This window comes from Aethalodelphis obliquidens, unplaced genomic scaffold (assembly GCF_003676395.1).
Source record: "Aethalodelphis obliquidens isolate GAN/ISIS:26980383/991018 unplaced genomic scaffold, ASM367639v1 scaffold1, whole genome shotgun sequence".
NCBI classification, from domain to species: Eukaryota; Metazoa; Chordata; class Mammalia; order Artiodactyla; family Delphinidae; genus Aethalodelphis; species Aethalodelphis obliquidens.
Window position 1 is genome coordinate 60,197,342 of NW_020837945.1, and position 72,089 is coordinate 60,269,430.

General features: G+C 42.8%; 1 protein-coding gene across 2 annotated transcripts; it reads right to left on the reverse strand.

Annotated features, from left to right (window-relative positions):
* Window positions 1–2,153: 2,153 nt before the first annotated feature.
* Window positions 2,154–38,539, reverse strand: DRD3 (dopamine receptor D3). Of its 2 annotated transcripts, XM_027105211.1 has the most exons (7): window positions 38,269–38,538; window positions 26,883–26,995; window positions 15,388–15,530; window positions 8,125–8,321; window positions 3,639–3,774; window positions 3,492–3,539; window positions 2,154–2,350 (listed from the first exon to the last, which is right to left on the reverse strand). In XM_027105211.1, the coding sequence occupies exons 1-7, from the start codon at window positions 38,536–38,538 to the stop codon at window positions 2,154–2,156; spliced, it is 1,104 nt and encodes a 367-aa protein (XP_026961012.1). The 2 variants fall into 2 exon arrangements, with proteins under 2 accessions (XP_026961012.1, XP_026960924.1); XM_027105123.1 differs by having other exon boundaries at window positions 3,492–3,774; window positions 38,269–38,539.
* Between the last annotated feature and the right edge of the window lie 33,550 nt (window positions 38,540–72,089).

The window sequence follows — 72,089 nt, forward strand, 5'->3', positions numbered from 1 at the left end:
GAGTAATGCCTTGTGCTGGGTTCTCAGGAAAGTCTAAGGCGGAGGTAGGTGGGGCAGGGTGAGGCTCTCCCAGAGATCTTGCTCCATCTTTTTCTCCCCACCCCTTTGCCACTCTGGTGGGAGGCAGTGCACCATAGTGGTTAATTGCATGAGCTTGGGAATCAGGCAGGCACGCCCTTGAATCCCGGCTCTGCCACTTACTGACTGTGTGACCTGAGGCAAATTTCTTAACCTCCCTCTGTCTGTTTCCTCACCTACAAAATGATGTTTATCTTCCGAAAATCATCATAAGGGTTGATGACCTGATGTAAAGAAATGCAACAAAATATTTGCTATCAATTTTCCTCACAAATATATGAATACTGATGCTGTTTATATTTCTCTCTGTAAAACTCTGATTTTGACATGATATTCTGTGGTCTTTCACCCCACTCTCCCACCCATTTGCTGTTTATTTTGCTTGAAAAAACTTAGGAATCACGTACTTTGACTTCTTCTGATATTTAATTGTCTCGGTCCCTAGTTCTGCTTGTACCATAAACCTGTTGAGCTAGACGGCTCCAGGTACAAGAACTAGCGGGCAGACAGCATTGTTGTCAACGATAACATTTAAAAATATTGGCATTAAAAGCATTCAGGAGTAACATAACTGACTCACTGGGGAGGGGATATATATTTCCTCTTTATATACTTAAGGGTTAGAGGAATAAGAAGGGGCAAGGGACACCTCCGATTCCATGTAAAATTCCTGTGTATTTTGAGGTTTTAACAGCATTGCAGCAGGTATCTGTCACGCCTATGCCCTAACGGGTCTTAACAGTAAATTTATTGAAGCTCAGGATGATAACATTTCATAAATTATCTACAGATTGTATCTTGATTCTGTAATCAAGAAGAAATAGCTTCTGTAGGTGAAAAGGTAAATGTGAGGATATTCAAGTTTCTTATAAACGCAATTTTGAATGACATTTACACATTGTTTCTATTATACCTTTAATCTCAATTGTGAGAGGATGATGTTTAGCATCTGCATTAGGACTTTACAAAGACTGTCCATATGATGGCTTTGGACAGCTAGTCTGTCTCAGTTCTTGTGTCCTCTGGCAGTTTAGGTGGGTCCCTACCACCCTTAGACAAGTAACCTGCCAAATACAGGAGCAGGCAGTGGGCTCCTTGAGCGCAGGAGCTGTCTTATTCAATGTCTTTTATATCCAGAACCTGGGAGGTGAATGGCACCTTGTAGACACTTAATAGTTAATGGGTTTCAGGGTCTGAAAGTATTGGATCTCTGTTAAGCAGGAGATGGAGATGCCTGGGTAGGAAAACCTCACGGAGTTATGAAAACATATCTAAAGCACACTCTGAACCACAAGATCCAACAGTGATACTGTAGTGGGCATTGCCATTCCTTTGTCACTTAACATCCCCATCTTAAATTACTCTGGAACTGAGACTCTGAGAGTAAGGAAATGGCATCAAAGGGGCTTCTTAGCTAGAGCTAAAATACAGGGGGAGCAAGGTTTCAAAAGGAAGCCCAGGTCCCAGTGTGGGACCATGTTTCCCTCAGGGTGAGGAATTTCCCAAATCAAATGTAGCCAATCAGATTCTACAGAGAGGTGGAAGCATTGGCCTTGCTATTGTATTTCAGGATGCGACGAATGAAAGGAATGACCAAAGAGAGTGGGCCCACGAAAGTACAAGGTTGGCCTGACAGTTAATTAGAAGTTTGAAGGAAGTGAGACTGGCTGTCTGCAAGACGTTTACTGGCTGAGATTTCAAGGACCCTTGGCAAGTTGAGAATGATGAGATCTGTTCATTTTTCCTTCTCTATAATGAATCATGCCTCTGATGAAAATTGTGTTTGTGTGTGGAGTCGTGTTCTATCACCTTCTCGCCGAATTACTGTTTATCACTTGGGGGCCTCCGAACGACTTGAAGATTGTCAGAGTGAAGTCAGAGTTTAGCTGGGGAGGTAGAACTGTCTGTTCTGGAGGAAGCAGTTCGTTACACCTGCTACTCAGGGACATCTTGCCTTCGGGAATCTTCTTCCCGCCACATGCCAGCAGACATCGCACTGTGTTTTGAGCAGGCCCTGGCCAGTGGCCCGGTGGCCTGGCAGCTAAAGGTGGGCACAGGGAGTCTTCCCTCCTCCTTCAGCAAGACAGGATCTTGAGGAAGGCTTTTCGGAACTCGATGTTGAAGGTGGTATAGATCACAGGGTTCAGGGCGCTGTTCACGTAGCCCAGCCACGTGGTGGCACTGTAGAGCTCTGGGGACACGTGGCATGCTTGGCAGTGGGTATTGAGAATGTGGGTCAAGAAGAAGGGCAGCCAGCAGACAATGAAGGTCCCTAGGTTGCAAAGGAAGAGAAAAACTGGGTCAGGGGTTTGTTTACTCCCTTTGTTGTAATGTGGAAATGAGTCACAGTTGTCTACTTTACGGCAGCTACTACGCTGGAAGTTTCACATACCCTTTTAATTTTTACACCAACCCTATGAAGCAGGTGTGATTAGTCACTTTTTTTTTTTTTTAGGTGAGAAAACTAGATGCTAACATCTTTGATTCATCCCAAGCCTTTGCTCCTAAATCAGTTTTCTGGTTTGATCTTTAGATAGTCCTTCGCTAGTCTTTTCTACTTCTCAATTCAATTCAAATATTTATTTTATGTCTATCCATGCAAGACATGTTCCTAGGTACTGATAGGAAAAAAGACCTTAAAGATGCAATTCATATAGTTAAGGTTGTTGAGGGGATTAACATAGAGGTTCCCTGGACATGAGAAGTCCCTAAGACATGAGTAGTTTGGGGCTTGTCCGTGACAGTGAACAGTATATGTTCACCGTCACTAACTCTGTATGGTACCGCAACTTATCAATTTTTAATTTCTTTATTTAAATAAATTTATATTTTTCTACTATAAAAACCAGCCCTGATTTTATACAGTATGGAAAACTGGGTAAATATGCGAAAGTAGAAAGAAGTGAAATAATCACCCACCACACAAAGACAATCAATCACTTTTGACATCTGAGTGAATTAATTTTCAGTCTTTTTTTCTCTGTATTTAAAATAATCTAGATGTTATAATACCATATGACAGTAGTCTTTTGGCATCCTCACATTTTTCACTTAATATTTTAAAATAGGTAAGCAGGTAGGAAATATCCAGTATGTGCTAGATGCTTTTAATGAATCATTATCTTACTTATTATTTGATTTATCCATTATAATTCCAAGTGATAGACACGAAACACAACTCAGTTATGTGACTTGTTCGGTTTCATAAATTTCAGTCTAGGTGTTTTGAATTTCCACCAGAGTTAAGATTTATTCACAAACTCTTTTCATTTACATTATAAACATTTATAAATATTACAGTCGTTGGATGTCCAATTTCTGTTAAATATGGTTACCTTAGTATCCTCCACCAGCTCCATTGAACTCAACCTAACCCAACGTAATCCAACCCATCCCAACTTAACCTGACTCACCAAGCACCATGACCAGCATCTGGGTTGCCTTCTTCTCCCGCAGCGGCACTCCCCGAGGTTGCAGGGGGCCCAGCTTCAGGGATGTCGACAGCCTGCCATTACTGAGTTTTCGAACCTCTAAGCTGAGCTTAGGTGCCATGGTGGGGCTGAGGGAGTTCCGAGTCCTCCCCTCCCTTTTCAACTCTCCTTCCCCTTCTTGGAAGCCTGGCCTTCCCAAGACAGTATCTTGGCAGATGCTGTAGTAGCGCTTCAGCTCCATGTGTGTCTGACCAGGGGAGAGGGGCTGTAGGTGTAACAAGAGAGGGTCCTGACATTTCTGGGGATATTGTTTATCTTCTGAATGTTCCTGAAAGGGAAACAGAATGCAGTGAAGGAAGAAGGAGCCATCATTGTGTGAAACCTACAGAGGGTGCATCTGAGAGTGGTGGGCTCATGGGAAGTTAAGGTAAACAAAATCTGCTTCCGCCTTTACAACTCAAAAGCACCTACCACATAAAGAACATTTGAGAATCACAATAATCCCTTGAGGAGGGCAGAATAGAATTATAGCCTGGCCTTTTTAAGGTAGAATGACCTGGATACACAGAGGAAAATGTTAAATGGCTCCAGTGAGATGTAAGCAGAAAAATCTGGAAAGTGGGAAACGATAAGACAAATGACTCAGTTTCTTCAACAAATAAATTGTAGTGACAACACCACCACCACTTACCAGGTATGGGTCTTATTTGAATTTTGATTCAAATAAACCAACTATAAAAAATCTGCAAGACAATTGGGGAAATTTGAACATTGACTGGATATTTAATGATAGTAGGGAATTATTATTAAATTTTTTAGTGTGATGTGGTATTGTGGTTATGTGTTTTAGAAAAGAGCCCATATCCTTTAGAGAGTCTTAGAGAAATATGTTTGGCTGAAATGTTGTTATGTTTGAAATTTGCTTCATAACAATCCAGTGGGGGTGTGTGAATGTAGGTGGGAGTGTAGTTGAAAGAAGACGGGGCCGTGAGTTGATAACTGCCGGAGCTGGCTGATGACTACTGAAGGCTTAGTTATATTTGTCTTTCTACTTTTTTAGTTTTGAAATTTTCAATAATAAAAAGTTTTAAAAACCCAGGATTTTCATCTCAGCTTCCTACTTAGTTGATGCATCCTGGGCAAGTTAATTAAATGTCTCTGAGCCTCATTTGTAAAACAGAAAATAAATGAAAAGAAATAGGTTTGGGATGAACAGACTCTGAGAGTAGGAAACTGAAGATATGTGAAAGTTTCTGGTATTTTGGGAGGACGTGTGTGTGCCAACGTCTGAACTTCTTTCCATGTTTGAAAAGTCAGATGCTGTGTCAATCTTGAGTAGAAGGCAGGACTCCCCAGCACCCTTACCAAAGCCATAAAAGCCAGATATTCACTTTCCCCGACCTCCCCACTGGGCAGCTAGAACTCTGGTACCTGAACCAAGCCCAGCCAATTGGAGATTCGCACCTACAACCTTGAATTAGAGCTCATGAAGCAGGGAGACTTCAGAATTCATCTAGCGGTGGTGACAGTCAATGTTCAGTGTCCCAGGTATTTGAACCAGATTCTTCCTTAGGCATGAACAGCATCTTCTGAAGCTGTTCTTCAGCCTTCTCGTTGAGTCTGAGCTACTTGATATCCTTCCAGTAAATTCCTTTTTTATGTAAGTTAGTCAGCGTCAACAACCAAGAACTTTCACTAGTCTCTCCTTAGTTCAAGGAATCATAGTTTTCTAGACACACAGGGCTGGTACACTGTACAAACTTAGAAACATTGTTGGATAAATGAATGAATGTAAGTGGGCTTCAAGATTATTTAGTGTTTTAAAAACTGTGCTTCACAGAGGTGTTTGTAGGAATTCTATCATAACATAGTTTTTTTTAAATTTGGTTTTCATTTTGATGGAATTTTCTAATAATTAATGTAAGTATACCATGTTTTACCTGAATGACCATTTGTAACCAAGATTATATTTTATGATTGAGCTGGCATCTAGTGATCTTCTAAAAGATGCATTATTTCTGAAACTAAAGGACTAGGGACAAATTTTTGAGAGTGCTTATGAAATCTCGGATTTGGGACTTCCCTGGTGGCGCAGAACTTAAGAATTCACCTGCCAATGCAGGGGACATGGGTTTGATCCCTAGTCCGGGAAGAACCCATTTGCCGCGGAGCAACTAAGCCCGTGCGCCACAACTACTGAGCCTGCACTCTAGGACCCGCGTGCCGCAACTACTGAGCCTGCGTGCTGCAACGACTGAAGCCTGTGCGTTGAGGGCCCATGCTCCACAACAAGAGAAGCCACTGCAATGAGAAGCCCATGCACCACAGCGAAGAGTAGGCCCCGCTCGCTGCAGCTAGAGAAAGCCCACACAGCAACGAAGACCCAGCACAGCCAAAAAAAAATTTATGAAATCTCCTATTTGAGAACACTGATCTAGTACAGCTTGTCTCCATTTCACAGATTTGGAAATTCAGTCATGTAGAAGGAAAGTGATTCTTCCAAGATTCTATATTGATGAGTGTACTTTTCAGCTCTCTCTGCAAACTTTTATCACCAGCTCCATGACTGACATGAAGAAACATTGGATTGCGTTGGATCTGCCTGGCAGAGCCCTCAATTCCCAGATGGCAGGACAGAACCTAATTCTCCACACTCCAGGCAACGCTAGCTTCTTGACTCTTCCATCTCTCCTCCGTAGTCAACGCTTTTCCTTCTTTTGGCCTTGGAGCCTTCTTGGACTTTAAATCTCTTATCTATTAAAAAAAATCATTTACAGCAAGAGTCTGTAACAGCTACATCCGGCCCGTGTAAAAGTGGTTAATTAACTATACGGAGATTAGACAAAGCTTAGACATTCCTCGTTATGGGTTTTTGAAGCTTCATTCCTAATATTTACTTGGCTGTGGAGCTCAGGGAGAGGAATACTGGTCTTTTATCTAACAACTTCAGGCTCCATGCAGCACTTGGCTTTCTTGGGGCTGGTTTGAATTGGAAGGATAAGAATCAGGGTGACTATGAAATTGTCTCGTTTTTCCCCATATTTAATGGCAAATACGGCACCTGAAGGTTTCCCATTAGTGTCCCTTTTCGGCGTTTCTTGGATCTGCCCATGTCTGTTTCAGCAATGCCCTGTTTCCTCTAATGCAGGTTGTTCTGGATGGTATCTTCACAACACATCCAAGAGTCATTGGCTCTGGTCATTGGGATCTACCTCAACAGTCCTATGCTTTTGGAATATTATTTGATAATGCCTATTCTGAAGCTCAAACCAGGCAGAGTCTCAGATCTGTTATTTATTATAGATGCAAGTGTGAGCTTGGCGCTAAATTTGATTTTGGGGTGGAAGCGGAATTAAGTCAAGCCAATGTCTTGAGAAAGGGTCTCTTATTCTTTTCCTACAGTCAAAGGCATGGCTTACTCACCATTTTTCCCCATGGCATCTGATGGAAATCTGGCCCTTATTGAAAAACTGTCACATAGGGTGCAACCGTAGCCAGGAAGACTAGGGTGGGTTGAAGGAGAAACAGTTGTGGGTTAAGCTCTATATAGTTGGACCATATAGGTGACAATGCTTTGAATACAGTGTGTTCATATCCTCCATCTTGGGTCCTGACCTCCTATTTCACAGGGGCCAATATTTTTGCTCTACGCAGTCTTAGGACTTTGAGTTTGAGGTTCTGATTCTCATTCAAGTCATTATAGGTTGATCTAGACATCCAATGTGTACCTTCCTTCAACATCAAACTCAATTCTTACTCTATGAAGCCTTTCCGGAGCATACTGACCTTTATCTTTTTATAACCTCTTCAGCATTTAATATTTAGATGCTTAGTTGTCTTCATCTCACATTTGGCAAACGTCCCAGTCAGTGTTGGGCTGCTCGTTAATTTTGGGTGGAGGTGTGTTTTATCGGCTTGTCTAAGATTCTAAGCTACATGAAGGCAGAGGCTGTATAATATTCCTGCCGTCTCTTCCCTAGAAGATTGCAAGTGATTGGTATTCATCCATTCATGCTTCAAGTACACCTTGAAGCATGTGCCAGACACTGGAATGAGCAGAATTCACAGCCCAAGCAATCAGAAGATTTCAGTGACCTTCCTTTTCAGAGCCTTGAAAGACCTAGTAAAATGTGTCATCAGCATCTCCCATTCCCTCAGCTGGTTAGTGCCTCAACACAGAGGCAGATCTAGAAAGGACAAGAAGTTTCAGTGGACCCCCCCAGTGATTCCTGATGTAATGATCTGGCCAAAAAGTCATTCCTGGAAACCCGGCATCAGCGAATGGTAAAGCTACCACACTAAAACTTCATACCTGTGTGACATCTGAACAGCTGGCCATTTAGGGACAATGAAAGACTTTGAAGGGGAGCAGAAGAAGCCCAGAAGCTATCCTATCATCTTGCTAAGTCAAGTGTGCTCTAGGGAAGACTATCAGTGCACTTTTGAGATTGGATTTCCTACCTTTAAAGCCTAGCCAATATCTGCAGATTAAAAGGTGGGTATCAGATGTGGGTCCCCGATGTGGCAGAACAGGCAAAAGCATGCACTGCTGGACACAAGGCTGGAGGCCACGGGGCTGGGTGTTGTCTTCCTTCTGCCCCTCCAGGGTGCTTACCTGTTGGGGGAAGCCGGGCCTGACGCTAATGCACTGACTGTTCTGTCGAGTGAGGATCCGTTTCCGTCTCCTCTGTCTCAACACCACGTAGATCCTGGCATAGACGAGGACAGTCACTCCAAAGGGCAGGTAGAAGGACACCACTGAAGAGTAGAGGACAAAGTCAGGGTTGGAGATGGAGCAGATGCTGGGGTCTCCTGTGAGTGAGAGAAGGGGAGAGAGCAAAGTAGTTGGCCAAGGATGGGACCTCAGTGGGGAGCACAAAATATGACCTCACATCATGTGTGGTGTCTCCACCATCGAATCCACAGTGGAGCTTCGAGAAGCCCTGGCCTGTCCCACCTACCCCCTCATCATGTCCTGGTCTATGTGCTGCCTCCTCCGTGGAGGCTTCCTTGCTTGATTTTCTCAGTCAGGAGCGACTCTTACTTCCTTTGTGCCCCACAGCCCTTTACTGTGCAGTTAGCACACATGGCCTGATTGTTAACTCGTGAGGGTGCCGTGTCAGACACCTACGTCGTCCTCTCGCTGAGAGTAGGAGGTCTAATTCATCCCGATGTCACGCACAGTTCACTAAAAAGAAAATTTACCGATGATCACATGCCAGACACTGCTCTACAATGGGGCTGCAAAGATGAATAAGACACAGTGTCCTCCCTTGAAGGAGCTCCCAGTCTAGACAGACAGACGATCCCTTCCGTATGCTGCGCTAAGCGTCACAGAGGAACGCGGCCTGGGAGGCGGGGGTCGGGGGGTGTCACAGAGCAACAGAGCAGAGGCTCCCAGGAGGGATGCGGCCCCCAGAAAAGGGCCTGCCTGTGTGGAGGCATCAGAGGATTGTTGCATGCAATGAAAGAAAGGAGGAAGGCTTCTTTGCTGAGAATGCCAGGTCCCCGGTTTTGAATCTGAGTTGTCGGGCAGGTGGTGGCTGAATGCAGGCAAGTCTATTTCTCAGCGAATCCCAGTACTGCTCAGGGTTGAGATGGGAAAAGGGCCAGTAAACCTACTGTCATTGTGGGCAATGTGAATCGAGGCACATCCTTGCTTTATGTCCTGAAACGCTCCTGCCCTTCCTCCTTAGGGGGCCCTGCAACTTTGTCTTCTTCACTAGCAGATGTTGAGATCCCTCCAGTAGCCAGAGTAAGGCCTGCAACTTGCCCCATCTTGAAAAAGAAAGTGGAAGGAAACTAATATCTTCCAGGTGATTCCAAGGGCTTTAGACACATTATCTTACCTAATAAATGTGCAACATGATGTAGGCAGGTGCCATTACCGTCTCTATTCTCAGACGAGCAGACTAAGGCTCAGAGCTATTCAGTAAGTGACCTAACAACACACAGCCTGGATGTGTTCCTCCAGTCATTTTGACCCCAAAACCAATGTTCTTTCTATGATTTTGACTCTCCACCTCCCTCTACTATTGGGGCACGACAAATTTGTACTTTGTCCTGTCAGCAACAGGTGTTGGCACATCCAGCCAATCTTAATAAAGGGATGGGCATTCTCCAGCCCAAACTCTGGCCTCGGAAGATGCAGCCTCAGATGTGAACTGGTGGGGAGAGGGCCGTGGCCACATGGGCCCCTTATTCTGCTTCTTGGTCTACGGAGGTAGGTAGAGGCCAGGCAGCCTGAAGTGGGAGACCCAGGTCTCCATTTACTAACTGTGTGACCTTGGGCATGTTACTTAACTACGCCAAGCCTCAGTTTCATGGTCTGTAAAAGAAGGACAAAAATATTGTCTCATGTAGTGGTTGTGAGACGAAATGGTAACTATTATTATCATTTATTCTTTACTATTCTTTATTATATACTTCCTCCGAGCTCTTTGAACTTGAAAGGGAAGGTATCACTTGGAATGAAAATTTGGAGAGGGACTTATAGGGAACAATATTTGTGGGGGAGAGAAGGGAGCAACAGCTAAGAATTAAAACAAAATGAACAAGAAAGCATGTATTCAGTGCTCAGTCAGGCCTTTTAATGACGGCACTGCCACCAGAATCTTTATGAGCTACTCCCAATTCTCTGATTCTCTTGGTAGCAGGGTAAAATTCAGGTAAAATTAATGTCATCTCACCAAAGCCTATATCATCATCTTTTAGGAAATGGCTCATAAAACTCTGAACAGTGGTCACCAAAATGGCATCTTCTGGTCTTCTAGGGGCGTGGGGTTGGGAGTAAGGATAGGGTGGCGGCTGGCGGTCCTTCTGAATCTGTAAGGAGCCACGCTGGCAGTGATCACCCCTCCCCTGCCGTCAGCTCCCCTGCTGTCAGCGTCTGACTATGATTGAAATGCCTCCTCTAATGAGGAGGTACCTCAGCACATTTTGTAGTGAGAGGGGGTCAGAGGGGTGGCAGGGTCACTTTCCCCCCATTCGTCTTGTCACCATCCTTGGTGTGCTAGATAGTCCCCATGCGTCTCTGCAGATATACCATCTACCCTTCTCTATCCTCCTCTGGGCTTTGGGAGGCTGACCTCTATATTTTATATATTAACTACTACATTTAAAAAGCCAGGAGCCAGAGTGGGTATAGTATGCTTCCATCTGTGTAAACATGGACACACACACACACTCACATGTGTCCATGCACGGGTGTGTGTATGCACTTGCTTCAAGCGTGGCGTGCGGGGTCTTAGTTCCCTGACCAGGGATTGAACCCGTGAGCCCTGCAGTGGAAGCTCGGAGTCTTAACCACTGGATCTCCAGGGAAGTCCCGAGCATTATCTTTTAAGAATATGGGTGTTCACTTCTAGGGAGGGGACAGGGGGACTGGCAATCTAGGGTAGAAGGGAGACGTACAGGTAAGTCTGTATATATACCTCATTATACCTTATGTTTTATCATGTGCAGGTATTTATTTTTCCATTAAAAGCATTGAAATATTGAAACGTTGAAATATTGAAAGGATATGTATGAGAAACAGAGTGAAGAGAGAGCACATAGCTTTTTCGAAATGGCTGATCAATGATCTTCAGTATACAGTCCCTGAACCTGCATTGTCATCCCTTCCTTCCTTCCCTACCTAAGAAACTGCTGCCTGTCCTTAGAGTTTTGCAGCCTCTCCCAGAATTTCTCCACGTTATGCGCCCCGTGAGGCCTGTCAGCAGGCAGAGTGATGCTGGAGGCGGTTGGGCAGTGAGTGGGGCCCTGCCCCAGCCTCCGCCAGGCCTGGCCTGGGTGTGTGTCCTGTGGGCAATGCAGAGTGAAACACCACACACGGCAATTCTGAAAGCTTCTCTCTGCTGAGTCCTGAGGAGGTGGTGAGGGCAGTGAGGCCCCCAGGAGCTAGGCTTCCCCAGGAGAGGAGGTGCTTTGTCTTGATTATTTAACTGAAAGGGTAGTGTGCTGTCAGCATAACAGTTATTGAATGAACGAATACATGAATGATGAATAAATGAGCAAACTGTACAGATGAACATTTTCCATGAGCCCATCAGCAGTCACTAGCTGGAGCAGAATAGGGAAGGCCAGGAGGCTACCCCCCATCCTCCGAGACTGGGATGTTTACCCCAACTAATCTCAACAGCTAAGGAGGAAAGAATGATGATGAGGACTCATTCAACACAAATTTACAGAGCACCCGCTGTATTCAAGGCACTGTGCGCGGTGATACACTAAATATCTTTCGTGGGCTAGCCTGGGAACTTGAGTCCCCCAGTCATGTGAATGGCAAAGTCAAAAGCAAGTTGAGTTGACAGATGCATGAACTTCTAGCTCATTGAAGGATTTGTCCTCAATTTGTTTCCAAAGACAGGAGATCTTAATGAATTTGATCGAGGATGAGCCTAGTATTCTCTTTGTTCTTCTCAACCAAGTCCCCCTACCCCCAGATGCGGGGTTCTGAAAGCCAGGTGAGGCATTCTATTGCTAAAATCTAAATAGCCCTCCTCCATTTCTTTGTTTCAGAGGAAAATTAAGTCAGTTGGTAGGACTTTCTCAACTTTAAGTTCTTCTGCCCTTGAAAGTTTCTTAAACCCTGGTCACCAGCTATTGCTTATCCATTCTGGAATTTTTAATAACCCAATAGCTATCTGATTTAACAGAAATTTAAATACTAGTTATTTTTCTTATCTGTAAAATAAAAGGGTCAGGGGTCTTTCAGGTTTCCTCTAGTACTAACACTCCATCCTCTGCTGCCATCAGGGGCTGTTGATGATGTGATATTTGGCTCCTGACTGCTGGATCTCTGCTGGGACCTGGGGCAACGCGGATCAGCCAGGCCCCACAGTCCTGGAACTCTCTGTGACCCAAGATGCTGCTTTATGTGTGCATCCAGACATGCATGTCACTCTTTTTCGGGCAATAAGAGCAATTCCAAGATAGAAGAACCTGAAGTTCAACTTTCCTCTACGTTACGTTCTCTGACAATTCAGAGTCCCACGTGGCAGCCCATTTCCTTAAAAGAAGAGCCCTGCCAGAAAGTTCTGTTTTGTGTTGCACCTCATGAAAGTCCAGCCACAGCCAATATCAGGTGTTGCTGGCAGTGTCCTGCCCTTTTCTCCTTCTCGCAGGAGGAGTAGAAAAAAATGGCCGAGAGAAGTCATTTATATTGGGCTTTTGAATGAACTTGGGAAATTCCTTAGAGCTGTAAGAGGTGCTGGAGAAACCCACATCTATCAAGATAATGAAGCTTTGCTGTTAAGGTCAGACTGAGGCAGAGAAGGCCAGTGGGGCTTCTCTGCCTTGAGTCCTGCTTGCGAATTCCCTGAGAGCAGAGCAAGGACTACCACTGTTTAGATATCCCTTGGAGCAGGGGCATAGTTAAATTTTGAGGCACAGGAACATTTTCTAATACATAATAATAATAACAACAATAACACTAGCTAGTATCTACTGGCCTTTTACAATGGACCTGACACGAGCACAATACATGAATACGTGGAGAGCCTTCTGTAGCCTAATTAATAAATTTAAAAGTAAGAGACAGAGAGAGAGAGAGATGAGAAAGAAGTGAGCCTATACGTGGTAAGTCATGAGCCTTTTTTGCCTTCTCAATTCTATATTTGAAAATCCTTTTGGAAAGATTTTTCTGAGTTTTGTTTCTGAAACAATAATGATCTCACTGGTGGCAACAACACTGCATTAGGTCCTCATTCTTCTTCACTTTATATGTTGACTTTAACTGGGAACTCTGTCTAACGTCAGATTTTGACTAAGTGTTACCAGGTGTGTGTGTGTGTGTGTGTGTGTGTGTGTGTGTGTGTGTGTGTGTGCCCGCGCGTGCACATGAGAAAGACCGCCCCTGCCAGCCTCTAAGAATGAGGAAGAGGAATCACTCGGCCCAGCAAAAGTTGGTGGGGCTTTGCTGCTGGCCGGGTTAAGGATTGCCTTGGTCTAGCAGTGGTAGGAAGTGGCCCATACTACAAATTCCAACTTAGAAGGCATTTTCTCATAGAAACATGGATATAGAAGGTGGCTTAGTTATCGGACTAACCCCCAAAGCACATTTAGACTCATTGAAATGGTATTTGAGCGCCAGAGTCAGCTTCTACAGTCGTGTTAGAGAATGTCGCCTTGGTGCACGTGCATGCACACGCATGTTTGTGTTTATAACGTGACATTGGTGACCGATAATGGGAAGCATTAAAGAGTAACGCAAAGACAATAACAACATATTTTAGGAATACCCTGAGTTAACCAGGCACATCTTTGTTGGATAACTTGGCTACTTAACCTCTAATGCAGCAGAGAAACAAGCCTAACCTTGAGCAGGTGATATGTGTTTGGCACATCTATGTATGTTATCCCAATTGAATCCTCACTTACTTGTAAAAGAACTCTGTGAAGGAGGTAGAGTGGAGTTATAACATATGTAGGCTTAGATTCTAGAGTCAATGAAAATTATAGGGAGTCAAAATTCACCCTGAATCACATATAAAGATACGCATGGTTTGATTACAACCCTGAACAGTAATAAGTAAAGACATATGACACATGCAGTAATATGTCATCTATTATAAAGAGTTCAACCTAACATATAATTTTAGAGATGAAGTTGCTGGACTTACTTGTAGGAGGCCATATATAAAAATAAATATTGGAAACTTCCTAACTAAATACATAGACCTAGTCCACATACTTGATTTTGTTCAAGTTTATGCTGTGCTATATTGTTATCCCAAATTTATCAACAAGGAAGCTTAACTTAGAAAAGTTAAGTAACTTGTTCAAGCAGACGCAGCTGTTAAGCAGCCGAACTGGAGTTTGAATCTAGATTTTTCTGACTCCAGAGCCTCTGTCTTCCTAAATGTATTTTGACTTCTAAATAATTGACCAGCAAATGACTCTTTGAAGACTATATATAAGTTAAGATTTTCCTGTATTTATATGTAATGTGTTACATATAATATATCTGTATATACATAAGTACACAGCTACGTGACTTGTACATATATACCAGCAATTCATGAACCTGGAACATAGCAGGAATTGAATGAATCAACTCAAATGGAGAAAATAAGAAATCCAGATGAACACTAGAACATGAGTCAATCAGTTCTCTCTTAGTGAACACTCTGTTTATTTTCAATACCTGTGACTATACTATATGTGCTAATACTTTCCATTAACACATGAAATTCTTGAGGCTGAAAGATGGTCATGGAACAGACACTGAAGGCACTGTGAGGTGTCAGTTTGGATTGGTGTCATATCTAAAATCCCAGACAACTCAGATATACACATTGTTCATCCATTTGTCCGTCCACCCATCCATCCATCCATCCATCCATCCATCCAATAGAAGATGTACCATGTGCCAAGCACCATGGCCAAAATTTTTGTATACTAAGATATATAAAATACATCCTCCAGTAATTTAGGAATTCATCCTAGTTCCCAAACACCAGAAATGATTTTTATTGAATAAAAAGTTAGAACTGTATACCCTACTCCAGGGCTTTCATCATATGTTATTTTGCATTGTAAATCCATTACGAATTACCATCTTTTCGTTAGTAAACTTCACCTGAATTATTCATATAGCATAGTTTTTTAACTGGCACATTTCTTCAAATGAATACAATGGCTTTTCTTTCAAAATAGGAGTAAGCAGACTTTTCATTAATTGGGGCAGAACATTATTCCTGTGCCATTAATTGAAGAGGTTTTGTTTTCTATTTTATTTGTAATCAATAAAGGCCAACGCTTTGCAGTCTATAGCATCCTCATTTGATTACATTGACCAGGGGTCAGAGCACCACTCACAACCATTCAGATGTGCTGTGAATCACGCCGCTATTGGAAGTGGGGCCGTCATTGTTACCTGTGGTGTTGAAGCCAAAGAGGAGAGGACAAGACACAGCAAAGGCCAGCACCCAGACAGCCGTGATCATGAGGGTCACGCGCCGACAGGAGCTCTGTCCTGTGCCATGTTGGTAGTGAACTGGCATGACCACTGCAGTGTACCTGTGAAAGGGAGGGGAGAGAGGATAGACATGATGAGAAAGGTTCTAAAGACAAGTTGCAAGAGGTTACTAGAGAAATACTCAGGTTGATAACATGTGGCAGGAGAAAAATAATTTGGTTCGAGAAACTTAGAGAGAAAGGGGTATTTGAGCGAACATAGCAGAAAGGCTGAGACAAGATAGATGAAGTACTCATTGAGGGAGGTGAGCAGAGAAAGGGAGAAAGAATAAAAAGCATAGCATAACAACACTGGGTTGCCGGAGAGCTTCTTACCAATGCTGGTTGACGGCCCAGCATATCCCAGCCTTATATTCACACACCCTTAACCTTGAAGACTCTAGATGCTGGTTTGTGTGCCTTTACGTTCTCCCACAGTTTTTCAGATAATGATGGAACTGTGCCCAAAGAGGATGTTTAGCCCTGCCTGTATCCTAACATTAATTCTAACCCTCGTAGTGACAACTATTCCAAGTAGCAGAGATTTTGTAAATAGAGATGAGTAATATCCAATGAAGGCTTATTTTAAAATCAAGTTTTCATGCTGTCTTAATCTGCTTGGGCTGCTATATCAAAAATACCATACACTGGGTGACTTAAACAATAAATGTTTATATTTCACAGTTCAGGAGGCTGGGAAGTCCAGCATCAATGTGCTGGCAGATTTGGTGCCTGGTGAAAACCCACTTCTTGGCTTGTAGACGGCAGTCTTCTTGCTGTGTTCTCACACAGTGGGAGGGCTGAGGGGAGCTCTCTGGAGTCTCTTTTATAAGGGCACTAATCCCATGCATGAGGGTGGAGCCCTAATCACCACCCAAAGGTCCCACCTCCTATACCATCACATTGGCAGTTAGGATTTTAACATATGAATTTGGGGAGGGGGGCACAAACATTCGCTCTACAGCACATGCTTTTACATGGTCGAAGCACAGTTTCTTATTCCTGTTGGATATTGTTGTCTTTTCTATGGTATATCCACACGTACATTTACAGCTGCTTATTGGACTTACCTGCACGATTGCTCCATGGTTGTCCCAAACTCAAATTATCTGAAATAGATCTTCCTATTTCCCTACATCTCTTAATCTGCTTCCACTTCCTGCCTTTCTTCCAGACATCCACACCCAACATTCTGGCTTTTTGACTCTTCTTTGGCCCTTCCATATCATTTGCTCACCCATTCATTTAGCCTTTCATTCATTCAGTATTTAGTGAGTTCTCACTATATACCAGGACTTACTCTGGAAATACAGAGATGTGAAAATGGGACATTGTCTCTGTCCTTACTGAGCTGGGAGTTGAGTGGAGTAGATAGATGAAAAAAATGCTAATATAAAATGAGTATCACAAAGGAAGTAAGCTGGGCGATGTGTTTAAGGATAGTGGAGGATGTAAAGAAGGGGCAAATGACATAAGTGGGTAGGGAAATGAGTGGGGTGAGAGGGAGCCAGTCATGAGGGAAGATAGGAGAAGAACATTTTAGGCAGAAGGACAGCAGGTCCTGTAAATTTACCCATTATGGTATCTTCCCCATTATCCATGCATTTCTTTTCTACCACTTTTTCTCTGTGATGGCCACAGCCTCCTGGCTGGTCTCCTATTGCTAAGTCCCCAACTAGATTTCATCATGTCCACCCCACCCCATGTTCCCCCCGACTCAGATGAAAACTGTCTGAAATAGGCATAATTCTAAGATGGCCCCCAAGATTTATGCACTGTAGAACTAGTAGAAATCCTGTGATTAGATTACAAATCAACAGACTGAGTAAATCAAAAAGGAGATTATCTTGGGTGAGCCTGATAATTATCAAGGTGAGCCCTTGAAAGGGACTGAGCCCTTTCGTAATTCAGAGAGATTCAAAGCATGAGAAATTATCATCCTGGCCTGCAAGGGGCAAACTGCCATGTTTGGGAAAAGATCATTTGGCAAGGAACAGCAAAAGGCCTAGGTGAGCTGAGAACAGCCCCTGGTTGACAACCACCAAGAAAGTGGGAACCTCAATCTTATAACTGCAAGGAACTGAATTCTACTGACTACCTGAATACGTTTGGAAGACGAAAACACAAGTCAGCCTACACCTCATTTTCAGCTTTGCGAGACCCTTAGCAGAGAACCTACCTACATGGTGCACAGACTTTTTGACCTGTGAGATTAAAAATGGATCTAAAGTCACTACATTTGTGATAATTTGTTACACAGCAACAGAAAACAAATACAACGTCAATACTTAGCCTTCCTCAACATGACCCCAACTTGCCCAGCCAACCTGACCTTCCGTTGGACCCTGACACTTAACATATAACTGCAGCCATATTGGCCTAGTGACGGGTTATCTTCAACAGTCTTTGTTCAATCCATTATCCCTTTTCCTTCCCTGGGTAGCTCATTTTTTCTCTCCTTTAATCCCAGATCAGCTCTCCAGTAACCTTCCCAGTCCTTCTATCTTACAGGGACCGCTAACTCTGAATGCATAGCACTCCTATGCCAATCAATCACGTTGCCCTTCTGCCTGCATTATTGGACTTGCCTCATGGCTGGAGAGAGATAGACCCCATAGGATTTAAGTTACTTAATGGCTCAAATCATCTTATAGCCTTGGTGTTCCATATAGGTCCTTGTACAAAGCAAATAGTAAGAAGCTGTTGACTGCCTCATGGACTCTGAAGGCTTCCTTCCTCATAAGAGAACAATTCTAATCGTAGCCCAGCTCAAGGGATCTAATATATATAGCTGGGTCTACATATGCTCAATTTTTATTTATTTATTATTGAAGTATAGTTGATTTACAATATGTTAGTTTCAGGTATACAGCAAAATGAATCAGTTATATATACATTCTTTTTCAGATTCTTTTCCCATATAGGTTATTACAAAATATTGAGTATAGTTCCTGTGCTATACAGTAGGTCCTTGCTTTATCTATTTTATATATAGTAGTGTGTATATGTTACTCCCAAATTTATCTGTCCTGTCCACCTTTCCCCTTTGGTAAGCATAAGTATTTTTCTATGTCTGTGAGTCTGTTTCTGTTTTGTAAGTAAGTTCATCTGTATCATTCTTTTTAGATTCCACATATAAGTGATATATGATATTTGTCTCTCTCTGTCTAACTTCACTTAGTATGATAATCTCTAGGTCCATCCATGTTGCTGCAAATGACATTATTTCATTCTTTTTTATGACTGAGTATTATTCCATTGTATATATATATACCACATCTTCTTTATTCATTCATCTGTTGATGGACATTTAGGTTGCTTCCATATCTTGGCAATTGTAAATAGTACATATGCTCAATTTTTCATTGTCTCGTCAGTGTCCAGGGGACCTGGAGGCCAGATGCAGAGCAGGAACCCCCTTAGCTCCTCTTGTGCACCTCAAGGCTTGGGGCTGAGGAAGGGAAGGACAGACCCTGGGCTGGAGGGGGTGGGGTAGTGCTCCCTGATGCTCCTCCTATATGTGCCAGCCACCTGACTCATCTGCCTCATATGCATCTGGCCTTAGAGTTCACGTGTTAACATTTGTATCCCCAAAGAGCAGCCTGAGAGTCAGCTCTGAGGGCTGAGATGGAGGCAGACTCTGCAGAACTTGGCCTTGGCACCCTAACATGTGACAGAGGTGGCTTCTTTGTCAAGAGGGAGAAATAGAGTCCTTATTTAATAAGGTCAAATTACGATCCCACCACCAGCCTCAAGGAAGGCCCATGACAACCCAGTTCCCTTCTCCTGATGCACATACACTATAGATCCTCCCTTGAATCCCTAACTTGGCAATAAAGGAGCAGGGCAAGCAGCACCTGGCACTCCTCCAGGCCTCTCACTCTCTCAGGACTTCTGACTCTGCTGGGGCAGTGAGCTGGGGCTTCACGTCAAATATGTCAACCAGGGTCTGGCCCTCAGCAGTGATCCCTGAGGCACCGTGGAGGAGAGGCTGAGCCTGAAGCCCGCAGCTGTCCTGGCCAAAGAGCTGATGAGGGTCAGGAAGGAAAGGTATGGCACACTTCTTCCTGTCCAGACCTGTTGGCCTTCATTTACATAATGACCTTGGACGTAAAAGAACCCGACCATTCCATAATTTGGTAGTGTGCTGCTAAATGCCTAACAACTGGCTCTGCAGGTGAAAAAAAGCCCTAATTTATACCATTTGTCAATTTCTGTGGTACAAATACTCCCACCATTGTCCACTTCAAGTTACACCAATGGTTTAATAACCGGCTCAAAAAACTAAAATTTTGCCAATCAGTTCCCACTAGCCATTACAAGCTGACTCCAAGCCCACCACTGAACGTTGCACACTTTCCTAGATCCGCTTTAATATTCAGCAACTTCTTGGAGACTCCCATTAATTCAATGAGTCAGTAAGTGTAGGGAGCATTGGCTCCATTTCATAAAGGAGGAATCAAGGACATAGAGAGGTTACATGATGAAATCAAGTTCCCACAGCTGGTGGTACCAGTCTCCGAGGCCAGGTCTCTCCTGGGTGCCCTGCTCCCTGCCAAGGGCACTGCCAAGTCTCTGAGGCCTTACAGGGGACAAGGGCTTCCTCAGGAAACGTGGCACTGAAAGGTGGTTTGTACTTTGAGAGCATCGTGGCTACCCAGAACTGAGTTTCCCCATCAATTAGCTTGATTGTATTAATTTCCGGGGGTCCTGTTAAAACACATATTCCAAGGCCACACCCTTGGATACTTGTTCCACTCCAGAAGTTTGTATTTTTTTTTTTTTGTGCGGTACGCGGGCCTCTCACCGTCGCGGCCTCTCCCGTTGCGGAGCACAGGCTCGGGACGCGCAGGCTCAGCGGCCATGGCTCACGGGCCCAGCCGCTCCGCGGCACGCGGGATCCTCCCGGACCGGGGCACGAACACGCGTCCCCTGCATCGGCAGGCGGACTCTCAACCACTGCGCCACCGGGGAAGCCAGAAGTTTGTATTTTTAACAAGCAAGTGCATCTTACAAGATTAGACAAGTTGGAGAAAGTCTGCATTAGGGAAAATTTCTGTGTCAAAACTCTTGTTAACTTGGGTAAGAAGTGAGAGATGAGACTACGTTTACCACTGTTACATTTATATAGTTTTTCTTCTTAGTTTTAAAACATGATTAAGCTTTTAGAATAAATGAGACCCCCCCACCCCCCCGCGCCAAATTTGTTTCTAGGGTGAAAAACGCCAGGAAGCTTGCCATCGGGGCTGAAACACAGAGGCTGTTCCGGCATTGGCCATCGGAGGGCACCAGAATGCAGCAAGAACCCAGCCAGCGCGGCGGGGTGAGAAGTCCACGTCTCACCTGGGGGCTCTCCAGGCCCCCAGTGGGGAGGCGGGGAGGGAAAGCTCGGCCCCCCTGGTTCCTGCAGCCCTGCAGGGACCCTGAATTCCAACTCAAGCAGACTGCTCAGCCTCTGATCTCCTCCCGAATCGATCGCAGATGACCGACCGCAGGCCAGGGCAGGGCTGGGCGTGGGCCCGGCACTCACCCGGCTCTTCCGGGTCTTCGGTCAGAGCGTGAGCGCGCGCTGCGCGTGCTGCCCAATCGCTACCTGGCCAGCCGCCTCCTTTTGAGCTTCTAGCTTTTTGGGTCTTTTCTGGCGTGGCCGGAACGCTGGCAGTGTGCTCAGTGGGTAAGTCAATGGACGTTGGAAACAGACTGATTAGCGTCTGAATTCCGCTTGGCCTGCAGCTGAACCTTGTGACGTGGACCACAGATGTGACTTCTTTGAGACCCAGTTTCCTCATCGCACAAGGGGGATAATGAGTGCGCCTGATAGAGCTGTTATGCGTATTGAATGCGATGATCTCTGGGAAGTTTTTTAGCACAATGCCCGGTCCATCTTAAGCATTCAAAAAATAGTATTATTATTATTGTCATTATTATTGTGCTAGCCCAAGGGATCTGTGATTGTTCGTATCAGTGAGTTTAGGGGGGTCTGCCCCTTATTCCTGATTATCAGGGAACATTAAATTTATTTATTTCTCAAACAAACAAGTATACAGCACTTTCTAGGTGCCAGGCAACTGTTCGAAGTCCTTTACAAACATTAACTCATTTACTCTTCATAACAACGCTTTTGCTCTGATCTCCCCTAAACAGGTCAGGGAACTGAGGCCCAGTGAGGTTAACTGACTTGCTCAAGTTCACCTTGCTATTAAGTGAAAGAGCCAGGATTTCCAGCCATGCAGTGTGACCCAGAGCTAGGGGCCCAGAGTAGGCTAAGCCTCTGAGAAAGGCAGTGAGCTGGAGTAGAAAGAGGCTGGCTGAACCCCCTCTCCTGCACCTACCAGCTGTGTGGTCTGGGCAAGGTTACCCACACAGTCTAGTCTTAAGAATCCTTACCTGTAGAGTGCGGGTAATACACCTACCTTGCTGGGATGTCGTGAGGGTTAGCGATAATGACAAGCTCTTGGTGCCTGGCATGTAGTACATGCTAAAGAAATGGTAGCTATTTCTACCGCTGTTGCCTTTAGATTCACTCAAGTTAGGATTAGCACAGAGGTAGCCAGGGCATTGAAGACAAAGGAAATGTGACTGGTTTAGTCCCAGGAAATAGCACCTAGAAAACTGGGTGCCGGCATGGCCAGAGGCCCCTCCCTCGGTGTCCCATCCCCGCCTCCACCAATGAAGGGGCCAGACAGACTGGTGGTGTGGGAGTTGGGAGACTCAGGTTCTAGTTTCAGACCTAAGAGGCTACGGGTCCCCGTGGGGGCATTTAGTTTAACTCATTTCTGCACAAATGAGTTAAACTCTAACGCCCCTTAAGACTCCCAATTCTGTGACGGGGGTCCGTGGGCTTGTCACTCTGCTGAAGGTTTCAGGATCCTCACAGAATTCGACCTCTGCCTGGGGCCCTGTCCCCAAGTGGGAGGGGTGTGTGTGTGAAAAGAGGAAGGTGCGTCCCGGGGAAGTGGCAGTGGGGGAGGAAGGAGGCTGGGCTGGGTGGGAGGACCTGAGTCTAACTCCCCGCCTGGGTTTAATGAGCCCCCGAGCTCTGTGAGGGCTGCTTTTCACCACCTTTTATTTGGTCAGACAGGGGGCTCAATAAATCTTTAGTTCCGTGGACTCCCCTCACGGAATGGTTGAAGGAGAAAGCTTTTTGCAAATGACTGGAAAGCCCTTTGCAAATATAAAGTGCTTATTTAGATGCAAACTAAAAATCCAAGGTGCCTGTGACTCATCTGGTACCTATTGTGCTCGCTGCAGAGACGCGGAGGCTTGCCTGTGTGATGGGTGCCGTTTGAGAGCCACTTAAAGAACTCCCTGGTGAATGAATTTGGTTGCATTATTCCTGGGCTCCTTGCGGAGGACTCGAATTCTCACCGCTTGCTCGGATCTTGTCCTGCTCCTTTGACACTTTCTCAGCCCTCTCCCCGAGCTAGTTCTGACCCAGGATGTGGCGGGAGGGGGCTGGCCTACTGGGAGGCAAGGAGCCAAGGGCGGGTTAGGGGGTTGTGCTCACCCACTCTGCTTTTTACAAAAGAAAAGGCGGCATTAATCCCAACATCCAGAGCTATGCCTACGAATCTAATGACAATGGCATTACTTGCTTTCAAAACCCCTTTTATCATTTCCTTTTCTTTCCTATCTCTTACCACCCTGTTATTACAGATCAGGGCTTCATGACCAAAAAATGCTGAATCCATTTGGTCAAGTTTGTCAGACGGGTGACTAGCATTGTGTGAAGACCAAAGGTCTGCATGAATGACTGCATTTTTAATGAATTGACCAACTATTTGGCATCCCATGAACAGAATTTAATGCTGTGTACTGCAAACTGCTGTGAAGGATAATGGAGACGGCTTTTCCAAGGCCTATTTTCAGTCCTAGAAGAGAAAGGAGGCTCCATTTGAAGTTTGGTGAGGATTGGTTCCTATAGATCTACAGGCCAAGAGGGGTGCATCCTTGTCCTTTGCGGTCTAAGGCAGGACCTGTTCCTCAGGTTGCAGGTAGGTGAATGGTATGCATTCTGGGAGTTCTCCCTGTATGGGACAGAAGCCAGTTCAAGGTTTGTTCTTGTTGGTTGTATCTACTAGGTGGTGCAAGTAGAAGCGTGTGTTAAGCATGACCGCTGCCAACAAAATGGTGCTTTTGTGCAAGTTACAAAAAGATACCCTCTCCTGGCTGGTAAAGGGCACCCTCTCTTGGTTTCCTCAAGGCTTGGCAATGAAGCGCTTGGTCGAATTCAGTTCCCACACTCCAGGGCACAGCCTGCACAGCCTCACCTGCCAGCGGCATGTGTGAGAATGTGTGTGGGTGGAGTGTATAGGCCACACTTTCCAAGATGGTGGAGGGTAGGGTCGGACCTGGAAGGCTGGGAGGGGGCTGTCCCAGAGCCTCTTCTAGAAGCTCTCTTTATACAGTTCTTCCCTCCCTCCTCCAAGGCTGATCTGATCCTACTCCCTCATGTCCTTTCTGAAGGTGCATATTTGTGATATAAGCATTGGCTACCCTCAGGCAGGGACCACCGGATTCAGGATTCAGTTAATATTCCCTTTTTTTTTGGCCGCGCCAGGTGGCTTGCGGAATCTTAGTTCCCTTGCCAGGGACTGAACCTGGGCCCTCGGCAGTGAAAGCGCGGAGCCCTAACCACTGGACCGCCAGGGAAATTCCCTGGTTTAATATTCCTTGTTCAAAGCTCTGTAATAGGCACAGCAGGGAGATTCACAGGTAATGAGGAACTAGGATGATATAATAGTTTGGGGTGGTGGAGGTGATGCTATAGCAAACCAGATGCAGTCTATTACTTCTGTAAATGATATATTTCTGAGAGCATGTACTAAAACATGTACTAAATGTTCGTAAATCACACAAAAGACTTAGATGTTATTGGAGGAATTCTGTTCTCAGAGAGCTAAAAATATATAAAATCACTAACTATCCCTTCACTTTTTAACAGCTTTATCAAGATATAATTTGCATACTACACAATTCATCTAAGTATACAACTCAATGTGGATTTTTTGGGTATATTTACAGTTATGCAACTGTATCCCTTTATTTTTAACACATTCTTTAATGGTATTAGTTTCAGCATATGGACACGTTCTTTAATTTTCCTTCTCAGGCTAGCCAATCAAGTAATAAAAGTCAAGTGATAGCCAAGCAAATGATAAAAGTCAAAGCTCACCGAGTTGTCTGGTTGGGTTTGCAGTATCACTAGAGGATAGGGTTTTCATGCCCATTCTTTGGTTACACACATGCAAGGAAGTTTAGGGCTGTTGATACAGAGGGCACAACAGTGGGTCACGTGAATGTCACACTTGGGGATGTGAGGAGGACGTGTATTAGGACTCCTGCAAAGGGAGCCTGGAGATGCCACAAATGGTTACAGAGGAAGCACTGTGAGAGTACAGGGGTGACTGAATTAAGCTGTAGACATTTGGAAGGGTTTCACGGAAAAGGGGGGCCAGTGTGATCGGCCTTGGAGCACGAGAGGGCTAGAGGGCAACCCAGAAAGAGATGAGATTGAAAAACTAACGTGAGGCCATATTGTGGAAAACTTTGAATCTTAGGCTGTGAAGGTAACTTCAGTTTTTATTCCACAGGCCAGGGAGACACTGAAGGGTTTTGAGTAGGGCAATAGACATTCGGGCTTTACTTCTGGGGGAATAATTCTGAGAGTGGTTGAAGGGCCAATTAGGAGGCTGTGGCAGAAGTCTAGGTGGGAGGTCATAGGAGCCCCAAATAAGCAGGTGAGGTAAGAAGGGAAAGATAGGTCACATTTGGAAAGCATTTCAGAAACAGAGTCTGTAAGCGTTGATTGCTTAGATGTGGGAGATGAGGAAGAGAAAGATGTCGAACAAAATCCAAGTTTTCAGAAGAATGATGTTGTCAGTAAGAGATCATCAGGTCAAGATGGTTTGGTGCTGTGATGGTTTGATGTTTTGGTTTTTAACATTTTGCCTTGTAGGAGCCAGTGGTATATCCAGGAAGTAATGTGGTCTGGATATCAGGGGAGAAATTAGGGGTGAGGCTGGAGATTTGAGGAGCCTTAGCACAAAGCCTAAGATTGTTAGCTTGGAGTCAGATAGACATGAATTCAAATCCTGACACTGCTTCTCCTCAGCTGTGTGACTGTGCAAATTCCTTAATTAGTCTAAGAAGCTGGAAATGAAGATAGTAATAGTACCTGAGAGTTGTTGTGAAGAGGAAACGAGTTAAGGCTTTGCTGTTGGCGCTATGGAGTGGATGGATAATATTCCTGGGAGAGACTGTAGGAAAAGAAGAGGTGGACGGGGACTTGGAGAAGGGAAGATTGGAGGCTCTTTTTTTTTTTTTTTTTTTTTTGCGGTACACGGGCCTCTCACTGCCGTGGCCCCTCCCGTTGCGGAGCACAGGCTCCGGACGCAGAGGCTCAGCGGCCATGGCTCACGGGCCCAGCCGCTCCGCGGCATGTGGGATCTTTCTGGACCGGGGCACGAACCCGTGTCCCCTGCATCGGCAGGCGGACTCTCAACAACTGCGCCACCAGGGTAGCCCTAGATTGGAGGCTCTTGACTGGCAACAGGGGCCATAAGCTCGAAAGCGACTTCCTTTCCCCAGGGCGCTCAGTGTCCTTGGAAAGCCATGGCAGATGTCCTTGGAGCCATGGCAGATCTAAGACTCAGGGAGGGGAAAGGGGAAGAGGAGAGGAAACTGAAAGAGAGGGGAAGAGAGGAACAGAGGTCCCCAGAGCCGAGGCGGTACACTCTTAGGGATAGAGAATGATGTTACTCTGGTGGAACACACAAAGGCTCTAGTCAAAATCCCAGAACTCCACTCCAGCAACCAAAAGGCAATTCTAAAAAACATTGTTCTTTACTTGTTTTTCTTAAACTCTATGAAGGAAATAAATAAATAGGGCACAGCCACATCTTCTAAAATTACCATTCTCCACTCCTCTCTCCCTCCTCACAGGTACTCCCAAGCTCCCAAGCTTTTCTCTCCCCTCTCTGTCTTTTGCCCCTGCTCTATCTCCCTCCCTTTACCAAAACACAATAACAACAGGAACAGCCTCTCCTAACTGTGTCAGCTCATCTCACCTCTTTGTCCCCCTCACCTTTTCTCCCCACAAAAAATTAGGAATCACAAAAGCCCCAAGGGTGGTGGAAAAGCAAAACCAGAATCCTCTGGGGGAAAGGAAAGCTTATAGGATAGTTATTTCTCTCCTGTCACAGGAGTTTCCTCTCACCTACAAACCATCGCTTAAAAGAAAAAGAGAGAAAAGAAAATGTCCCAGAGTTAAGTTGTACATGGCAGTGACCCCAGTGCCATCAGATGCAAAGCCTGTGCCTTGAATATAGCAAGAGCAGCTTCCCTAGGTGGTTTCCCCCACCACCTGACCTAGGCCACCTCTCTCCTAAGTCTGGAAGGGAAGCCCAGCCTTACCTGTCGATGCTGATGGCACAGAGGTTCAGGATGCTGGCTGTACACATCATGACATCCAGAGTGACGAAAACATCACAGCAAACTCGGCTGAAATTCCAGACTCCGCCTGTCACCTGGGTGTCAGAGACAAGGATGTCAGTGTTTCCCCCCAGCGAAGAGACAGCAACCCACTCGACTCTACCACCTTCCCTAGGCTGCCCTGCACAGACGCAGACATGCCCACCCTGTTGGTACAACATCATTACCAAGGGTAGGTAGGCATCGAGGGACTGTCAGGCTGCCCAAGACTGGTCGCCCAAGAAAGGACAAATCCATGTTAGTGCTGGAAGGGATCTTCCAAATCAATTAGTCCAGCATTTCTCAAAGTGTGGTCCACAGCGGGGTGCTCATTAAAGATGTAGATTTCTGAACCCTTCCTTAGACCTCCTGAGCCACAGTCTCTGGATCTGGGGCCCATGAATCTTTGTTTTTAAATAAATAAATCCCCCTGTCTCCCATCACACCAAGGTCTGTGAATTGCTGATCTGGTTCAAACTCAGGAGGCAACTAAAGGTCATCGTGGTTAAGTGATACGCCCATAGATGCACAGCTGGGAGTAAAAGAACTTGGGTGACTGCCAGATGTGTGCACCGTGCCAAAACTGCCTCTCTGAAGCCCTCCCCCCAGTGGAGAGCTCACCATATACCAGGAAATAAACTGAGAACACATTTTTCATCAAACTTACCTCCAAAATGAAAATCTGTCTGGCTTCCGGTTTTGAAGCTTTAACAACATCTATAAGAGCCTATGTAAAATAAATTCGTGCTGGTGTGCCTGCCTTCGTCACCATGGTCCCACTCACCAAGAGGTCAGGGGGAAGGTGTGTCCAGGGCATTGGAAAGGGGCCCAGATCCTCTTTACTATTCACGGAATCACTGAGGATGGTTCTGACCTCACGCATTTACACATGTGTTCCAAGCTCCATAACTCCTCCGAGTAACACTTATAAGTAAGTCAGGAATTTGGATAATTTAAGTTATATTCTAGCACATTTCTATTTTCTTTAAAAATTTTTTTACATTACCTAATTGAGCCAGAGAGATATGCTAGGGAGATTATCACTTTCATCCACAAATGCCACTCTTGGGGCCCCCGAGGCTTTTGTGCATTTGTCAGCTTCCTGCCCTTGGGGCTGCCATTCTTGGGCACCATGGTTCTCAAGGGGAAACCTGTGAAGCTTTGTACCCCAGGCTATAGCTGGGTGTTCATGTTATCTCTGCTGGGCAGGCCCAATGGCTATTCAAGAGAAAAGGGAGTGAAACATAGGTACGGTCGCCTCTGAAGTAGGTTCTCAAGGAAAAAAGCTACAAAAAATAGTGCATGAAGATGCTGTTGGCCCTCTGTCTAATTTTTCTCATCCAAGATGCTGGTTATATCACCAGGCCACTTGACTATACATCATTGTTTTATGGCACTAATGCAAGTTCCTGAAAGGCTCTCTCTCTTTCCCCTTCCCTACTAATTTCTTTCCCCTTAGATTTATTTCCTTTTCAGCATTTGATCTTTTCCCTATATTTGGTCATTTCCAAGCTCTACTATGAGAAACTCTGACCGAAAATATTTTGTTTAAAAGCAACAATGAAAAGTTCAAACTAGGGTTGAAGTCATCATTTTTGTTCATTTAGTTGTGGATTTACTTTCTCTCTTTTAGTCCAACCATTTGGCTCTATGTAAATAAAAGCTTAATATGAATTTTAAAGGAATTCTGAGAATGAAAACTTTTTTAAAGGGACATGTATAGTCATAAAACAATGAGAGGAACAAGGATAATAGAAGATGGTTTTGCTCAATCCATAGGACAGTTGTAAGCTGTAAAAGCTTCTTGCAAAAGGTGAAATTTGTATACTAAATCTCTTTTAACATATGTTTACTATGCAATTTACGTCTTAAATTGGGGAAAACCACTTTTTTTTTTTTTGCAAAATTGTGAATGCCTGTTTGTGTACATATGTTGGGGGACAGTGTAGGTGAGAGAGGATCATTAGAACAATAGAAAACTGCAGGCTTGCTGGATGTCCTGTTTGTTCGTTCATTTGTTTGCTCATTTGTCCATTCATTCATTCATAAAACAAGTACTGTGAAACTCCTAATACTTAGTTCATTGGAGGAGGGTATGTTATGTGCTTTAAATTTTTTTAAAAAATTAATTTAATTTATTTATTTTTGACTGTGTTGGGTCTTCATTGCTGCGCGTGGGCTTTCTCTAGTTGCGGTGAGCAGAGGCTACTCTTCATTGCGAGTGTGTGGGCTTCTCATTGCAGTGGCTTCTCTTGTTGTGGAGCACAGGCTCTAGGCGTGCGGGCTTCAGTAGTCATGGCTTACGGGCTCTAGAGCGCAGGCTCAGTAGTTGTGGCACACGGGCTTAGTTGCTCTGAGGCATGTGGGGTCTTACCAGCCCAGGGCTCAAACCTGCGTCCCCTGCATCGGCAGGCAGATTCTTAACCATTGCACCACCAGGGAAGCCCTGTTACGTGTTTTAAGAGGTTTTTAAAAAAGATCTTCAGGCCCTGTTCTTGAAGAGAACTGGAGAAGCAAGCCATTCTTAAATAAAGTAACTAGAGATCATCATGAGATCCTAATATCATTAATACAAGCTAACATTTATTGAGAACTAAATCTATGTGTGTCACCAACCCATATGACCCATTCCAGAAAGTTCTCTAACTTTGAAACATTGATTCTGATAACTTGATACCTGAATTTTTTAAAACTGTATATGCTCTTAAAGCTTTTTGAAGACAAATTATACACTTACTTGATAAATGAATGCAACTTAGTCAACCTGATAGGAGCAGGGACTTTTACTTGTTTGCTGCTGCATCCAGGCTCCTAGAGCAATGCCCAGCCTGCAAGTATATTCTGACAGAAGGAATGGTCTCTGACATAATCTGTGTTAATACTAATAATTACCGATGTCTGAACTTTACATACATGGCCTCTATTGCTGATTATGGTCCTGTGAGAGAGGACTATTGTTATCTTCATTGCAGAGAAAGAAACTAAAGCTTGGGGAGGTTCAGTACCTTGCCCAGAGAGGCATGGCTATAGAGGCAGGTGGGGCACTGGAATGTAGGTTGTTACACACCTGCGGTATGGGGGTGTCAGGCGAGGAAGGGGCAGCTGTTGGAAAGGGATGGAAGTGGGTGGCCACAAGGGAGAAGGAGAAAACCTTGTACCATCAAGGATTTTTGTGTGACAGACCGCATCAACCCCCTTCTAGGGAATGAGACGCCTCCTTCTGATTGCTCGTATCCCAGGGCTGTACAAAAACAGCGCAAAACAGTGGGGGCTACTGACCTTGGGGCCTAGTGAAAGTATGTACCTGGCAGATTTCTTTGGTCCCTGGTTTCTTGAGCCCCTAAGGACCAAAGCCCTCAAGCTGCCCTCTGGCTTCCAGGCCCCCACTGTGCTACCCCATTCTGGCTCTCCTCTCATCCTGTCTCCAACTCTGCCAGCAAAATCCCCATTCACTCCTTGATCTCAGCTAAGTGTCAAGAAGAAAACAACCTGATTAGCTAATTTAAGTAATTCCCGCTAAGGTGCCATCACTTGGTTTTCCCTAATTGGTGGGATGTGTAATGGAAACACGTAAGTCCTCCAGCCAAGTAAATAATAGTGAAAGATCAGTAAACAGCTGAAAGGGCCAAGAACATGCTAAGTAACTATTACAGCAACCAAATGAGGTAAATGTTCTTTCCAATTTATAGATAAAGAAATGGAGTCTGAGAGGGGTTGAATAATTTGTCTAAGGACACATAGCTAGTAAAAGTAGCTGGGGGCTTCCCTGGTGGCGCAGTGGTTGAGAGTCCGCCTGCCGATGCAGGGGACACGGGTTTGTGCCCCTGTCCGGGAAGATCCCACATGCCGCGGAGCGGCTGGGCCCGTGAGCCATGGCCGCTGAGCCTGCGCGTCCGGAGCCTGTGCTCTGCAACGGGAGAGGCCACAACAGTGAGAGGCCCATGTACAGCAAAAAAAAAAAAAAAAAGTAGCTGGAATTTCAAACCCTTAATATCAACCATTACTCTGTTTTGCCCCTCAGAGGTCAGCACCCCGACACGCTGCTTCTGGGAAGTGTACAGTTTAACTCCATTCTCATATCATAGGAGGGAGAAGAGTTGGCATTGGTCTGTCTACCCACCCACATAGCCGGTGTTCACTGAGGGCCCATTATAGGGCTGATACCTTGCTGGGGTGGGTGTACTGAAATGAATTAAACCTGTTTTTGTTCCCAGGGCCTCAGAATATAGTATCTGTGTGTTTGGGGGAGTCATGTGTGAATGGGAAGGGATGAACTGAGGGCCCAGGAGATGGACACTAAGAAAATAACTATGATACAGTATGATAAGTGCTGACAGTGAGATGAGTACTACAGAGTGTTGGGAGAACATGAAAGGTAAAGTGATTTTTGAAATTAAAGAAGCAAAGCAAAGCAAAAAAAAAAAATCTGATTGATTTAAGGCTTTTTAGAAACATGATTCTACCTTCTTCCTAAATTTTAATGAATAAAACTCACTTTGGAATTAAACAGCGGCCAGATGGTGTTACTCTCACTTGCTAATGAATATAACTAACTCCCTTTGGCAATACAGAAGGTGGGAGAAGCAAGAGTGTCTTCAGGTACTGAAGTTGGCTATTGATTTTCAACAGACACAGCCTAAGGCAGCATTTCCCAAATTTTCTGATAAGGCAGCATTTCCCAAATCACCTGAGGCTCTTATTAAAATGATTCTTAGGCCCTACTCAGAATAATGTCCCTCCAGTGATTTTTGCTGCCTGGGAGGGTTGGGAAATGCTGGCTCTAGGGGGTGTGGGGGCATGACTTTGTCCCTAAATATATATATATATAGATATCTATATCTATATCTCTCTATATATATCTGAGTCACTTTACTGTACAGCAGAAATGAACACAACATTGTAAATCAACTGTACTTTAGTAAAATTTAAAAATATATATATATTAAAAAAGAAAGAGGGCTTCCCTGGTGGCGCAATGGTTGAGAGTCTGCCTGCTGATGCAGGGGACATGGGTTCGTGCCCCATGGGAGGGAGGATCCCACGTGCCGCGGAGCGGCTGGGCCTGTGAGCCAGCTGAGCCTGCGCGTCCGGAGCCTGTGCTCCGCAACGGGAGAGGCCACAGCAGTGAGAGGCCCATGTACCACAAAAAAAGAAAGAAATGGTTGTCCCTAGAGCCCCTTAAGCATTCTTTATCCCTTGGATGCCTTTGGCCTCATAGTTCCTTCTCAGAAGAATGTTTTTAAATGCATGAAATAAAATACAGTGGATCACAAAGGATAGTGATTATATCAAAATATAGTTACCAAAGTTTTTTTTAAAAAATATGTGATTCTTTAAGAATGCACTAAATGACAAGACCTAGCAGTTTCGAAGCACTGATGAGTGTAAATGGTATTAGGGGTCTGCAAAAACTGTAATGCGATTTGAAAATATAAATATCTGTGATTTCCACCGGGGACGCTAAAGATTTCTTCTGCTGTGAGTTGATGCTGACATTCATAATTGAAGGAAGTGCTTAATTTCGGTTTAGTGAAAATAAAGAAGTAATTTTATTTATATCCAAGTTGATGGACTCCTCAGGTTAAGAACTCCTGTTCTAAGGGATGGATTTTTAGTTGTTTGTGGGAGATATCCAAGGAGCAAAGATGGAATTACTTCTCTAATTAGCCTCTTCATTCCATTTTTGTTTGCCACATTTGAAATCCTTTTTTTTCTTCTTCCCTCCCTCCCTCCCTCCCTCCTTCCTTCCTTCCTCCTTTTTTTTTTTTTTTTTTTTGCAGGAGGGGATTGCTGTGGGACAAAATAGGGTACTAAGTAAGGATTTTTCACTTCTCTGAATCCCAATTTCCTCATCTGTGAAATGGGGTTTTTACAGATTAGTGGTTCCTACCTGTCAGTTTGTAGCAGATGGCCAGCTGGCTGCACAAATCAGCTGGGGTGGGAATGGGCCTGGGACTAAGGGCTTGTTACAGTTGCTATAGACTTTCAGGACCACCCCTAGAAATTCCGGTTTAGTAGATCTGGGGTACACCCATCAGTCTGTATTTTGAACAAGCAGCTCCCCATCATAAAGGTTTAGCTCAAAGTTTAGGTTCATGAGAGTCATGGAGGAGCTCTTTTAAAGTGCAGACCCTGAGGCCCATGCCCACAGAGAATCCCGGTCACTGGGATGTGGCCAGAAATTTCTTGAGGTTGGATCATACTTTAGAAATGACGGCAGAAATACTCTCCAAGCCCTTCCAGCTTTCACAGTCTATGACTTCCAGAAAAATCCAGACTTTGGTGAAGAGACTGTGAGAACCCCCTGCTTTTGTTTTCCAGTAGGGAGCTTTTAAATTGCTATCATCTGGGGTTTTTTGAACAATGGTAAAATTCTTCTTAAAACAGTCTTTATTTTTAATAATCAACATCATTATGAGTCCAAAGGCACCTGTCTCCCAAAACAGCACTGCTTCTTCCTGCCATCATTCTCTGACCTTCGATCAGGCTCTCTATGGCGAGTTTCCCTGCCTGAACCCACTTGGCACTCTTTTGCTTGTTTATATTCCCTAACCCTCAAATCTTTTCTCCAGTCCACACTGGGACCCAAGTACTCTGACTTTAGTATTCTAAATGTCCCCCTGGTTGCTTACGCTGCCTTTCTGCCCTGATACAAGTGTATTAAACATCACAAAAGGTGCTTAACCAAGTGGAACAAAATGGAATGTTGGTGCTTAGAGAGGGAGCTCCAAACAGATTGCAGCTTCTAGAGCAGGAAATTAAAAACTTGAGAGCGAATCTGAGATAGAACTCTTTGGTACAGAACAGAAAAGAGTTTTCATGAAAATGCTGCAAACTGAATTACAGAGATGGCCAGACCAGGGCTCTCTGGAATATAATTTACTCTGAGGTCACCTGCATGGCTCTTGTCCTCAACTTCTCTGCTAGGCCTGAGGACTGAGGAAACTGAAGAAGGTCAGTGACGGGCCCCCGCTAGTCCCTTTTAATATATTGTCCAGGCCCAGTCTTCTGTGTACCTTCATGATGAGAATGGTACCAGCGAAGGCCACTGTGGTGCATACTTGCTGACTGTCTTCTCTCCTCTTTCCAATAGTCCTTGGATTCCACTGGGAATCCCTGAGATTCCTGAGCAGTTGATGTGGTCTATGGAAGGTACACATAACCTATGCTAAACTGACTATTCTATTCAGTGATTAAAATTGTGTGCCATAAGCCAGTCCAGTCCAAGTACATCTTGACACTTCTACTAGAAATTCTGGGACCTGGATTTTCTCTTTTGCTGTGAATGGTGTGGTGCACACCTGTGAGGTCTACAGCTTACCCTTTGCCTGTGGATAAGGTCAGTATATGGAAGGAGACAGAGCTGAGAGAACTGTAGAGAAATGGAACTGGAGCCCTGTTCAAATTGTGCCTGCAGCCCACCCTACCACAGGACTTTTTTTTTTTGTGGTACGCGGGCCTCTCACCGTTGCGGCCTCTCCCGTTGCAGTGCACAGGCTCCGGGCGCGCAGGCTCAGCGGCCATGGCTCGCGGGCCCAGCCGCTCTGCGGCACGTGGGATCCTCCCGGACTGGGGCACGAACCCGTGTACCGTGTATCAGCAGGCGGACTCTCAACCACTGCGTCACCAGGGAAGCCCCCACAGGACTTTTAAACTTGCTGGCATGAGAGCCAATGCATTCTGTTCATTGTTTAAGTCAATCGGAGTTAAGGTTTCTTTTACTTAACAATAAAATTGTCTAAACTGAGATATTTATAGATCACACTTTTTAGTTATCGAAGCATTTTTTTCAGTTGATGACAGTTGAGCCTAAATCAACCTTGTGAGGTAGGGAAACTGTAGTTGTCACTTTCATTTTATTCATTTAACTCCACGCCTTCTGACTCCCAATTCTGAGTCTTTCTCACAGCACAACCTTGCATCAGAATAACATTCATCCCAGTGAATTCCAGAAGAAGCACAAAGTTATATGACATTTTATTGCCTACATCACCCCCACATCTTTTTTAATAAAACCCACATTTTCACTTTTCCTTTTCTATCCTCCCTTGCATCTAAAAGTGGCCTTATGTTCCAGGTGTAGCCAAATGCAGTTCCTTAGGGAGATGCTTCAAGCCACTCCAAGGAAAGGGCTTTTATTTACTTTTTCTTTTTCTGCCGTCCCCACCCATCCTATTTTTGAGTATGGCCGTGATGCTTGGGGCTATGGCAGCCCTCTTGTGAGTAGCATGAGGAAGTGAGTTTGCCAAGGATGATGAACAGAAAGAATGGGAGTCTGGTCCTTGATGACACCTGGAGCAGCTGAACCAATACCAACAGAACTCCTTCCTCCAGAATTCTGTTTATGTGAGAAAAGGAACTCCTATTTGTTTAAGCCACAGTGAGTCAAATTTTCCAATACTTACAGTCAAAACATTCATAACTCATATATACTGGTGCCTGTCATGATGAGCCAGTTTTCCTCTGAAGGAAGGGGTCTGGCCAATGTGAGCCAATATTCCCTTCAAACAAGATGGATACATTCAAATCAAAGCACAGGAAGCTGGGAATTTGACAGCTAATTTGGCCCCCTCATGGTGTTCTTATGTTTGTTCTGTCCTCCTGGGGGCCCTCAAACCTCCAGCAGTCTCTGTGGTCAACACTGCATCCTTTCCTCTTTTCAAGGGAGCTCTTTGGTATGATCTTCTAATTACTAGACCAGCTACTCATCATTAGGACAAGTTAGTGAGAGTAACACTTTTTGCTCTTCTCTGAGACATGTGAATTCATGTATTCACGATCACTTTAAGAGCTCAAAGTGCTCTTTTCTGTCGTTAAAGCACCCAGTCTACTTCTGAGGTCCACAGAAAGCAGGCAGGCATTTAAGACTAAGGGAAATATACAGACTGGGGTGGGATAGGGAGACCTGATCCTTTGGAATAGAGCCTTCTATTATCTTAACTGGTTGTCTGTTAATGATGGCTACCTAATGTCATATTCTGTCTTTTATTGAGACAGACCCTTAGTTGACTGTTGGGGAAAGTGACGTAGAGATACTAAGCTGCAATTACTAGAGCCTTGAAGCAAGTGGGTAGGACCAAAAAGAGGTCACAAAGCCCATTTCCCAGTGGAGAGATGTCTCTGCTCCCTCACATCTTTTTTGTATGATTTTAAACTTATGTGACCATACTCTTGATTACTGAACACCTACCTGTTATAAACAACCTGTTGGACAGAGGGCATCTTGGTTTTAATGAGGGAAAACAAGAGCTCCAGCAGAGCTCCTCTCACAGGGGAAAACCCATAGATACAACCTGCAGAGAGTCCACTAAGGCCTTTCGCAAGATTTCATGCTGGCCCTCTGTTGCTCAGTTGCTCCTCTATGCTTAGCAGTAGAGTGGGCGTACCACCCATACTGGCAGGTGTGGCTAGAAGGGGATGCCAGGGGTATCTAGTGTGAGAAGGCCACAGTGTCCATCTCCTATACCCGTATCTACAGAGGTTTTCCAATATAATCCATTCAGAGTCCTGGAAGCAATCACAAATGGACAGCAAATGAGTGCCCTGAGTGCACAGAAACCAAAAGCCTGGTTTTATTTCAGAGGCCATTAAAATGCTTATCAGAGTGAAGGTTCTCTTCCTGCCTTTCTTTCTGACATTCATCCTTTGGCAGACATAAGAATCCTTGTAATGTATAGGGATGGACAGAAACACTTTTGAGGAGGGTGTGGTGATGTTCTGAATCATTGACTAATCCATCCACACTGGCTTGTAGCACCTAAAATCTGCCTCACTCTTGAACAGAAATATCATATACTTCTAACTCCTTTTCAGTATCCTTATTAAAAAATAAAATAAAAGCAAATAGTTCATTGTAACAATAGATGTAGCTGCAGATGGTATAAGCAGGAATGGCCCATCTAATGCATACATTGCAGACCAGATTCATTTAATCGTTCATACATCAAATATTTATTTAGTACATATTATGTGCCAGGTAGTATGTTTGGACTACAGGGAAAAAAAGAACAAAGACACAGCTTCTGACTTCAAGGATGTCTCGGCCTAATTGGGTTGACAGAAAGGTCAAGATAATTACAAGACCCTTTGACATCAAGATAATCCTAACTGGGAAAAATTAACGCATATTTTTTTCTCTGAGTATTCCCTTAGGCTTTAAATCTATCCCAATCAGCCTAGTTGTTTTTATTCTTTTCCTTTCCTTTTCTATCTCCTTGATTTCTTTCTTTAATGTCTCCCCATTGAGATCATAAGTCTAATTTTAGTTCCCAGTCATTCTTTAATATGGTTACTCGCCTAAGCAGTCTATGTTCGAGGTTTTTGTTCTCCTGTGATATGTCATACTTAATTAACTGTCATCTTCACTATTAATATTAACTGAGATATTAATTTGATGAATTTTAATTTCTCTTAATCATGGCATCATTTTGAGCCTTCATTGGATACCTTTTTAGAATGATACACAGTGCAGAGGAGAAATATTAATAGGATATTAAGGGTTTAAAAAAAACTCTTTAGTAATTGCATGTTTTCCTGGTAGGAATATCTGTTTCTTGAACAGGTGTAGGCACCCTGATTTCCTTGTTAGCAAATGGATGTTTTGTCTTGATCACCTCCTGACTCTGTTTTGCACTTTCAAACGAAAATACTTTCAAATTTAAGAAATGTTTCTCTCCGGCAGAATTCTCCAGGGTCTGCTGCATTATCTAACTGGTGAGGGAGGCACCAAAAATATAAATTTGGTCTTTTCCTTTGGAAGCGGAGTCTGCGGAGAGCTGGTACCCAGGAGGAAAATGCTGAGTCCGAGGGCAACTGAACCATCAGAAGTCTGATCTATCTGCAGACTGTTCCTGCTCTCTTTTCCTCTCATTCAGTTAAAAAAGAAAATTGTTTTTTTAAAAATTAATTCCTCTGCCCCTACATGCCTCCTGCACATCGCCACCCCTATATACATTGAAACACTGATGAGGATGGCCACTGGACTGCTCCCACCCCACCCCCCGTATCTTTGCAACATGACTGGCACAGAGAGTAAGCCTGGTGCATTTCTAGGACAAGTCCCATCACTCAAGTCCAGTCACCTGGATGCTGGAGGCCTGGGGAGAGAATCATTCCCAGCTCCCTGGTTCTGACGTGGGCAAGTGATGCTGGAATAATGATGCTCTCAGGACCTTCAGGTCCCTCATGAAAGGGCGAATGGCAGGAGCTGTCCTTCCCTCCCTAGACCCTGGATCATGGCAGGGAGCATTCTGACCCCAGATGCCAGGAGCTCACGGAAGACAAAGACAAGCACGGTCACATGGGCAGCTTGCACTTGCGACCTACTCACCTCCAGGTACACCACCCAGGGCATCACCAAGGTGGCCACCAGCAGGTCTGCCACGGCCAGGCTCACCACCAGATAGTTGGTGGTGGTCTGCAGGGCCCTTTCCTTCAGCACGGCCACACACACCAGACCATTTCCAAAGATGATGGCCAGGATGAGCACGCAGTAGGAGAGGGCGTAGTAGGCATGTGGGCGGGCCCGGCTGGCCCCGGTGGAGTTCTCCGCCGCACACGTGGTGTTGATATGGCCCCCCAGCTGGCTGAGAGGCGCCATAGCCCGGAGGGAGAGGAGGGACCCCGACACGTTTACTGAGAGGAGATAGAAAACAATGTCGGTCAAGTCAGACTCTTTGGAGCTTGGCTGCTTTGGGTACATTTTTTGATTTTTTGATTCGATACATATTTTGGTGAGCACTTTCTATATGCTGGGCACTATTCTAAGCCCTGGATATACAGCAATGAAAAAAATAGAAAAAAATCCCTGCCCTCATGAAGCCTCCATTCCAGAGAAGACAGTAATAAACAAGATAAATCCAAGATGTGGTATGTTCGATGATGACATGTATTTTGGAGAACAAAAAAGTAGGGAAGGGGGTGAGGACAGGGTGAGGATGGTGTGTGTGTGAGTACTTAGGTAAGCAGGAAGCCCTCGTGGAGGTGGTGACAGTTGAGTCACGAACTGGAGGACCTGAGGAAGCCCACTGAGCTGATAGCCAAGCAGGAGGAATGGCAGGTACGAAGGCAGGGCGGCAGGGCGGCTGGCAGGTGGAAGGGACAGCAGGGAGACCAGTGGAAAGAGCCGGGTGAGGCAGGGGCAGAGTGGAAGGGTGTGAGGTTGAGAGGTCGTGCTGGGCCATTGAAAGAACCGTGCTTGGACTCTGAGTGAGATGGGGAGCTGTTGCAGCATGAGAATCCCAGCTCTACCACTTCCAAACTCTGGGGTCTTGGGCATGTAACTTCACCTCTCTGAGCTTCAGTTTCCTCCTCTGTAAAATGGGGGAAATAATGGAGCTCGTCCCACAGGGATTTTGTGAAGATGAAATGAGCTATTACATGTGGAAGATGTTGACAGTCATGCCCGACACCTAGAAAGCTATTCAAGTCTTAGCTCTTTTTCTCTGATTGGTCTGTTTCTCTTAGCTTCCCAGCCCCTCTCCTTGTCTCCTCCCTCCCTGTCTCTCTTGCCCGCATTTGCCTTTCCCATGCCTCCCTTCACTTCCTTCAATCTCCCATCCTCTCTCTTGGGTCTTATGTAGCAGGACATGGTGGGTTTGGGAGACTGGGCTGTGGGAGAAAATCTCAAGAATAATGGGGTTTAGAGGAAGTACAGTGGTTTTTATATTTAGGGCAAATCCATGTACCGAATTTTATTTGAAACCTCCTAATTTTTTTTTGTGGCTGCACCAAGTGGCTTGTGGGATCTTAGTTCCCCGACCAGGGATTGAACCCAGGCCATGGCAGTGAAAGTGCCAAGTCCTAACCAGTGGACCACCAGGGAATTCCTGAAACCTCCAAATTTTTAAAGACTCATTACTAATTTAAAAAATATTTAAGCCTTATGAAGTCTCCCATCTCCCTTCACCCCAAAATCCCACATCCATGGGCCAATGACCCACGCATCATCAGTTTTCAATCTCTGCCCTCACTATTCAAACAGGGAAACTGAGACCCAGAGAGATGATTAACAAATCTTAAGTCACAGCTTCTTAGCAGCAGAACTGGCATGCAGGCCTTCCAACGCCCTCCTTTGACATCTGAAAGCCATAGCAACTGTCACATCACTAGCCCACTGGGAAAAGCCAATCCTCCAACCGTGGGGACTTTGGACATAGCGTGGGAAAAGCAACAGAGCCTATTGGTTGCCCCCATGACACCAACCTGTTGGGGCCAGAAGAGACTCTGGGCTCTTAAAGCCAGGTTTGTGCATGTCTGTGGGGGACAAAAGTCATTGTGTCCTGAAGAAAAATATGGAAATGACTTTGTGCCAAGGGTAGCAGTGCATCAAAGCCACATGCTGGGGGAAGCACAAGGCTTATAGCCTATGGTAGGACCCTGAGACTTGGGTAAGAGTGACTCCTGCCCTGGGCGCTGTGCTTCCGAGGGCTCCACATTGGACCCCATCTGGTCGTATCCTTCCTAGAGGATGAGGTCATGCTCTCCCATGGCACCAAGGAGAAGATCCATCGAGTCCACACTCCCATTCTAGACCATTCTCTTGGTACCAAGGTCTCAGGATTCTCTGCCCAAACTGCTTGGAGCCTATTTCTAGGGGAGCACCAGCCTCATTTTGGATGTGTCACCATGAAGGAAGACTGTGGCATGTGTGTGTGGGACCCATGGGCTCCAGGGGTAGCTGTTTGGAGGAGCTCAGATGAATAGCTTGGATGTAGCCCAAGGTGTGGAGAGAAGAGGACAGAGTCCATGGGACAGGATGTCGGGTGGGGCAGCTTCTCCTGCCCTCTCACATTTTGTGTGGAACTCTTAAGGCCCAGGAACCCTAAATTCAGTTCTGGCCTTCCAGATTGTTAAGAAGGTGCCTTTATCAAGGCAGGAGGAGTAAACATTTCATTCAATGGTGTTTGTTAATTATAACTAAAATATTTAGACATGGAGTATATGGGCCTCCATGGGAACTCTTGCTCTAGGCTTGTGGCAGAGGTAGAGGCTGGCTTGGTGGCCAGGATTTGCTCTCAATTCTGCTAACTGCTGCTCTCCTTTGATTAGGAGATTGGCTTAATCCTGGCTGTCATTTTGTATGCTATTTTGAATGTTTCAGCCTGGAATGTGAAAGTGTTAAAATGAACAAATAATTGTAAGGGGCGAGTGATTTGGAATGAATTCAGAGAATTGTTTAAAAAAAAATCGTTCTTTATCTTGGCACACTGTTTGCACTAAATATATTTTAAAGCATAATAATAATTTTTGATAATAATTATAATTTTCTCATTATTCAGAGAAGGGCAGCCACTACCCTGGAGATAGCACTGTTGCTGCCAAGAGCTTCTGGAAAAACACAAAGCTTTCTGATTGTTCAAGGATATTTTCACCTTCGAGGCAGGCTCAGGCCCAGAACGCCTTTCCTTCTGCAACTGGGCCACGTTGGAAATCAATGGCCAGAAATCACTCTTTCCTAGGGTCTGTAGTTGGCTTATGATGTCTTAGCCTCATCTTCCCTGTCAGGTAGGAGGGAGGCATTAAACCTTGGGATATTTGTTACCATCTTGCTGGACATTTTACTCTGCCGAGGTTTGACAGCTACTTAAAAATAGTACAGCTAAGTGTCAATGACTAAACTATATGAAAGGAAACCCTCAACTCTGAAAATCAATTCTGAGCCTGACGTTGTAATCACCATTGCATGAGTTTCTGATTTACTTATTTTTTGCATTGCACTGTCTCTGCTCTTAGATTCTTTAGAGCAGCAGGTGGGGGTAAGCCTTGGTTGCCCAGGCAGTTCCTGATGAGTTGTGGGTGTGAAAGCAGAAAATGAGTGAGATGCTAGATTACTCCCCACTTTTCAGCTTCATTGTTTCAACTTCCTCCCTCCTTAGATTAAAAAAAAATTTTTTTTAACCAGCATTGCTTATATAACACAGAACTGGGCTGGGTTTTCTCCTTTCTTTCTCCTTTCGATAGATATGCTATCAGATAGTAAACTGGTCTCAGGTAGGAGAAGTAAAGAGCCTGGAGAATTCATTAACTTGACAATCACTCTCTAAGTAATTCATAATGATAGCCTGGTTTTCTCATCAGCAAAATCAGGATAATCATACCCATCTATAGGGTTATTGTGCAGTCAACTAAAATTATATACGTAAAGTCTTGGCGCTGTTGACAACTGGGGCTGGATAATTCTTTCTTGGGGCAGGGGGTGCTGTCATCTGCATTGTAGGATTTTTAGCAACATCCCTGACATCTATTCACTAGATGCCAGCAGCACTTCCCCTCGCCCCAGCTGTGACAGTGAAAAAAGTCTCCGACATTGTCAAATGTCCCTTGTGGAGCAAAATTGCTCTCCCCATTGAGATTCGTGGCTCTAACATAATGTCTGGCACGTTGCACTTAAAATATTGTAGCTTTTATTGTTTAAGGGCAAGTGGGAATAGGTGCATTGGTCAAATAAACTACAATTGCAGAGTGTCTAATGGACTTGGAAATTGGGAGATTACTGATGACCTCAGCAAAGAGTGTTAGTTAAGAGTGGATGGAGGTGAGAAAGTGGAGAAGGCAAGGACTAGAAGATTATCGGTGGTCTTACTCTTTTAAGAATCATTATATATAATACTACTTACAAATTTTAACGAGCCTTTGAATTTCTTACACAGTCTTTATAGTTTATTCTAGCATCTCTTAGAGTGAGTGAATAATCTACTTTAAAAAACAGAGGGACAGAGCATGGTCAGGCCCCCATCAGCTATGACATACATCCTGATTTGATGATATTCAGTCCCTCAGTGTGGAACCACAGTCTGCCTGGAACATCTATCTGTAGGTTGTCTCATTTGGGCTCCTGCTTCCATACCAGGCTCCCATTGAGTTTGTTAAGAAGTTATTTATTAAGATTTACGGGGTTTTAATTGTTTGTTCTCTTTTCTCAAGGCTATCAAGTTAAGCAAAAAACAAACAAGAAAAACAGAAACATCTTGAGTTCTCAACCTCCTTCTAAAGACAATATTCACTACCACTTCTGGCTGCTACTGTGTGCTGGGCACTAGTACTGTACAGATATTACCTCGTTTTAATATTTATAGTAACCCTGAAGGTGGATATTGATATCTTCCTTTTATAGGTTAAAAAATTGAGACTCAGTAACTTTCTTAAGATTACACAATATGTAGGGGGCTACATTGAGCCTAGCTTTCATCTTGTGTCTCCCTAAATCCAAAACTTGTGACTTATTTAATGTGTCTATGCTGGGGGTGGAAGGTGATGTGGGCAGTCATTTCCAGATAGAAATGTTTTTTCCTGAACCCAGAACAAAATGCCTTGATAGCAGGGTCACAAGACCAACTACTTATATCATAGATCTCTGTCTTTTGCAACCTCTAAACTTTCACTCAGTTACATCCTGATCTCTAGTCTCCAGAGCTTTTCTGGCTTGGGGCTTCAATGCAAACTTGCTATATTGCCTGAAAAAATTAATAATTATAGCTAACATTTTATAAGCATTATCTTATTTAAACCTCACAACAACCTGATGAAGGAAATAGATGCTTATTATTATTATTATCCCCATTTTTGCAGTTGAAGAAAGTAACAGAAAGGTTAAGTATCTTGCTGAGGTCATACACCAGTAATTATGGAGCTGATTCAACCCAAGATCTGTCTGTTTCCAGAGCTCCATGTTCTTAACTTCCCCATTATTCAGGTGAAGGAGACAAGCCTGAAATGGGGGCTAATTTTTTTTTTTTTTTTTCGGTACGCGGACCTCTCACTGTTGTGGCCTCTCCCGTTGCGGAGCACAGGCTCCGGACGCGCAGGCTCAGCGGCCATGGCTCACGGGCCCGGCCGCTCCGCGGCATGTGGGATCTTCCCGGACCGGGGCACGAACCCGTGTCCCCTGCATCGGCAGGCGGACTCTCAACCACTGCGCCACCAGGGAAGCCCTGGGGGCTAATTTTAAAATCTCGCCTTTTCAGAGTATCTTGTGCACATGACCAGACCAAGCTCAGTGAAGTCAATGCAGGTGCACACTGCACATAGAAACAGTGGGAGTTACATTGTCATTATTATTAGAGGTAGTCTTTAGCATTTCTATGGCACCTTATTCTTGAAAATTGCTGTCTAGTTTATTTTCCTACTGAAAATTCACGAGTGCATTGAAATACCTAGCCTATTTATATATTTGGGCACATCTACATTGTTGGTAAATGTACAGAGAAAAAACATATCTGGTTACTGAGATCCAGTAGCTGAGGTAATATAGTTTTTCTTCATTAAACTTTCCCAGTAAAGCAGAACATCCCTACTTTCCATCACAAATTCTAATGTCTGAGCATCCTACCATTCTATTCAGAGATAAAATGGGGAACTCAATGGATTAGTCAATCAATCAATAAGCAAATGTTAATTGATGACAAACTTCAATACATTAGAAAATGAATTTAGTATTCGGTAAAAGCTACTTTGTATTTGTTTAAACTCATATTCCATAATAAGCAGGCTTCTGTATAGATTTTTTAATATCAGGCATGCATTCGGATACTGTCAGTGTTTTCTATGCCCAACATCCCTGCACACTGCTAGCCAAGCAGACCCTTGAAAATGTTCAACTATAAATAAACATGTGTCTGAGTAAGAATCTTTCTCATATGGTATCTGCTTCTCTTTGGCTACGAGATCCAATGCTATGTCAAGCAGCGATTCTTCACTCCTACCCATGGACAGACATTTTACTGACCTTTTAGTGTCAGTAAGCAACCCTTTGCTTCACCTGTAAAGTGCAAACAGGCATGCAGAATGTGTTTAGAAATGAATGTTTGTGCATTCATTTTGGTAGTATTTGATTAAACTAAAGGCATGAACTGGAAAAATGACTAATTGCAACAACTTCCGTTGACCCAATGAGCTACAGTAAGTAATGAAAGTCCTACAATTAAACAACAACAATACCCTCAAAATCATACGCCATCAGTAAAGAAAATATACACAATTATCATCTCAAGTACTGCATATCTCTGTTGGGAATAATTGGATTCTGACTTGGAAACAGCCTGACTTAAAATAGACCATTGAAAACAGTGCCTCTCCAAACCCTCAGCCCTGGATTACCAGGGTGCTGAATTGGGGAATTTAAAATAACAGACCCTTCCAATTAAGTAAAACCCTTAAGAGGAAAACAATCAACTTCCATAAAAATCTCAGGAATAGTAACAGCTTTTTATTTTCCATCTTTTAATTCTGCCTTGATATAGCTTCTAGAGCCCATGAGGATCTAATTTGGGGGAAAAAAAAAGAGAAAGAGAACAGGTTTCTACTGCCCCAAAAATGAGAAGAAAATGAAAACAGTTTCCTCAGGGGTTCAGGTTTTTAAATAAGAGAGGGTACAGAGTTTTAATGCATGTTCTCAGAGAACCACAGAACCCCAAACTGCTTAAATAACCTCTCAGGAAAACACTGTGTATTAAACTAGAAACGAAAAGAAAAACTACTTACCCTGAAAATTTCTTCTGATTTCTGGAGACTGTGGGGTTTAGCACCTCAGCTCCTGCAGCCATTTACTAACAGCAGACATGCCCAAGCAAAGCAAACTTTGCCTTTCCCAAGACACAGAAACTGTGGAAATGAACAGAAAGAAAATCACCCATTTTTGCCTCTCAGGTGAAATCACTTGTGTGCTGCTCTTCCAGATTCCCTATTAGACCTTACTGCATGTTTCATAGCTGCTTTCGAATGCATCATTTTCTCTAGAGAATTTGGGAGGGACCCTAAACTGAACGTTGCTTGGGTCAGCCCTTCAGAAGCTCTGTCCTTGGTGCTGAAAGAGAGGTGTAGCAGGATCCGTTTTCCATCTCTCTCTTCTCTTTTCCCTCTGTGCCTCTATGTGCTTTGTGCTATGCTTTTTAGTATATGTGTATTTTCCCCTCAGTGCTCTTTTGAATCTCAGTTTTCCCACTGTCTTTACTTCTATGCTTTAATTTCTCTTGAATAATTCTCACCTTCCTTAGTTTAATTGTCATTCCAGCTTTTGGTGGGTGTAAAGATGATTGGTTCAGAAGAATGAGCAGATCAACAAATTGATACCACAAGTGGTTAATAGAAATCAGTACACTTTAAAACACAATTGACAGAATAATTGAACTTGGAGGTGTAAGCCTGTCTTGGAGAAGAAGGTTAAAGGAAATATATTACAGCAGAAGCAAAACTGAGGCATGAAGAATAACTGGTGATAAAGTTGAAATAAGTTTAATACTGTGAGAAATGTTAAATGTTTATTTAGTGGCACTCCTTGTTTTCAGAGAACTTTACAATAACATTTGCCAATTCGTTCTAACTGCTCTTCTGAGGTATATGTGAGTAATTTTTTAAAACTCAACTTTAGAACGGGCTAAAGGGAGATGCCATGAAGGGCAGTCAGTGAAAGTCAGTTTCTGAAGCAGCACTAGAACTTAAACAATCTTAATTCATTGTCACCTGTTCATATAACATTTAACCATGGAATCCTAACTATTCCCTACGTTCTTGTTTTCGATTTCTTTTCCTTCCTTCAGAAAGGGTTGTAATGCTTTTACTACTTTCTCTGCCAACAGTGGATATGTTTGGCAGCTGCAGTCCAGACTGTCATGGGGAAGCTAGTCCCAGTTCAACTATGACAGAGACCTCTGCTGGCTGAGAAAGGCAGCAACAACAAGGTCTAAATATTGCTATTAATAACAGCCATCATTTATTGAGCATGTACTAGTAGCCAGTCATTTTAATGCATTCTCTCTTTTAATCTTTTCAACAACCCTAAAAGGTAGGTACTGCTTTTCCATTCCTAGTTTATAAATAGGGAAATTGAGGCTTAGAGAGGTTAAACTAATTTCTGAAGGTCACACGGCTAACAAGTAGTAGAGCCAGGGTTTGGATTTGACATCAATTAATTCTGGAGCATGTTCTCTTAACTGCTATGCTACAATTCTTCCAAAGATGGAAAATTTAGATTTCCCAGGAGACTGACAATATGTCATAGAGAATAATAATTATGATGACAAAAATGATGATATCAATGATACAATAATGCTATAGTGACTTATAGTTTATAAGGCATTTTCTAATTCATGCTCCCAACTGCATCTTACATAAATCCTCATGATGCCCATTTTTACAGAGGCTGTTATGGATTGAATTGTATCCTCCCCAAATCCATAATCTCAGAATGTGACTATGTTTGGAAATAAGGTCTTTAAAGAGGTGATTAAGTAAAAATGAGGCCATTATGGTGTGCCCTAATACAATCTGACTGGTGTCCTTATAAGAAGAGGGGGAGACACCAGGGAGACACACACAGAGAAAAGGCCACATGAGAACACAGCAAGAAGGCAGCCCTCTGCAAGCCAAGAAGAGAGTCCTCAGGAGAAACCAAACCTGTCAACAAGTTGATCTTGGACTTCTAGCCCCGAGAAGTGTGGGAAAATTAATTTATGTTGTTTAAGCCATCCAAACTGTAGTATTTTGTTACATAAACCCTAGCAAACTAATACAGAAGTTTAGGAAGGTTAGGTGCCATATCCAAGGTTGCTCATGATTTATGGGGCATAAATGTACTGTTATGTGGCATAAATACATCGAATATGCCCTAAAACTGGAATTTCCAGCTTGAATGTAAACCCCTAGGCTCTTCTTCCCTTGGATTTGGGGACCAAGAGAATATGCACTGTCAGGTGTGGCATGTCTGATATGTGACAGCAGAGAATGTACGAGTAGAATTTAGCAGAATCATATTAAGGAGCTCAGGGTCTTCTTGCTCATTTTCAGCATCATGGTTCCACTTTGAGTATCCTATGTTTATTTTCTTTAACATTTTTTTTTTTTTTTTTTTTTTTTTGCGGTACATGGGCCTCTCACTGTTGTGGCCTCTCCCGTTGCGGAGCACAGGCTCCGGACGTGCGGGCTCAGCGGCCATGGCTCACGGGCCCAGCCGCTCCGCGGCATGTGGGATCTTCCCGGACCGGGGCACGAACCCGTGTCCCCTGCATCGGCAGGCGGACGCTCAACCACTGCGCCACCAGGGAAGCCCTTCTTTAACATTTGATGATATCATATCTGATAATAATGCTGTCCTGATAATGCATGAATGTAGCAGGAAAGGTCACATTTCTCAACTTTCTGTGTTGAGAGTACATGGTGTATCCTCACAGAGCAGCTATAAATGTTGCTGGCAGAATTTTCCTCAGCATTTTTGTAATGTCTTTCTTTGGCAAGTTTCAAAGGAAGATAAAGAGGGAAAATAACCGACATGCCCCAAGTCACCCATCTAGGCACTCAACTCAGTCTTGACTGAACTGTCTCCCTAGTAGATTCCCTGACTGCCTTAGGGAACGGAAAGTGGGCGGTGAATAAGGGGGTCCTTTCTCTCAGGACTTCAGTGTAGATGACAGTCAGCAATTGCTCCTTTTAATCTGGCACTTTCCATTCATACAACACTGAACAAGTTTCAATCTTTTAAGTAAACAGAACTCTTATTCGTGATTGGCGTTGAAGATTTGGAGACCTGCCTTCTGGGAAGGACTCCAGGACGCCTACAAAACCGATAAGCTTGGGCAGAAACCAAGAAAAATATAGATCATTCTCATTTTCCTTCCAGGAACCCGTCTCAGTAGCATGACTGGAACATCTTATGTTGCAGTCAACAGTGCTTCCTCAGGGAAGTCTTCATATTCTGAACCTGAACTGGGAGGTTTAGAGCAAGAGTTAAGAGGTGGTGGGTGTCTGATACACAGGCATGCTCAGTGGTTTTGTTTGAAAGGATATTGGCGTGAAGTCTGTGGTAGAAATATTCCCCTCTAGTCTTTGAAATGCTGCTCCAGGGTAGCAGTTCTTCGGTTTCATCACAGGAAGCTTGCCTTCAGCACCAACCACTGAGGGCAACATGACTTTCTCACATCACTTTAAGCCACCACAGAGCTCACACTCAGCAGGACAGTGTGGAGACCAAATGAGGCAGGGTAGGGAGCCAATTTTCAGGGCTCTCACTGTTGTGGCCTCTCCCATTGCGGAGCACAGGCTCCGAACATGCAGGCTCAGCAGCCATGGCTCACGGGCCCAGCCGCTCCGCGGCATGTGGGATCTTCCTGGACCGGGGCACGAACCCGTGTCCCCTGCATCGGCAGGCGGACTCTTAACCGCTGCGCCACCAGGGAAGCCCCCCAATTTTTTTTTTTTTTTTACGTCTTTATTGGAGTATAATTGCTTTACAATGTTGTGTTAGTTTCTGCTGTACAACAAAGTGAATCAGCTATACATATATCCCCATATCTCTTCCCTCTTGCATCTCCCTCCCTCCCACCCTCCTTATCCCGCCCCTCTAGGTTGTCACAAAGCATCAAGCTGATCTCCCTGTGCTATGCGGCTGCTTCCCACTAGCTATCTATTTTACATTTGGTAGTGTATATATGTCAGTGTTACTCTCTCACTTCGCATGACGATATTAAATTACATAAATACCATCAAAGAATAGCCCTTTGGTATGTTTTTCACTAGAATCAGACCTCAAGTTGTAGAGTGCAAAGGTAATTTGGCAAATGCAGTAAGGGGTCCAGGTAGTATGATGGCATCTTCCTAATTCCAGCCCCCATTCCTCACCAAAGACACGGTGGTCTTGCCATAGATGAGAAAGCCCTAGGTTTTATGTTTGAATTCACTCTGCTGCTGTAATAAATGTATGAAAGAGAAAAATAGGTCAGTTCATTTTTTATTGTCTAGTACTGGGCTTGAACCTTTCTTCTTTTTTACCAGAGAGTGGTACCAAGTTACAGTGGAAGGTTCCCAACCAATCAGATTAGTACCCACTCCACTCTTTTACAGGTAGCAGAGTAAGGGTAGGGAAGGAAGTAAATAAGTGATATCTGTCTTCATATTTATATCAACTTTTCTGTGTGCTTGCATCTATCTTACTTGCTTTTTATACTTTCATCTTCACTTTTCCACCTATTTTCTTCCTGTTTTTTCCTACTCTCCATCAGATAATCTTTTATTCTTTTACCTTTTTCTCATTTTCTCCCCCAATATTCTATTTCTTTTCTTCTTCCCCAAATTACATATAAAAGGGAATGGGGATGGGATGGAATTAGAGAAATCTATATCTTAATTAATTTATCATTTATTCAAAAAGGACTTTGGGTTGTTGAGTGTGGCAGATTGTATCTCCCAAAGATGACCACAGTTACATCTCCCATCCTTCATGCTCTTCTAGAACCTTGCCACTCCACCATCAAGAGTAGAGTGTATGTCTCTCTCCTTGAACCTGGTAGGCCTTTGTAACTCCCTCGACTAATAGAGTATGGCAGAAGTGATGCTATGTGATTTTCGAGGTCAGGCCATAAAAATGCCACATACTTCCATTTTGTTCTTTTGGGACACTTGTTCTTGGAACTCAGTCCCCATGTTTTGAGAAAGCCCAAGCAACCCCTGCAGGGATCCACATGGAGAGAAACCAAGACAGTTTGCCCCACAGCCCTGGGTGAGCTTCCAGCTGAAAGCCAGCATCAACTTGCCAAACCTAAGAGTAAGTCATTTTTTAAGTGGCTCCTCCAATCTCCAATTGAGCTGTCCCAGTTGATGCCATGTGGAACAGAGACAAGCCGTCTCTGCAAAGCTCTGCCCAGATTTCAGATTCATTAGCACAATAAATGTTTGATACTGTTTTAAGCAAATAATTATATTGTATAGCAACAGGTAGATTCAATCTTTCTAGAACTTGTCACATTTAGTGTTCAGAAGAGCACATCTCAAATTCTGTCAAATCCCATTCTGAAGCAATTGCCATTTAATTATTTAGTGTGTTTTGTTTGAATCTCAGATGCTGTTTATGTAGCTGATTTTATAAAACTGTGTTACTCAAAGTATGGGCCATGGACCAGGAGCAGCAGCCACAGTTTCGCTTTGGAAGTTGTTAGAAATGGAGAATCTTGGGTACCACCCCAGACTTGCTGAGTCTAGAATCTGCATCTTAACAAGATGCCCAGGTTATTCATTAAAGTTTGAGAAGCACTAGTGTAAAGAAAAAGCCTGTAAAAGAGATAGAGTTACAGACACGACATGAACAATGTATTATTTATTTTCCATTTGTTTTTACTGCTCCCCTGGAAATCAGGAGGCTGTATGTGTGTGGGGTGAGAGATGAGGGAGAAGTACGAGAAATGTTATGACAGAAGTAGAGATGGCTAAGAAAGTAGGGATCTGGGAGCCCAAAAGAGAGCTAGAAGCTCTAGACTGGGTGAGGCATGTTTCAACTCTTACATTAAGGGGTGAGGGACAATAGGGGGAATAAGATGGAGGGATAGTAGAGGTTCTTTAACTTTTTCATAGTTGACAACATTCTATTATAGAATAGGTTATGCCTTTTTTTTTTGGCAAATCCCTAAATATAGATGAAAAATATATGTTTATTTTGTAAAAAAAAAAGAAAAAGTTTTAAACGCTTTAGGATTTCCCAAGAGGAAATGTTCTCTCAGATTAAAAATAGACTATTATTATTGTTGCCATAAATTGAGGCTTGAGTAAGCCTCTCTTGGGTAAGTGCCTTTATAATAGTTTGATCCCTGCCCTAGAGCACAAAGGAGCTCCTTTATCTTCATACCTGACTTTTCAAGATTCTCAGCATGTATAAGGTATATCTGCAGTCCATTCTCTGTGGGTTACATTTTTGAATCCTCAGAAGTTCAGTTCTCCCCAGCAGACAGGAGTTGTAGAACTTTGTATGTTAATGACAATGATCTTGCATACAGTGGTAGCTTTTGTCCCCTCCACAGCCCCTTTGCAAGCTTGTCATTGATGTCCAGATATCCTGCTGCACTGCCCTGATTGAAATACAGTCACTCCCAGAGTAAAGAAAAATGACAGATTATTACAAAGTAGCTGGTTTGAAAAAGGACAAATACAAGCATCCAAACAAGGGTATTTGGTGTCACTAGAACTCTTGGGGGAAGTTTTAAAAACTCAGATTTATTGGACTGGCATTCCTATTCCTAGAAATGCTCATTTCCTCCTCTTTCTTATCTTATTTTCCCTTAAGAGAGGATTTCTCTCTCACACTGGTTTCAACTCTCGTATGGTTTAAAGATATCATATTAAAGTACTGATTGTCATCAGTTCCTGGTCATATTAGGGTGCTTAGTAGAACCATAACTGGTAGTTCAGGCACAAGAATTGTGCTTATATCCATCTCGATCACACCCCTGAAATGAGACACCAGAGAATTTCAATTTAGTCATGCTGCCTATGCCTTAGGAAGAGAAAAAGAGAAGAAAATATGGGGTATGCCCCCCTCTCCACAAAGGTATCCCACTATGCTTCCCAAAATACAAGGGGAGAATTAAGTTTATTATTCTGGCTGGGGCTTTGGCAAACAACAGGAAAACTTCTCAACTGAATTAAATGATAAGGAGTTGATTATCACACAGAAGATGTACAGAGGTAGGTGACTTCACATTAATTCATTAGGGATCATTTCTATCTTTCTGCTCTGCCAATCTCAGCTTATAGGTCTTGTCCTTAGGCTGGCTTGCCTCATGGTCACAAAATGGCTGCAGCAGCTCCAGGTGTTCATATTCTCACAACAACATCCAGAAGTGGAAAAAGAGACCTGCTTTTAAGATTAGGAAACCCATTCCAAGTAGTTCCACACCAAATTCTTTTACATTTCACTTGCCAGATTTATATCATATGCCCATGCTTGGGCCAATCACTAACAAAGGGAATGGAAACACTGCTATTGACAGATTTATCAGGACATTCTCTTTAGTCACAAGGGAAAAGCCTGGATAACTGAACAAAATACGAGTTTTTGCTAACAAGAAAGAAGGTAGGAAGTGGTAACTGGCTACCTTTGAGATTAAAATGAACCCCCACATTAAAGAGAATATTCTAAAATGCTATAAGGAATATTATAACAGCATTAAAATGATTTTTAAAAGAATGACAATAATCATGCCACTCTAATTTTCATTTTGCAAATTTCATTCTTGTCCTTGTCCACATGCCCACATACTTTTACGTAGTTGAAACCTTAATTTTGTAGTCATTGTTTATCATGTAAAATAATTGTGAATAATATTTGTACACATTTTACATTATCGTTATCTTAAATGACTAAATTCCCTTTTATTGCATTGACATAACATTTTAATCCAGCCTCTATCATTTGAGCCTTTTACTGTTATTAATATCACTGTGATAAATCTTTATAGTGATATTTATATTAAGCAAACATGAAGCATTAAGGTTGTTACTAACACATAGGAAAAGTGATGGCAAGCAGCTGAAAAATCATCAGAGTTGGAGACTAGAGTTTTGTCTTGACTATGCTACATGCTTGCTGTATACCCTTTGGTTGGTTTATCAACCTTTGGGTTTTGGTTCCCTTACTTGGAAAGATGAAGTTGAAATAAATAAATTCTAAGATCATTTCCAGTTTCCATTGTCCATAATTTTATGAATTCTAAGATTCTTTGGAAAGCATCAGTGCTTGGGCCTCAGGCTAGGATACTGAATTAATAGAAGCGTAGAGGTTGAAAACTGGTGGCCACATTATACCCGGCCACATTAAACTTGGGTTTAGCCAGCACACTTTTATGTAAAACGAACGCAAATACTTTTTAGATGGAGTATGCACTATGTATTTTGGCCGCAGTTTTCTCCTCTGTTGTTTTACACTAGGATGCTTCCGACTTTCATAATACCCACCTGCCCCGAAGCCTTTGAGTTTGCAACTCCTGGATGGAGATAAGACCGTGGTGATTAAATGAATCATCCACCTGAACCCAGCACCTAGGTTTCCATGGAAGTCTTCCTTTGGAGACTGCGAAAGGCAGCCTTACTCATTCGCAAGATCTAGTGATGGTTTCCATGTTATGCACATAAACACCTTGTCAGGCACCAGAGACAGGTTGGAGAGGATGATTGATGGGAGTGGGCTTGTGAAATCACACCTGCTGTCACAGCAGATGGGGAAAAAAGCCGGAGTAACCTGTGGAATTGCTGATCTTTTTTGAAAATTCACTCCTAAAAACATTATTTTAGCTCTTCTACATACTTTAGAAAGAGCTACTGTTAACAAACCAGACTCTAAGGGAGCAACTACTATATGAGATTTCAGGAGTATAATTTCAATAAAACAGCAAGAAGCCTTCACCAACCAGGTGAAGTGGTGTTTGAGCTCCGGGGTGGTGAAGCAACGCTTTCTTTGCCAAGCAAAAAAAATGTCATTCATGCTGCAATTTCTGGCTGGCTGCCCACTGGGCATATAAGCCTGTCCTCAATAATGTTATCCTACTCCATGCATAACATTGCCTTTGGAGCACAGGATGCATCCTAGAGAGGAAAAAAGAGATGAAATAACTTTGCACAGAACAGACCAATGAATGGGCAATGAGAAACATAGGCCATTACACCAATAGGGAATCCATGTAGAACTGAGGAAGTGCTCTGAAGTCTCTGCTTTGACCTCATTCGTCGTTGGCTCTGTCCTACACAACTTAGCCTTATGTTATCCTAATTTTACCTGATATGCATCTGAGAAATTTATTCAACAATTAGTTACTGAGTTTTCGCTATGTTCACTGCATTGCTTATGGAAGGTACAAAGATGTGTGTTTGCACGTGTGTGGGCACAACATGCACATGTGCTAAGTTAAGAAGCAAAGGGAGAGTTTAACAGGACTAGGCAGCAGGCTGCCAGAGAGAGGCCTCAAGGTAGGATGTGATCAAATTCAAATGAACCCTTCAGACAGAGCCGTGTGTGAGAAAACACAGCATCTGAGTGGAATGGGAAGACTTTCCAGAGAAGCTGGAAACTGATTTGAGTGCTACAGTGCATGGGAGTTAGGTTTGATCGGGGATATGGTGAAGGAGAATGGTTTCACCTACCAGAGTCCAAAGTCTCAGGCAGTTCAATTTTTTATTCATTCATTTATTTGTTCAACAAATACTTATTGAGCATCAATTTATACCAGGCTTGTTTTATGCCTGGGGATACAGTCAATAATCATGACAGACAGATCCCTGCTCTGGTAGAGGGAGACAGAGAATAAAACCGACTAACAAAAGAAAGTCTCAGGAAGTGGTAAACATTACACAGAGAGGTAGAATTGGGTGACATGACGGTGATTGGGTGACTATGGTAGAGTAGGTGTTTTCTTCGCTTCTCTGAAAATGTGATGGCTAAGCTCAGATCCGAAAGACAAAAAACAGCCAGCCATGCAGAGGTCTGGGGGAAGAGTATTCCTGGCAGAGGGAACAGCTGGCATGGAGGCCCTGAGATGGGAACATGTTTGGCACATTTGAGAAGGCCAGTGTCACCGGTGTGTAGCAGATGACAGGAGGGGTGGAACAAGGTGAGGCTGGAGAGGGAGTATGCCAGATGGTATAAGAGTTTGGATTTTATTCTAAGTGGGATGGAAGCCATTGGAAGGCTTACACGTGGAGGAGAAATGATATATTTGATATGCACATCTCTCTGGCTCCTGTATAAGAACGGATCACAGCAGGAGCAAGAGAGGAAGCAGTGACCAGTGAAGAGGCCGCTGTGGCAATCCAGAGCACGTGGGTGTTTCCTTGGATTCAGTGGTGGTACTGGAGATGGAGAAGTAGTGAATCCATTTGGGTTACATTTTGGATACAGACTTGACAGGACTTACTGATAGATTGGATATGGGCATGAGGGAAATGGAGTTGCCAAGATAGTGATAGAATGGGACTTGGTTATTAAGAATGTGCAAATTTCTCTGAAATGCTTATGGAAACTCTGTCATCCAACACGAACAGCAATGAGGTCTCTGAACAAAAGTAAGCATACTGTGGAAATAAATGAAGACCAACTAAATGAGAGAACCAAAGACTATTCAGAGCGTGCCACGGCAAGGGAGTCAGCCACTGTCATTTGCGTTTTGGTAGAGATTCAAAGTTAGGCAGAGACCCAGAGGCAGAGCTTTACAGTGCAAAACGGGAAGGCTTCTGCTATGCCCTGATTGATGGCTGTTGGCATGGGGAAGCTCTAAGTGGGCTACCTGGAAGCAGGGCATCCTGTGAGATTGGTTAGGGGTACATATTTGGCTTTTTCTGGTTAGGATAAAATTAGGGAAGGAGGGACAAAAACGAGGGAAGTTGTCAGTGATTAATCAAGTCCTGGTTCTTTCTGGCTGATTGTTACATAAGTTATTGTTTCGCTTCCTGGATTGTCACTAGAGATAGCAGTCGGGCTTCCTACAAGTCTGACTTATAGCAAACGGGCTTCTGGGGTTGTTTATTGTAAATAACTCGTTGGTTTCCTGGACGGGTTGCTGCAGGTTGTAGGGCAAAGTTCTGTTTGTATATATGGTCTGGCCATTGTCTGATTGTATGTTCAGTCTTTCAATGTCTTGATTAAACTTATTTTTCTCTTTGAAGCAGATCATAAATTTCTATATATTTCTTTCTCCAAGCTCCTGTGTATCTATTTCTCTCCTTCTGTTCACTGTTCCCTGTTTCTTTCTCTGTTTCAACCTCAGTTTTCTACTAGAGATCAGGCTTTCCTTCAGTAGCTCATACAGCTCTCACCTCTCCTGGGTGACTATTTTATGAGAGATATTAGTTGAGCTTCTGATCCTAAGACACAGGGTTGTCTAATGACATTTATGTCCACCTATTCCAATTGTCAAAAGAACATTCTACAGGGTTCCAAGCGTGGTTTACCAAGTGGGGTCGGTAGGTGAACTTTGTTGCTGGTCTGAGATAAGATAAATACAGAGATAGAGAGTAAGTGTTCAGAAACATTTATAAAAATTGGACAAAATAATTTTATCTGTTAGTATTTAAATTTTAGGCTTATATGCCTTTCATTTTCATTGCTCCAATCTAATGTATGGGTTGGAAATTTTTAAAAAACCCTGAACTTACATAACATAGAGTTTGAGAAGTACTGTGCTGGACTTCTTATGGTAGCCAGCGCTAGAATACCTGGAATGAGAAGGGAAATAAAGAGGATAGCAGACAATTAATGCTTACATGGGCCGTCAGAGACAGTGGCGGACCTCACTGAAGAAGGGCTGCTTCTCCAGCCTGGAAGCCCCCCTCTCCCTACCTCTCAGGGCTTCCCGTGTCAGCTCGGCCTACACTGAACTTCTGTTTCTCAAGTTCTGCTGACACAGAGCATCTCTGCTGCATATGAGAGCCTTTATGACTTGGTGGGCACTGTGGGCTGGGGGAGGGGTTGAGGAGAAACACACTTTCCTTGTATCCTGATTGGAATTTTTCTCAAACACTTTCCCCTCCCCTTCTTGTGGTTTATGTGTATCTTGGAGTCCTCCGTACACTAAATTGAGTTATTTGTAGTAAGGTGGATGGACCTAGAATCTGTCATACAGAGTGAAGTAAGTCAGAAAGAGAAAAACAAATACCGTATGCTAACGCATATATATGGAATTTTAAAAAGTAGTACTGATGAACCCAGTGTCAGGGCAGGAATAAAGACGCAGACATAGAGAACAGACATGAGGGTACGGCAGGGGAAGGGGAAGCTGGGATGAAGTGAGAGAGTAGCACTGACATATATACACTACCAAATGTAAAATAGATAGCTAGTGGGAAGCAGCCACATAGCACAGGGAGATCAGCTCGGAGCTTTGTGACTGCCTGGAGGGGTGGGATAGGGAGTGTGGGAGGGAGACGCAAGACGGAGGCGAGATGGGGATATATGTATACGTATAGCTGATTCACTTTGTTGTACAGCAAAAGCTAACACAACATTGTAAAGCATTTATACTCCAATAAAGATGTGAAAAAAAATAATATTAAAAAAAGACATAAAGGGATACAACATCAAAGTCTAGAAAGGGAAATCTTAAAATAAGCATCTTAAATTTCATTTGTTCAGTTTTTCTGGGTATAAATGAACACATACACACAGTTTGAGTGTGTGAACCAGTTTCACTTAGCTTTTTTGTTGAGTTCACCGAGTAGGAACAACTTAGATTGTCTGGTTGCCCTATTCTTCTGTCACCATACATTCTGGAGTCTCCTGGTCAGTTTTAATTTAAAATATTCTATCCTGTAAGTAAATTCATGTCTGTCAGATCGTGTGTTCTGATTTCTGATTCATAAAATATGGTCAAGGTGTCAACCAGCTTCTGTCCCTGTTCATCTGAGTGACCGAGATAGTAGGCCCTAAATGATATCCCAAAATGACGCGGCCAATGTGACTTTGGTCTACCTCCAAGTCAGTGTGTTAGACTCAGTTTCCTCTTTTTGTTTCCATCCAACTGGTGATTTTACACCTAGCTGTGTTTCAGAAAGCATGCCCTGCTGGGTCCCCTCTGAATCCTGAATCCATTATTCTTTCTGCCGTTGACATCTCTAAAGATGTGTGGGGAACGCCAGCGTTTCTGATCTTACACAGCCACACTGTCAGTTTTCCATGTGATGGACTTGGACTTACTACCTGCTTTTCCCTGCCTCCTTCCATGGGAAAGAGAGACACAGGCTTGGAGCATATGGAAAAGATTTTTTTTTTTTTTTCCTTTTGAAATCCCTCAAGTAAAACAAAGTCTCCTCTTGCTTTCAAGTCATTTATCACTAATGTTCAGAGCAAAATCTGCTTCATGTAGTCATCCACAATGAAGAAGGAACAACTTTCCTAAGACTTGGGGGAGGTTTGTCTGCTCTCAGTTCTTAGGAAATTCCCCCCCCCCCCCCGGCAGGTATCTCCAATCATCTCTAATCTACTCATCAGTGATTTTCTTTCAAAAGAAACCACTTGAGGCTGAGCCAGAGGCTTGTCAAGTGCCTTAGTCCTTGTGGGGGACAGGGAGGAAGGGAAGAAGGGTGGGGGAAGAAGGGCGGGCGATGGAGGAGCTCATGAATCTGCTACTAAATAGGAAACTTTTCTGGTGGAAGACTCCCTGGATTCTAAGGGGAGAATGTTATTGCACGCAATTGCTTTTGTCTTATTTGCAAGAACTGGGAGATACTTTCAGAATTCTCTGTAAAAGAGAGGCCAAAAATGTGTAGCCCTAGTCTAGTTAAAGGATGTCAAGTGACATTGTGCTGGGTCACCAGACATATCCAAGGATGATGACAAAAGCCAGCAAAAGTGTAAACGTTGAAATGAGGTGACATTAAATGCCTGTAATCACATAGTCAATAAAATGTGTAACATTATGAAAATACCTCAATGACGCACAAGTTAGCTAAGCAAAGTAATCAAGTTCCATAGCAATCTTTATTACTCATGTAATAGCAGGGACTGGCAAATAGAGACAATAAGACACGCAGTGATTTATTTTTTCTTTTCCATTATGGTTTATTACAGAATATTGAATATAGTTCCCTGTGCTATACAGTAGTTCCCTGTTGTTTATCCACTCTATATATAGTAGTTTGCATCTGCTAGTCCCAAACTCCCAATCCATCCCTCCCATGCGGACTTCCTACACCCCCAGGTCCCACGCCCCTGGGCAACCACAAGTCTATTCTCTATGTCTGTGAGTTCGTTTCTGTTTCGTAGATAAGTTCATTTGTGTCATATTTTAGATTCCACATATAAGTAATATGGTATTTGTCTTTCTCTTTCTGATTTACTTCACTTAGTATGATAATCTTTAGGTCCATACATGTAGCTGCAAATGGCATTATTTCATTCTTTTTGATGGCTGAGTAATATTCCATTGTATATACATCCACATCTTCTTTATCTGTTCCTCTGTTGATGGATGTTTAGGTTGCTTCCATGTCTTGGCTATTGTAAATAGTGCTTCTATGAACATAGGGGTGCATGTATCTTTTTGAATTATGTTTTGTCCAGATATATGTCCAGGAGTGGGATTGCTGATCATATGGCAACTCTATTTTTAGATTTTTAAGGAACTTCCATACTGTTCTCCATCGTGGCTGCACCAATTTATATTCCTACCAACAGTGTAGAAGGGTTCCCTCTTGTCCACATCCTCTCCACCATATATTATTTGTAGACTTTTAAATGATGGCCCTTCTGACAGGTGTGGGGTGGTACCTCATTGTGGTTTTGATTTGCATTTCCCTAATAATTAGTGATGTTGAGCATCTTTTCATGTGCCTATTGGCCATCTGTATGTCTTCTTTGGAGAAATGTCTATTTAGGTCATTGGACTGTTTGTTTTTTGTTACTTAGTTGTACGAGCTGTTTGTATATTTTGGAAATTAAGCCCTTGTCAGTTGCATCATTTGCAAATATTTTCTCCTAGTCTGTAGATTGTCTTTTCATTTTGTTTATGGTTTCCTTTGCTGTGCAAAAGCTTATAAGTTTGATTAGGTCCCGTTTGTTTATATTTGCTTTTGTTTCTATTTCCTTGGTAGGCTGTCCTAAGAAAACATTGATATGATTTAAGACATCAATTGACTTTTAAAAGTTATCAGCCTTGTGGTTGAAAAATCTAGATAGTTTTACTTTCAGGTTTGAAGTTAGTTCAAAGTGAGGAGGGATAACTAGTATATTGCAATATCGGATAGTTCAATTAGGATTCAAAAGGGTTACATAGAAAGCATTTCTATTTATAACACTATAAGACAGTTTAAAATTATAAAATGTGTTAGTCACATGTAAAATACCAATTGATCTAAAAGTAGAGGATAGGGAGATCTGACTTGATAATACTTATGGGACCAAGACTTTAGGGGCAATGATGGATTGGATTATAAGTTTGAAAAGATTTAGCAGTCCGATTAAAGTAAAGGAAACATCCACAAAACTGTGCAACCTTAGGCAGTATAGGCAAAAGTTCACAAAACCAGGGAGCAAACATCCCCTTTGCATTCCAGACTGTCCCTGTAACCGCTGCAATATTGCTGTAGAACAAGAGCACAGTCTGAGCGGGATGGCCATGTTGGTATCCATGACGTAGGACTGATGCAGTGTCTCTCATGCTAACTAGGCTTCATAATCACATCTAGAGTTTTTATTGTTTAAATTGGAGTATAACTGATGAACTGCACATATTTAAAATATGCAATTTGATAAGTTTTAACATAAATTTGACACCCTTGACTATGATCAAGATAGTCAACATATTCATCATCCCCCAAAGTTTCCTTGTGCCCATATGTAATCCTGCCCAACTATCCTTCCTGTATCCAGCCCCCTTCCCTAGGCAACAATTGCTCTGTTTTCTGTCCATATAAATTAGTTTGCATTGTGAAGAATTTTTATTTAAATAGAATCATACAGTATGTACTCTTTTTTACCTTTCACTTGGCATAGTTATTTTATATCCATTCATGTTGTTGTTTGTATCAATAATTCATTTCTTTTTAATGCTGAGTAGCATTCCACTGTTTAGTTATTAGAAATAAGGCAGCTATGAACATACCCGTACAAGTCACAGGTCTTTGTATTGATGTGTGCTTCTTTTCTCTTGGATACGTTCCTAGGAGTGTAATGGTGGATCACGTGATAGGTGTAAAACAGCACCACACAAGTGGTTGAACCATCTTCACATTCCCACAAACGGCATATGAAAGTTCCAGTTCCCCCACATCCTTATTGGCACTTATATGGCCAACCTTTTTAATTTTAGTCATACTAATAGATATGAGGAGATATCTCATTTTGGTTTTAACTTGTGTTCTCCCTAATGAATAATGATGTTGAGCATATTTTTATGTGCTTATTTACCACCTCTATATTTTTGTGTTGGAGAAGTGTCTATTCAAATCCTTTCCCCATTTTATATTGGGTAGTTATTTTCTTATTACTGAGTTTTGAGAGTTCAGTATACATTCTGGATACAACCTCTTTATCTGATGTAAACTTTGCAAATATATTCTTTCCAGTCTATGTCTGTCTCTTCATTCTTTTAATAGTGTCTTTTGAAGGGCAAAAGTTTAATATTTTGATGAAGTTCAATTTATCAACACTTTCTTTTTAATGGATTGTGTTTTGGTGTCTTATATAAGAAATTTTACCTAACCCAAGTTTACAGAGATTTTCTTTTTTTTTTTCCTACAGTTTTCATAGTATAAGGTTTTACATTTAGGTCTACTGTATATATATTTATATATACATATATTTTAAATAAATTTATTTATTTTATTTTAGGCTGCGTTGGGTCTTCGTTGCTGTGTGCAGGCTTTCTCTAGTTGCGGTGCACGGGGGCTACTTTTCGTTGCAGTGCGCAGGCGTCTCATTGCGGTGGCTTCTCTTGTTGTGGAACATGGGCTCTAGGTGCACAGGCTTCAGTGGTTGTGGTTCATGGGTACTAGAGCGCAGGCTCAGTAGTTGTGGCACACGGGCTTAGTTGCGCCGCCGCATGTGGGATCTTCCCGGACCAGGGCTCGAACCCACGTCCTCTGCAGTGGCAGGCGGATTCTTAACCACTGCACCACCAGGGAAGCCTGGATATATTTTAAGTTAGTTTTTGTTTATGGTACAAAGCATGGATTGGAGTTCATATTTTTACACAAGGATGTCCATTTTTTCCCTACCTTTACTTGTTGAAAAGGCTATTCTTTCTCCATTGAATTGCCTTTGTGCCTTTGTCAAAAATGAGTGTCCATATATGTATAGGTATATTTCTGGACTTTCTCTTTCATTCCATTGATCTGTTTATCGGTTAAAACAATCTTGATTACTGTAGCTAAGTCTTGAAATCAGGTAATGTCAGACCTCTCTGACTTTGTTCTTCTTTCTCAAAGTTGTTTGGCCATTTTAGGTACTCTGCATTTCCATACAAACTTTAAAATCAGCTTGTTACTTTTTACCCCAAAAGTATGTAGGGATTTTGATTGGAATTGCATTTATTCCATAGATCAATTTAGGGTCTTCCTTATAAATCAATGTTAAATCTTTCCACATATGAACAAATATATGTTTCTTGATTTATTTAGGTCTTTCTTAGTTTTTCTCAGCAATATTTTATAGTTTTTAGTGTATAGGTCTTTCATTCCTTTTGTCAGATGTATCTCTAAGGAGAGATATGCTCCTATGCAATAATTCTATTGCTCTTAATTCTATTGTAAATAATATTATTTTATAATATCAATTTCTGATTGTTTGTTGGTAGTGTATAGAAATATACAATTATTGGGGTTTCCCTGGTGGTGCAGTGGTTAAGAATCGCCTGCCACATGCCGTGGAGCAGCTAAGCCCTTGAGCCACAACTACTGAGCCTGTGCTCTACAGCCCACAAGCCACAACTACTGAGCCTTCATGCTGCAACTACGGAAGCCCGCGTGCCGAGAGCCCGTGCTCCGCAACAAGAGAAGCCACCGCAATTAGAAGCCCGTGCACTGCAATGAAGACTAGCCCCTGCTCGCAACAGCTAGAGAAAGCCCATGCGCAGCAACAAAGACTTAACGCAGTCAAAAAGAAAGAAACAGAGAGAGAGAGAGAGAGAGAGAAAAAGAAGAAGAGAAAGAAAGAAAGAAAGAAAGAAAGAAAGAAAGAAAGAAAGAAAGAAAGAAAGAAAGAAAGAAAGAAAGAAAGAATATATTATCTAAAAAAAAAGAAATATAAAATTGTTTTTTACATATTGATCTTGTATCCTTCCAGCTTGCACTTATCTGTTCTAGTGATTTTTCTTCAGTTTTTTTTTTATAGATTCTTTTGGATTTTATACATAGATAATCATGTTATTTGAAAATAATGGCAGTTTTATTTCTTTCCAATCTGGCTGACATTTATTTCTCTCCTCTTTGTCTCTGTCTCTCTCCTTCTGGCTCTTTGTCTTTCTATAAATATACATGTATTTAAAAATTCTTCCTGTGTTTCATTTTTGATAGTTTCTGTTTTTATGTCAAGTTCACTAATATTTTCTTCTGTGATGTCTAACCTGCCATTAATCCCATTCAATGAAATTTTCATCTCCCATATTGTAGTTTTCATTACTAGAAATTCAATTTAGCTGTTTTTCCTTTGCATACCTCTGCTTAAGTTTTTGAATGTAAAGAATGCAGTTGTAATAATGGTTTTAATGCCCTAATCTGCCAAATTTAATATCTGTATTAGTTCTGGGTCACTTTTGATTGATTTTTTCCCCCGTCATTATGAAGAGTTAATAACTATTGGAAATAACCCCTGAATGAAATTAGAAAATCTCCTGGTTTAACAACTGATTAGCAGGCCTAAAATTAAACAGTCTAAATTATAACATACTATCAGAAGATCCATGAAAAATGTCTTTAAAGAGAGTCATATATATTATGAATTGATTGTGAAGAACCTGAAAGTGGAAAGTATGATATTGATGAGATGAAGAAAAAAAAAAAACCTCTATGAATGAAAAATAGTAAGAGCAGCAACTACAAAGAAATACAATTAGAAATTCAGAGAAAACTAAGTGCATATGAGAAAATCATGTGATAAATATGAAGTAAATGACACTGTATGATTAGAACAATTGATGGAAATGAAAAAGCAGCATTTTCTGAAATAATGAAGCAAAATATCAGATAGTTCAGGAAAATGAAGTGGATCCACTGATGCTTTGTATTCATGTGTAGTTTCTTTGGGCTTGTCCTAATTACTAGATTTAATCATGTTCCTGTGATGCATTTAGTTTTCCTCCTTGAAACTAATTTTTCTTTTTTACAGGCTATTTTTCCTTTCAGAGAAGCCTGTCCCTATTAGTTTCCTCCAAAGTTTCAAACTTGGTTCTTTTTTTAAGTTAAAAAATAGTTTTGTTCTTGCTGTTTACGCTTGGTGGTATCTTTAGGTGCTTAAAAGACAATTGATGAAGTATTAGCTCTAGAAACTTAAACTTATGTCCATTGAAAAATATTTTTAAAAAACTCTCACACAATCACTTAACACTCTTAATGATTTTTCTTTCTTTTTCTTATACCTCAAAAATTGTTGTGGATTTTCTGAAGTTCAGTGATGCCTAAGGTTTCTTTTTACAAATGGTCTTTGACTTATGATGGTTTGACTTGAGATTTTTTGACTTTACGATGGTGTGACAGCTATTCAGTAAGAACCGCACTTGGAATTTTGCATTTTGACATTTTCCCAGGCTAGTGATGTGTGGTAAGATACTCTCTCGTGATGCTGGGGTAGTGGCAGCGAGCCATCATTCCCAGTCAGCCACGTGACCACGAGAGTAAACAACCAATACACTTGCAACCACTTGTACCCATACAACCATTCTGTTTTTTACTTTCAGTACAGTATTCGATAAATTACATGAGATATTCAACACTTTATTATAAAATAGGCTTTGTGTTAGATGATTTTGCCCAACTGTAGGCTAATGTAAGTGTTCTGAATGTGTTTAAGGTAGGCTAGGTTCAGCTGTGATGTTTGGTAGGTTAGGTGTATTTAAAGGCATTTTCGACTTGGGATACTTTCGACTTATGATGGGTTTATTGGGATGTAACCCCATCACAAGTCGAGAAAGATCTGTAGTTGCTTTCTCTTGCTATTTCTTTATGTTCTTAAAGGAAAAGCTGTCTGTTGGAGTGTTACACAATTTGAACACTCACACAGGGGTTCCTTTGCCTTCTGATCCAGCTGTCGAATCATCATCATGAACTGTACCAAAGTAAGTCTTATTTCCTACCAAGAGGGTTAGAACAGACTTGGTCTTCATAATTAGTCATATCCAGGAAGCAGTGTGCTCTAATTAAAGATGTTGGCACAGTCAGATTGACTTTTCAAAAACGTTTGTAACATAAGGTGACCTGGATACTAGAAGCTAACAGGAAGATTTTAATTGCTTGAGGAACTTCATCTCATTCTTACAGTGACTCCAGTCCTGGCTATTATCCGGTTCACACCTTCTTTCTCTACCCACTCCATCAGTTGAATGAAGCATGATTATATAATCATACAATAGAATAGCATTGACATAGCAAGTGTCCATTAAATGTTTGAATGGAGAAATAAGTGGTCTATTTTATTCATCAGATACCTGGAAACTAAAGTTAAATAATTCTTCCTTCATTTAAAGTTCCACAGACAGGTGTTTATAAGCTTTGGTAGGAAAGTAATAGTGCTCTAAATTAATATTAGCTGCCATTTATTGTGCTCTTTGATATTTGCCAGACTCCTTCCTAAATCCTTTATATGCATTGTTGGATTTATACCTTACAATAGCTTATGAGTTAGGCGTTGTTCTCCTCATTTTACAGAGGAAGAAACTGAAGCATTAGAGAGACTGGGTAACCAGTTCATGATCACTCTCTCAAGGAACTGCAGAGCTGCGATTCAAATCCCAGGGTGCTTGGATTCATGCCCTGAGCCCTTAACCACTGGTCTAGATTGCCATGGGAAAGTAAACATTATAAAAAGTCAGCTGAGCGATTTTAGAGCACTTCAAATCCTGAGGGGAACTGAAATGAAAGAAGATGATCTAACAAAGGCAAATTTGACTTTTGTGTAAGTTTTACCTGAGACCCTGAGCTTATGTCTGTCCCCCAAACTGTCATAGGGATTATAGCAAATTCTTTCTCAGATTATTAGCACTAAAAGTTTTTAGAAAATGCAGTGCCCCACAAATGGCAACCAAGGAAGCAGCTGTTGGTAGAAGCGAATTTGACCTCCCTCACCCTCTCTGTAACATTTTTCACATCCCAGGTCTGAGAGGGCTATAGTCCAAGGCATTCAAACTATTTTCTGCATGAGTTTCTGCTGATGGTTAAGTATTTAATATTACAGTTTGTTGAGTACCTACTATACTATACGACAGTCATTATTTTAAAATTTATGGTAAAATATGCATAACATAAAAGTTGCCATTTTAATCATTTTTAAACGTACGATTCAATGACATTAATTACATGCACAGTGTTATTCAACCATCTCTACTATGTATTTCCAAAACGCTTTCATCATCTCAGAAACTCTGTATCCATTAAGCAACAACTCCTCATTCCTCCCTTCCCCTAGTCCCTTCCCCTAGACTTTCTGTCTCTATGAATTTACCTATTCTAGATATTTCATGTAAGTGGCATCATACAATATTTGTCCTTTTGTGTCTGGCTCACTTCACTTAAAATCATATTTTCAAGGTTCATCCATATTGTAGCATGTTTCAGAACTTCATTCCTTTCTATGGCTGAATAGTATTCCATTGTATGTATACTGTATACCACAATTTGTTTATCCATTCATCTGTTGATGGACACTTAGGTTGTTTCTACGTTTGGTTATTGTGAATATTACTGTTATGAACACTGGCATATGAGTATTTTTTCAGTTCCCATTTCAATTATTTTGGGTATATACCTAGGAGTAGAATTGCTGGGTCATATGGTAATTCTATGTTTAACTTTTTGAGGAACAAACTCTTTTCCACAGCAGCTATGCAATTTACATTCCCACGAGCAATGTAGGAAGGTTCCAATTTCTTCACATTTTTACCAACCCTTGTTATTTCATTTTTAAAAAATAATAGTCATCTTAGTAGGTGTGAAATGGTATCTAATTTTGGTTTTGATTTGCGTTTCCCTAAAGACTAATGATGCTGAGCATTTTTAAATGTACTTATTGCCCATTGTATATCTTTCGAGACATACTCATTCAAGTGCTTTGCCCATTTTTAATTGAGTTGTTGTGTTTTGTTTTTGAGTTGTAGGAGTTACATTCATTATCTTTAATCTTCATCACAACCCTGCAAATTAGGCATTATTACCCTAACTTCACAGAGGAGAAAACCAAGGCTGAGAGAGGCTGGGTTACTTACTTGTGGTCCTACAGTACAGGGCCAGAATTTGAACCCATGTGTGGTAGGCGGTCTCTAAGATGGATCTCCATGATGCCCCTTCCTGATATTCATGCCCTTGTATAATCCCCCTCACCTTGAGTGTGGGCTGATGTTAATGACTCATTTCTAATGAATAGAATACAGCAAAAGAGATGAGATGCCACTTCTGAGATTATATTCCAAAAAAACTATGACTTCAATCTTGCTTGCTCCCTTTCATTCGCTTGCTTGTTTGCTCTGAAGGAAGCTAGTTGCCACGTTGGGAGCTATGTGGTGGAGAGACACAAATGGCAAGGGAGCAAAAGAGGCCTCTATTCAACAGCCAGTGAGGAGGTGAGACCTCCAGTCTAGAAGACTGTGGGGAACTGAATTCTGCCAACAACTATGTAAGGAGCTTAGAAGTGGGTCTTCCCTCAGTCAAGCCTTTAGATGAGACTGCAGTCCTAGCCAGCACCTTGAATGTAGCCTTGTGAGAGACCTTGAGATACAGGCATCTGGCTAAGCTGTGCCCAGATTCTTGACCCACAATGTATGTGAGATAATAAATCCTATTTTAATCTGTTAAATTTTGAGGTAATTTGTTTTGCATCAATAGACAATGAACACCCCATCTTAACTGCTCTTTGGTAAGAACCTCAAATTGGTTTACATGCCAGGAAAAGACATTTTTAAAGAAGATAAGTGAATACTTTCTCTGGACCTGTTTGGGCATAACAGCCTGGGCCAGCTTATAGGAAGAGCTAAATTGGGGAGTGGGGATGGCCAACTTCTCTGTGGTTGTGAATAGTACCCTGAAAATATTTTTGTGTATTGACCTTTGGATGGTTCAGGTACAGCCTACACTCTCCTCTCCTCTAGGGGCACAGAAGAGCTATCTACTGAGGTATCTTTACCTATTTCCCTAGCCTCTGTGAGTGGAAAGGTACCAGGAAGAAAGATAAATAGGTTATGATTTATTCCTACTTTAGACCTTGCTGGATTGAAACCACAATGTTTATTTATCAGAGTTATTCAGACTTTGGTAAGACTGACTCGTACAAGAAAACTAATCCATCATCATATACTGATGGTGCCTGGTATTTTGAAGATGTAGTTCTTGAAGGAACTGTAGGGGGTTCAAAGAAGCCTTTGAAATTATAAGTGTGATGGTGTGTATTTGTGCCAATGTACATTTTTCTGCAGAGCGGGTCCATAACTTTCATAGATTCTCAAAGGGGTATGGGATCCTGAAACAGTTAAGAACCACTGCTTAGGTTTCTTATTAGCATGCCTACCCCTGGTTGCAACTCTATCTTTATTTTGAATCCCAGACTGGGGATGGACCTTTATACTGTCTAGAGTCTCCTGTGGCTGTTTTTCAGATCATCAGACTGGACGCTTTGGATACCGACAGAAGCTCACTTTGGGCTCAAGGTAGGCTCTCAAGATACCTTGCCTGGGATGGCCAGACAACCTCCTAATGGGACCACTGGTTCAGCCAGTAGAGTCTAAATATCTCTCCCTGCTGGCCCATTGTGATGCTCCTCTGTGCTTTTACTTCTCTCTTTCAGGGCAATTTACTCTTGGTTATTGCCTGATAACTCTAAGAAGAGACTCTGGCAAATTCGAATCTCTTCTCTAGTATAAGAATGATAAATAATTAGCATTGAATGTAGAAAAACTCTAGTCAAACATCTATATTATCTTATCACAGCCTCTTTGAACTTCTCCAGTGTTGAGGAATTTCTATCACCCTTAGAAAGAGCCTATCTCATTGTTGGACAAATTTTGTTGGAAATATCTTTTTAACTTTTAGGTTCTCTGTGTTTTCTGCGACTTCAACCCATTAGTCTTTGTTCTCTCCTTGGGATGGCCCTAGAGTTGTTCTCTTTCTTCTCCCATGCTGGCAGCCATTTCAATAACTGAAGCTAGCTCTCAACTCAAGTTACTTTAAGAGTTGTTCATATCATGTTTTTGAGTCTGCTCATCTCATTCAGTTTGAGAGCATCTGATTGTCTATGGTTAAGGAGACAGTTTTTCTCCTCACATACATCTTGAAATGAGTTGCATTCATTAAGTCTACCTTCCTTCATCAGTTTGTATTGTGATTTATAGGTGGGGGGCTCTAGATGCTGGAGATATTGCCAATATTATGTTTATATATGTGTGTATGTTTACATATGTCATGTTTATATGAACACATATATATATATATACCATTACTAGCAAGTGTTAACTTCTAATTTCCCCAGCCTGTAGGGAGAAGCCAGCACTGTAGTAAAGCCTTACTTTACAATGCCCATCATATACATGATGGCAGAGAGAGTAAAGAACTTGCGTTTTCCAGTCCCACAGTACATGGTTAATCTGAGGGTGTCAGATGGCAAAGTCTATGCTTGGAGTTAATCAAGGTACCCCTAAACTGATTGAAAGTAAAATTCCTGTTTCTCAAGCCAGTAGAAGCTTGAGTAGAATAGATTGTATGATTAAAGGAATAAGGAGATAGAACATTATTTCACACTTGGGGGCTGTGGACTAAAATTCATACCACTGCTTATGATTATTTAGTTATATCTTGTTTATGGAGGTTTTCATAGCAGATTGTCCAACTGAAGTTTTTTTTTTTTTTTTTTTTTGCGATACGCGGGCCTCTCACCGCCGCAGCCTCTCCCGTTGCGGAGCACAGGCTCCGGACGCGCAGGCCCAGCAGCCACGGCTCATGGGCCCAGCTGCTCCGCGGCGTGCGGGATCCTCCAGGACCGGGGCACGAACCCGTGTCCCCTGCATCGGCAGGCAGACTCTCAACCACTGCGCCACCAGGGAAGCCCCCAATTGGAGTTTTTAACACTACACTGAGGAGCTTGTCCATTTTAGGTATGTGTCTAAATAGGGATGATCTTTTTGAGGCAGTGTACAATCTGTATTCCTACAGTGTTTCCCAGTTTATGAAACACTATTTTTTGTTTCCTCTGGTAATATTATAGGCAGGGATCATTACCTTCCATTTTAAAGATGAAGAGACAGAGCCTTAGAAGGTGAAGAGACTAGCCAAAAATCACAGGTGTGGTGAGTGGGAGACGGGGCTTCAGATGCAGGCTTTGGATTCCAGGTCCTAGGCATGACCTACTGCACAGAGTGGGGCCCAGGGAGCCAGGAATGGAACTTCCGGGCTGCCCTTTTTCAACTGGTACCAGAAAGGTAGGTTGAAAGTAAGGAATATCAAAATTGCCCCTCTTGTGGCCTCCTGTAGAAGTAGAATAGCTTTTTTATAATGAAAGTATAATTTACGTACAGTGAAACGGAGTGTACAGTTTGATCACCTTTGACAAATTCAGACACTCATGTAAACCACATACGATCAAGAAGTAGAATATTTCCATCACTCCAGAAACATTTCCATCACTTCATGTCCCATCTCAGTCAACACCCGCCCCCCAATCAGGTCTTCCTGCTGAATAACCTCAGTTCCGATTTCCATCCCATAGCTTCGGAAAACTGCTTTAAGGTGGCTCTGTTTTGGTCACCTATGGGAGGGGCTGGACGGGCAGCAGGGACCCTGTCATCTCTTTTGGTTGCCACGGTCATCCTGGTACCAGGCTACATGCAAACCCCTTGGATAGAGCTGCCAGCTTATGTCACTAAACGGAGGCAGTGTCTCTGTGACAACAGCTCCCTTATGCATTCACTAGGCGGCAAGTGACATTTAAGCAGCTTCCAGACCTTGCCTGAGGCTCTTGTTGGCTGGCACATAACAAACCACTGGAATCAAGAAAATGTTGAGACAAAATAAAGCATCAGCCCCATCCCATTTCCCCCTCTGGGGAGAGTGGATTATAAACGCATAGACATCTACTCTGGGGTTTCCCCACCGGGGACAGACTCTCCCCTGCACACAGGGCTGGGAAGGCTGAGTCATGCCCTAAAGCCCATTGGCCGACATCATGGTCTACAATGGCAGCCATCACTCCTCCCATTTATTAGTGATGACTGTGGTGATTCTGTCTAGGTGACCTGCACCTGGAGGCCACTCCCTTTTGCGGGGGGGCGGGGGGAATAGGCTTGGGAAATTGGACTCTACCCAGAAAGGTGGCAGGTAACCGACTGGACTCAGACTGAGGAGGTGCTTCTAAGGAGAGAGACCTAGTGGTCCAGTCCTGTGTCCTATACCTGAGCCCCATTTCTAGCCTGGGAAGCTCTTTCTGGGGATGAGGGTTCAGCCAGGATGGTCCCCCTTGCACCCCTACAACGGTCCTTGCCAATTCCTTGAAAGAACATTCTTTATCTGCTTCCTTCACGCATGCAGCTTGAGTGAGGCCACTTGTACTTGGAGCAAGATTCGGCTCATGGTTTTCCCATCCTCGGCTGAGATCACTCTCTGCCCCGGTTAGGAAAGGTGCTAGGAGAGGCTGGAGTGTGGAGCCCACCACCCAGGTGAGTTGCAGGCAACAACAGGAGGGATTCATTTCTTTGGAAAGTGCCCACTCCATGCTCTTCTTGGTCG

Bases quoted from the DNA above. Each gene is read 5' to 3' on its own strand.
- DRD3 (XM_027105123.1), bottom strand. From the start codon at position 38,538: ATGGCGCCTCTCAGCCAGCTGGGGGGCCATATCAACACCACGTGTGCG. The intron at 26,996-38,268 runs GTGAGTAGGTCG...TCTGACACCCAG, and splicing joins CCTGGGTGGTGTACCTGGAG to GTGACAGGCGGAGTCTGGAA. The intron at 2,351-3,491 runs GTGAGTCAGGTT...TTTGCAACCTAG, and splicing joins GATGCTGGTCATGGTGCTTG to GGACCTTCATTGTCTGCTGG.